General features: G+C 37.8%; 5 protein-coding genes and 1 pseudogene across 23 annotated transcripts in view; 3 read left to right on the top strand and 3 right to left on the bottom strand.

Annotated features, from left to right (window-relative positions):
- LOC103700765 (DNA-directed RNA polymerase II protein) overlaps positions 1-4,624 on the bottom strand; it is a 9,642-nt gene extending 5,018 nt beyond the window's left edge. For 2 of the 6 annotated variants that reach the window (XR_015972125.2, XM_088708876.2), the window contains exons 1-6: positions 4,282-4,624; positions 4,055-4,142; positions 2,844-2,943; positions 2,670-2,743; positions 2,477-2,548; positions 1,207-1,284 (exon numbers count right to left, since the gene is read on the bottom strand). Coding sequence is in view for 5 of the 6 variants with exons in the window: in XM_088708876.2 (XP_088565002.1) it covers positions 1,207-1,284; positions 2,477-2,548; positions 2,670-2,743; positions 2,844-2,943; positions 4,055-4,142; positions 4,282-4,364 (495 nt within the window). In the remaining variant the exon portion in view is untranslated. The other 4 variants (XM_008782640.6, XM_008782636.6, XM_088708875.2 and 1 more) reach the window with 3 other exon arrangements.
- A 2,974-nt stretch (positions 4,625-7,598) lies between these two features.
- Positions 7,599-11,223, top strand: LOC103700782 (small ribosomal subunit protein uS9 pseudogene; annotated as a pseudogene). 2 transcript variants are annotated; one of them, XR_003384480.3, is made up of 3 exons: positions 7,599-8,116; positions 10,209-10,936; positions 11,018-11,223. The product of XR_003384480.3 is annotated as a small ribosomal subunit protein uS9 pseudogene, transcript variant X2 (transcript). The 2 variants fall into 2 exon arrangements; XR_015972126.1 differs by having other exon boundaries at positions 10,209-11,223.
- A 7,926-nt stretch (positions 11,224-19,149) lies between these two features.
- Positions 19,150-34,137, top strand: LOC103700793 (uncharacterized). 9 transcript variants are annotated; one of them, XM_039130018.2, is made up of 11 exons: positions 19,150-19,540; positions 20,104-20,280; positions 21,476-21,676; positions 21,886-22,008; positions 22,385-22,422; positions 22,500-22,623; positions 25,797-30,764; positions 31,333-31,458; positions 32,284-32,391; positions 32,481-32,623; positions 33,494-34,137. In XM_039130018.2, the coding sequence occupies exons 2-11, from the start codon at positions 20,203-20,205 to the stop codon at positions 33,723-33,725; spliced, it is 6,141 nt and encodes a 2,046-aa protein (XP_038985946.2). In that variant the 5' UTR covers positions 19,150-19,540; positions 20,104-20,202; the 3' UTR covers positions 33,726-34,137. The 9 variants fall into 9 exon arrangements, with proteins under 9 accessions (XP_038985946.2, XP_088565004.1, XP_017696771.3 ...); XM_088708878.1 differs by having other exon boundaries at positions 19,150-19,413; XM_088708877.1 differs by having other exon boundaries at positions 19,180-19,638.
- A 621-nt stretch (positions 34,138-34,758) lies between these two features.
- On the bottom strand, positions 34,759-42,014 carry LOC103700796 (membrane-anchored ubiquitin-fold protein 3-like). 2 transcript variants are annotated; one of them, XM_088708882.1, is made up of 3 exons: positions 41,239-42,014; positions 38,233-38,403; positions 34,759-35,009 (listed from the first exon to the last, which is right to left on the bottom strand). In XM_088708882.1, exons 1-3 carry the CDS (start codon positions 41,366-41,368, stop codon positions 34,972-34,974), a joined length of 339 nt encoding a protein of 112 aa, XP_088565008.1. In that variant the 5' UTR covers positions 41,369-42,014; the 3' UTR covers positions 34,759-34,971. The 2 variants fall into 2 exon arrangements, with proteins under 2 accessions (XP_088565008.1, XP_008780876.3); XM_008782654.5 differs by having other exon boundaries at positions 34,836-35,145.
- A 5,537-nt stretch (positions 42,015-47,551) lies between these two features.
- On the bottom strand, positions 47,552-57,302 carry LOC103700797 (uncharacterized). 2 transcript variants are annotated; one of them, XM_039130021.2, is made up of 6 exons: positions 56,662-57,302; positions 54,898-56,065; positions 49,668-49,862; positions 49,400-49,551; positions 47,871-48,370; positions 47,552-47,787 (listed from the first exon to the last, which is right to left on the bottom strand). In XM_039130021.2, the coding sequence occupies exons 2-5, from the start codon at positions 56,018-56,020 to the stop codon at positions 47,906-47,908; spliced, it is 1,935 nt and encodes a 644-aa protein (XP_038985949.2). In that variant the 5' UTR covers positions 56,021-56,065; positions 56,662-57,302; the 3' UTR covers positions 47,552-47,787; positions 47,871-47,905. The 2 variants fall into 2 exon arrangements, with proteins under 2 accessions (XP_038985949.2, XP_038985950.2); XM_039130022.2 differs by having other exon boundaries at positions 47,552-47,780; positions 56,662-57,259.
- A 720-nt stretch (positions 57,303-58,022) lies between these two features.
- LOC103700798 (uncharacterized) lies at positions 58,023-60,663 on the top strand. 2 transcript variants are annotated; one of them, XM_088708886.2, is made up of 3 exons: positions 58,023-58,274; positions 58,305-58,695; positions 59,621-60,663. In XM_088708886.2, the coding sequence occupies exons 1-3, from the start codon at positions 58,198-58,200 to the stop codon at positions 59,657-59,659; spliced, it is 507 nt and encodes a 168-aa protein (XP_088565012.1). In that variant the 5' UTR covers positions 58,023-58,197; the 3' UTR covers positions 59,660-60,663. The 2 variants fall into 2 exon arrangements, with proteins under 2 accessions (XP_088565012.1, XP_088565011.1); XM_088708885.2 differs by having other exon boundaries at positions 58,025-58,695.
- Positions 60,664-60,948: the final 285 nt, after the last annotated feature.

Genomic DNA, 60,948 nt, shown 5'->3' on the forward strand with positions numbered 1-60,948 from the left:
TTAGCCCTTGCTTCAGAATAACCTACAAATAACTTAAAAAAACAAAAACTGCAGAAAATTGACTACTAAAATTAAGTCTTAAGAAATCACGTCTTTCTACCCTTCGTCGTGACAATATTTTGGATATCCATCATTCACCATATTTATCATTCGTTTCTACTAAGCAAGAACTCATCTCGAGTTATATTACAACAAAGACAAAACTACACTGATTAATCCTCTGATTGATTGTTTACTGGTGCTGGATACCCCATAGTATTTCTATAACCCTCTTCCAGATTTGAACAACATATGACGGGCAATCTTCTTGACTCGCTGCTGGAACAGATTATGCATGTCAAATCAATTGAAGACAATTGTGTGTTGGAAGATTCCCATCAAACGAATCTGTGCCTGTAAACAATTCTTTAGAAGCAACATTAGAAACTTGATTATCCTCATAATTATCATAGAACTCTTCTTGAATGACAACTTCCTCAAGCTGTAATAGAACTGGTGATGTGTTTAATGGAATAGAATGAAAGTTCCCTGCTGGATTTACACATCAAGATCATGATGCGGCAGTTAAACAAATACATGCAGCAAAGGCTGGAAAACAACTTCAGCTAGCAAAGACTTATTTGCAAAGGGTTTAAGCATCATCCATTTTGGCATCCATGTGACACATAATATGCTTTAATCTGATTGCACTTGTTTAGGACTGTCAGGGCAGTCTTTCAACACCAAAAAAGTAACTTTGGCAGCTTATGTTTGTCCAAAAGATGTAACCAGACATCGTGGAGTTGTGTCCTGGTGAAAATAGATGCATTGTTCTGATCTTTTTGCAGGCTAATGCTGCTGATCTTAATTTCTGCACGTCTTTAGGTTGTTTACACCTGATACCATGTCACCTTTTGCTTCATCTATGAAAATCAAAGTTCATATGCAATGCATAACTTGTCTGCAAAAAGATAGCATTATGCAATATGATAAAACTAGCAAGGACTACTTCAGCCATGGATTCTTTAGATGAGACATATTAATTCTGTAATTTAAAACATCATGCTACAACTAGCATACACATGACCGGCAGATCTTGCACAAGTAGTTGGATTGGGTTTCTGGATCTCTTTTCACAATGATTCTTAACAGGATTAGCTAATGAACCCCATATGCATGGTATGTGTAAAGCCAAGAAATTGCATCAAAGATATAGATGGCACTTACTCGACGCACTGGGAACAGTTTGCATATCTGCTTTATAACTATTGACTGTTTGTGAAGACGTTCAGAGGTGATAGCCATCTGCAATAAACACAATAGCATGACAATCACTGAATGAAAGAGAACGAAGGTCAAAATATTTTAAGGAGAAAAACAATAGAGAAAGAAGAAACCAGGCAGAGAAAAAAAAAAGAATTGCAAAAAAAAATTTTCTCTTGCATTAAGGGAATGCACCCCTATTCTAAGGCCTGCATGATGACAGTTCAGCTAATAAATTAACCACTCTGCCACTTCTCATGGCCAAACTGAATGGAACATCTAGCTTATTGTCCATTCCTCCAATTAGGTCATCTGCTAGTGATCCGTCATCTACAAGTTGACATTGACAATTTGCCATAATCCTATCAGCTCATTCGCTATTTTGATTTCTGAGCAACAGCATATCTTATCTAGATGAAGGACATCCAATCATTCTTCCAGGAATTGATACAATCATATTTGTGGTTGATTCTTTTCTGGTTATATAAGATGGTGAGAGTTGCTAAGAAATTCTGAACTGTTTAGTCAGGATTTTGTTCATATGATGGTGAAGTAGTTGCTTATTAGAGACATTACATTAGGGCATACTGCATGGGGCTGCAATGTTCTTAAGAAACTCCTAGAACTTCCCAAGGAACAAGCTGAATGGACACATCCAGCTACTTGACCAGTCATACGCATCAGATCCTTTTAACTGTAGGAGGCATTTGAAGAACCAGATAGAATAATCCAACCATTTTGCTTTTAGCCTCCAAAACAAATGTTAAAACATTAATAAACTTCAATGCATTCTTTTGTCCTAATTTTCATCTTCTAGGTGCTATCCAAGTAGTTTTGAATAAGATTAGGTAAACAATAAGAAGAGGAAGAGGAACAGATCCAAGAACATGGATAGAAGCCATTGTTAAACAAGATTATGTTGTCCCCTTGGGAGTGCCCAAGGATCATAATGCCCCTAGAGAGAAGCCAAGTGCAATATGATTTTTTGCTTAGATATGATTCCAAAGCAGATTATTAAGTTACATAACAAAGGCCTGTATAACCCAATTAAGCTCATAATATCATAAAACCATGAAAACAAAATAAGCCTCAATATCAGTTAACCAAATAACTTAAACAAAAAAGAATAATTTGAAAAAGAAACAAAACTCAGAATACATAATTGAAACATGCACCTAGATTGCTATGAACTATACTAGGTATCTAAAAATTATTGCTGAAAAAGAAAAATTACATGGCCCAAATTCTGGGTGTAGATGAGATTGGTGTAGAACTTCTCCAACAACTCCACATGGTTCTTTTGTAACTGAAAGCATGAAAATAATGAATAGTTAACAAAATATTGGCATGCATGTGCAAAATACAGTATATTTACAATAGCAAAATTAAATTATGACAAAACCACAGCAAATGAGAAATTGTACTACCATTGCAAAAGCTGAATCTAACAACCCATATCTTAAGTTTAGATCATTTGATTGTTCCTCAACCTTAGCCTTCTCTGGAAAAGAATAAGAATTGTCAACATATATTTAGAAAATGATAATGTCACGCTATATGATGCCTGATCTTGCACATGCATTACATCTGAAGCGGCCAACCTTGTGAGAGTTGTTTCTTCAGGTGATTTAGTCGCTCCCTCAACTTCTTGAGTTTCTCATTTTGGCTTAATCTCCAATTAAATTGATCATCTGCTTTCCTCTGCCCGCAATAAAAATCAACAATAAAACTAATGAAGAAAAAGAAAACAGAAAAACAATAAAAAAGAATTCCAAAATTTTTCATAAAAGAAAAGCCAAAGGACCACATCTGTCTCCACATAAATTCTAATACCACTAAGAGGCTTCATAGTCAATCATGCATTTTAAAATTTCATCCTCTTGCTTGATGTACTACCATATTGTCTAAAATGTGTAATGCATATTATCATGTGTCAACAGCCAATGGAGAATTTTTTTAAGCAACCTATAATTGATCTTCTGGCAAATTTAAAAATTTTACACAGGGAAAATGCATGCAGGTTAAGCATAGAAGAAGAAATGTAAGAATGGGATTTATATGAAACAAATTTCAAAATGAATAGAGAACTATAAGGAAAAAATGATTGATGTATTTAAAAGTTAATATTCTAGGTAATGCAGAAATGATATAAAATTGTCTACAAAACAATGTAAAATGCAACAGATAAAACTCATAGGTAATTAATATCAAGGACTATGTTTTGCTCAATATGATATCATTAAATTTGACAAACTGAAGTAATATTATGAGTCCTTCATGACAAATCTGGACAAATGTAGCAATACGGGAGTAGATAAACGACTCATCCAAAACCAACTCCAAATAGTTCATAATAGTTCATGGATGCTTGTTACTTGTTGCTATGGTTGGGTGATGATCAAATGGGAAGCACCAGAATGGCTCGTAACTTATGGGGCTCACTAAAAAGTCACTTTCTAACTAGTATCTTGTTCCAGTGGCTTTCTTGGATACTCTATTTCAAATCAAGCTCATGTAACTTGTCTGGATATCTGATTTCTTATTCATCTTCTTTCACTTAATTGAGTACCATTATCAATAAAAAATGCTAATCTACAGAAAATTAAATAGTTAACCAACCGTGAACATTACAATGCTCAATGCAAACCAGAAGATATCCTATTCTATGGCAACCAGTTGGACAGCACCTAACACGATGAAATTCGATTTAATTGCAAACCAGGTAGAATACATGATGATAATTGAAAACCAATAAATTATGCCCAAAATAACGAAATAACAAATCTCATTGATGGTAGGCATGCAAACTAACCTTTTCCACCAGCTTTTCATCCAATCTCAAATAAAGAGAATCCCTGGTGCTCCTCAACGATTTCAACGAATTGTAGTAATCACTTAACCTTCATATATGGATAAGGGGGAATCAATTATTGAGATCTCTTGATCCAAAGACCCACTTTTCATTAAATATACAAAAAGAATCGGCGATTTTTCTCTACATAATCCGGTCAAACCCAAACGATCGAGGAATCGGGTTACCTGTAATTGACGCAGGCAACACAGATGGAGGCGAGGTTGGAATTCTCGCAGATGGCGCAGCTGCTGCTGGACTTCCTCGCCATGGCCGACTTCTCCGCTTGGCTTCGCTTCTCTTCTCCTCCTCCTTGGAATCAGGAATACGGCGTCGCAGAGAAGGAGAAAGAGGCGGGCCTTTATAGCCTCGATCGTTCGAAAGGCAAAGGTTTTGTAAGCTAGGGTTAGGGTTTCGGATCGGGGAGGGAGTCGGAGGGAGCTCGGAGGAGAGAAAAGGGGAAGGGGGTGTTTTCCGTAGAGAGAGAGAGAGAGAGAAGAATGGAGAAGGATTCCAAACGCCTTCGGATTCTCACTCGGATGTTGGAGGACTGGCCGTAGAGTTGCGTGCGCACGTGAGGTACACGTGCGAAAAAGGCCAGGGTGTACTGTCGCACGTGTGCCACGGTGCCGGCTGGGAGTTTGGAGACGCAAAATTCGGGGACTCGAAGGAGCGAGAATTAGTTTTACGTTTTAAACGTTTTTACATCGTGATGGGTCTGATTAGCTTTCGTTATATTAACTTGGTTAACATTATGGCTTATTTTGATAAAATATAACAAGTGCAGTGCATATGCATGGATAACATTGGTTGTTGGTTTTCATCCTAGCTAGTTAATTTGTGTATTATCTAGGTAGAATTTAAATTTTTAATTTTGAACATGCACCTTTCCGAACTTTGTTTTATATTGTGTTCAAAGCCTGAGTTTGATTATTTTCTAGCTGCTAGAGTTGGGATTTAATATTAGAAGCATAGGCAACATACTTGATATAACAAAAATGTGGACATTATTTTACCTTTTTCATCATTTGATGAATTGAAACTATGCTTTAAAAATTTAAAATATTCATATCGGGATATATATTTTGTTTCTAAATAAAAATAATCGGAGAGCATAATCATTTGCTTGTTGCACCTCATTATAGTGGCTAATAATACCACTTGTAAATGTTAACATTTTATTGCAAAAAATACGGCTAAAAATTAATGATGCAATTGACGACTGTTACTCGCATAATGGGAGATATAATGAACACAAATGAAACACAAAAATTTGCATGATGGAACTTTGCATTATAAATATTGTTTTATATCAATATTTCATGGCATTTATTCTTTGATTAGTGGCATTTATTTTCTATTAGTAGCATTTGGCTATTTGCTTGGGATAACAATAGATGACCTATTCATTAAATTTCATCTTCCATATCTCGTATAATGGCTGTATAACTACTTTGTAATCACTATATGCAAATAAAAATTATAATATTTCGAAATAGCTAACAAAAAATAGAGAGGCTTATCATTAAATTTTATTTCCTATGTTCCGTATGGTGACCCAACATAACTATATTATCATTGCACTGAAATATGAATTTGAATCTTACTACAATTAATAATTTATAAAAATTTGTCATTGAACTTATTTTTCTATATTTTATATAGTGACTCTAAATGTTTTTGTGGTCAACATAAGGAAATACAAAATTTGAATATTATTATAAACAATAGATTATAGAAAGTTCTATCATCTAATTTTATTTTCCATGTTTCATATGGTGACACAAAATGGTTCTATAGTTATTTTATAAAAATGCAAAATTTAAAATGATAATATAATTAAGGAATAATAGGATAACCCACAATGGGAGATATAATCATTATTTTGAGAATTTTTAAATTTGAAGGGTGTCAAGTAAAACTGACAAAGTGAAGGAGGTACCTACCTACTGCGTTGATGCACACCAGACAACTAATAGGTGATAGGCGCAGTATTGATGTGGCTGAGGACTCGTGGGTAGATGCCCTCCTCTTGCAGCATTGGCTAACTTTGGCTAGTGTCGAGGCGGCGGAGGGCATGCGGGTCAGTAATCTCCTTGGCCCTGGGGGCTGCTTGGGATGAGTCTAGGCTAGTCTAGTTTTTTGGGGGGCATCTGACTGAGAGGGTCTATTCCCTCCCGTTACCTGAGTGTACAGGTTCGGACGTGCAGGTCTGGAGCACCTCTACCAGGACCAGCATCAGGGTGGGCAACCTCTTTCGCATTCTCCAACGGTAGAATGAACCTGAACCAGACTGTGCTTGGATCTGGCGCTTGGGACTCCACCCGAGGGTAGCACTGTTCCTCTGGAAGGTAGTCTGGGACCGTCTTCCGACAATAGCAATACTTAGTGGACGAGGACTAAGGATTCCCTCGGTATGTGGGGACTGTGGTGTGGACGAGACGATGGACCAGGCCTTGTTCAGTACTCATGGGCTAAGGCAACTTGGCGACTGGCAGAGATCCCGCAGGAGATTCGGGGCTGAAGGGACCAGTTCTTACAGGCCATGCGCCGATGTTCAGAGTCCCCATTGCTTCGCGAGGAGGCGGCTTGAGTGATTTGCACGTCCTACCAGATCTGACTGGCTAGGAATGCACGAACCTTTGGCAAGCGCAGTGCGTTGCCGAGATTTGTTGTGGAGAGTACCCATGTGCAAGCAGCGAAGCTCAGTCACATCATACTTGACGTAGAGACCTTGACAACTGAGGATATCTAGGGTTCTCATTTTGCTTTGGCAGTATCCCGTACGATGTTTTTCACCTCAGAGCCCCCCTTCTAAGTTTTCTCAAAGTCAACTTCGATGGGTCTATCTTGGATGGAGGTTCGAGAGATGGCGCAAGTTTTGTTATTCGGGACCCATCTGCCAAGGTCGTGGCTACAGGAGGCAGTCAACTCTCTGATATATCGGTTCTGGGTGTGGAGCTGAGAGCCGCATGGGCGAGCCTTCATCACGCCTAGTGTGTGTTACATGCCAGTTCCATTGTCGTGGAAGGGGACTCAACCACAATCACTAGTTGAATCCAGGGGAGCCCTAGGGGTAATGGTTGTGTCCACCCGTTGCTTTGAGATATCTGGGCAATGGTAAGGGATAGAGGGGCCTTCGAGGCCAAGTATGTTTTCTGTGAAGTTAACGGGGATGCGGATTGGGTGGCTGCTTATGGAGCCCAGTCAATTCTCCAATAGTACCCTATGGGCTAGAGATGGGGAGTTGCCCCTGGCCTCAGAAGTATTTTATTTTTGGATTTTATTGGGTGCATTTGTACTCGTCAGGTAGGTTCCCCGCTTCAGCAAGGAAAAAAAAAAAGAAAAAAAAAAGTGAAGGAGTGTTTAAGCAAAAAAAAATTTAAGAGAGAAAAGTGAACGCATTGATAGGTATCCGCCACATGTCAATCACAGCCGTCCAATTTGTGTCTCCGATCTGCGACTACGATATGAAACCCGCATTGATAGCATTCCTCAACATCAGGCACACATTTCTGAGGTTCAGTTTTCTCTCCTCAACATTGTCTCCGGCGGCAGCGATAATAGCGGTGGCGATGGCGTCAGAGTCGGTGCAGTGCTTCGGGCGGAAGAAGACGGCCGTTGCGGTTACGTACTGTAAGCGCGGCCGCGGCCTGATCAAGGTGAACGGGAGCCCGATCGAGCTGGTGAAGCCGGAGATCCTCCGCTACAAGGCCTTCGAGCCCATCCTCCTCCTAGGCCGCCACCGATTTGCCGGCGTAGACATGCGCATCCGCGTGCGCGGCGGCGGGAAGACCTCCCAGATCTACGCGATCCGGCAGAGCATCGCGAAGGCGCTGGTGGCCTTCTACCAGAAGTACGTCGACGAGCAGTCCAAGAAGGAGATCAAGGACATCCTCGTCCGCTACGACCGCACCCTCCTCGTCGCCGACCCCCGCCGCTGCGAGCCCAAGAAGTTCGGCGGCCGCGGCGCTCGCGCCCGCTTCCAGAAGTCCTATCGTTAGTTCCCCATTCCGATCTGTGGTGGGGTTTTACTCTATCCCTCTCTCTCTCCTTTCCTATCTCTTTTGTTCCCCCACAAAAGAAAGAGTCTCTTTTATTTTGATGCTAGCTCTCGATCTTGTTCAATTTCGTGTTTTGGATGAAGATGCCAGAATTTTGGATTAAGCTGTTTTTATAGTTAATTGTATGGTTAAAATAGCTCTATATCTCTGTTCTATAGTATATTTGATATGTTCTGTTTCGATCCTATTGGAAATGCTATCAGTTGTCTCTTTGTTCTTTAATAAGAATATTGTGCTAAGACTGTGATTGGATTGCATCTTTAGGTTATTAAATTGCACTTGTCGCCCTGTTTTTCATGTCTTTTGGCTATTGGATTTGCTTTTATTAATTAATTATATGTCCAGCTGATTTTAGGCTTTTATTGTTCAAAATTTAGCATTCGTTTGACCATTTTGGTATATGTTTTTTTAGTGCAAACTGCTTCATCTAGACATGGCATTGCATATGAAATTTTGGACAAACAGTTAATTTGACATCGACTACAAATAGGTAGTGGCATAAGGTTGCTTCTTAATGTAGGCTTGCTGCAACTTGGAAGCTTGATCTAGACACAGCTACTTTGAATACTAGCAACCGGTCCTTTCTCAATGGCTATAGTTATCTATATATATTCTTCATAAGAGATCCCCTTTAATGTCCAGTAAATTGCTTCATCTTTTTTGCTTTCCAAGTTTCAGTTTTTGATCCCTCGTTAGCCAAGAAGTTCAGTAAATTTTATCTAAACCCTTTTACACCAGACTAATTCTGCATCTTGCTCGCCAAATATTTTAACCATGGATGGTCTAGATGCTTGATACTTTTGTAAAAGGTTAATTCTCAATAATTCTTCACTTTCCTCCATAAACCCTACCTAATATTTTGATGTCTAAACGCCCTCATCTCTTTTCTCATCAAATCCCTTTCACGACAACCTTTATATGATTCAAGGCCAATTAGCAACTCAGTCGGTATCTTGCTCATGTTTCATTTCCTAAATTTACTGTTAAATATCTCATCATTTATTTCCCTGCAATTCCCCCCCACCCCCCACCCCAATGTTTACATTTGCTGGGAATAGTTAGAAGCAAAAATTTAACATTTGCTAACCACACGAAACCTGGAGAATTACAATTGAACTAACATGAAATAAGTTTTAAGAGTCCTTAGCGGGAAAATTTAAGAAAACTATTGGTGAGATTCAAACTTCAATTTCTTAGCATTTTTAACCACATAAAACCATGGAACATTACAATTGAACTCAACCATGAATTGAGTTTTAACAATGTTTGGTGAAAAAATTTAAAAAAAACTATTGCCAAGATTCAAACCTCTTTTCTTCGCCATCATCTTATCTTCAATACCGACGCCCTTTCATTCTCATTCCTTATTCTTTTGTTCTGCTTCCTTTGAGCAGCTTTTCCCCCTCGACTTCTGACCTTGTCCTTCTCCACCCACCTTTCCCGCCTGTTGACAACAATTCAAAACCTCCTAGCCACTCCATACCAAAATTGGAGCCTTGGTGCATGTGGCCCATTATCTGCGAAACAACAAAAACAGTTGGTCACAAGATCAGTGGTCTTCTCCACCCATTAATAGCTTATTGTTGTGCTTTTCCTTGAGGATGTTGCCATATCCTCTATCTCTTTCTTCGTCAACCCTATTAAAAAAAAAGGGAAAAACAGAAAACGCCACATTAGTGAATGCAATTGATTCATGTAGAAGAAGTGAGATCAGTGGGTGTGCAGCACAGGATGAAGGATGAGAGCCTGATCTAAGCAAACCCCTCCCTGCCTTCCAATGACTGCATATCTGTAGTGTTATAGCAAAAGTCCATGCCAAATTTAAATTATAGCAAAAGAACAATTAAATTTTATTGGGATAATATAATCTTTAAGTTGTCATCAAATGTTGAACGATGGAATTTTAGATAGACCTACAATTGTGGTTGCTGGAAAATTGTCTATTAACTGTATTAGTCACCATGAACAAATGATATAAATTCGAAAACTGCGTGAAGCTACTTGTTGATTACCATTTTCGAATTGCTCAACTATTGAGTGGCTGTCTGCAGGAGCCACCAGTGACCGGATACATGCATTGACTATTTGGCAAATCAATGTTTCAGTGATGGTGAACCTTGATCAGTATGTGGGTATACTTCTTAATCTATCCTATCTTGTATGAAGCATCTGTTTAGAAGACTGCATGCTTACTACCATTAACAGTCGGTAATCACATTTCCTAGCTTAAGATCTCAGGGCTGAAAAAAATTGTATTTGCTTTTAAGAGCTATACTATCATAGGCAATTTGCATTGTATCATCTTTAGCCCCTGGATATCGAACGCGATGCCAGGGACTACAAACCTTAATCTCTCCTCCCAGGCCATCAGGTGCTTAATTCACTCGGTAATCCGGGTTGGAAAAAGTTGACTCAAGTCTGATATCAGGTGACCTGTTTATTGGTCGGATGGTTCACACGATTCTGACCAAAACCTGTATCTGATCCAATGTGGAAGAAGTCGCACTGACTATTTGAGGAAAGGGGTGGCCGCTCTCTCTCTCTCTCTCTAGGCAATTTTGTAGTGAGTCAAACATATTGTTTTCATCTTGTCGGGCTGGTTGTTATCTGTTTATCGAACGAGTTGAACATGTTATTTAGGGTGGCATCACTTGTTCAGAAAAGTGGTTGGATCAAGACTTGGGTGTTCTATTTGTTTATTAAGCAGGTTAGGTTTGAATCGGCCATTATCTTCTAATGCCCAGCCATGAAGAGACATGAGCATGATGGTGTTATTATGGTGAGGTAGTTCAGATGCAAGATTCCTTGGATATTATGGTGAATTTGGTTCAATTTAACTCATTCATAGTTTTTCTTCTAGGAACATGAGCATGATTGTGTGACTACAGAAGTATTGAAAACAAGAAGGTGAAGTTGCAGAAATGAAGTTTAAATCATATTCATTTTTGGTACTGGCAGTTAAGAGAAACTACATGATCAAAGAATTCTTGAAGGGATTCTTTTCCTATCTTTTGTTGGCTATGACTTACGATAAAAGAAAATAAAAAAAAAAGCTTGATTAATCAAGTTGGCTTGTTCTTATTCAACCTACTTGCTCCACAACGCAAAGGAGAAGAGTTTTTTTTTCCCCATATTCTCTTGGTGAAAATTTCCTTCGGCTTCTTGTTTTTCACTTTTTTCCCCTCCTTTTCACCGGAAATTTAGAGTTAGTCAACCATCTATCATAAAAGAAAATTGGTCTTCTACTTGAGTCCTTCATTGTTAAGTCCATCTTAAAATTTAGCGTGAGCTGATTGGTTGAGAGGAGAAGGACTTGGCCAATTTAAATGCTAACAGATCTGTTTTTGAGAGGGGGATGTTGCATAAAAAGATTATTCAATTATTGATTTTGGAATAAAATATTGGAATTTTGTAAATTTTTCTTTGTTGCAAAACAGTACATATTTAGGATTTCTCCAATAATTTTTCTCTTAGATCAATAGATGGTAATTTAATTTTGCTGCATAAAAAAATGGATGCTAATTTAAATAAACGTATGCTAGTTATTCAGAATATCAGTTGTTCGGATGTTTTGAATATACGTATGTCCATCTCGTATTTAGCTCTAGGAACAAAATTATCAAAAAATCTCTCAATATGTATTGTTCTTATAAAAAGAAATCTTTCGCTACAAATACATGATCAAGTGAAGTTTTTTATGCAAACTTTACCTTGGAAAGGAATGCACAATTCATTATCAGGAAAAAATTAAAAAAAATGCAAATTGAATCGGCTGTTAAGAGCAGCTGAGGCATTTGTTCCACAAACTTTTGGACCTTATCAAAGTCATAATTTTTTGATTGAGATGATGACTTATAACCACTACTGTTTCCTTAAGAATTAGGAGTTCTTCCAACATAGTTATACATTAAATATCGATTAGGGCTTTTACTATAATCGGTCTAGGACAATCTTTGTCTCAGGTAAGCATAGAGTTCATGAATGATGAACCTTTCCATATCCATATGACTCACACCAGGTACTATGAACACTTTCGAAATCCTGGTGACTCTAAATTTCTTTGAACGTCTCCAGTTTTGGGCCCCCACGGCGTCAAAATCTAAAGCCTTTTGCTTAGAATTAATTAATTTGGATCAAAAACTCCATAACCCAACATCGATTTCAAGAAATAGTGAAAGGAAGTGGAGTTTGATGATAAGAAAAAAAGGGACACCTCCATCCAGAGATCATGTTCCTTGTTTGCCTTTCCAAATCTATGAGGGCTGCCTGTTGGTCTAACCCACCGGAATTTTGGGCGATTTCCACCTGCCTGAAACAAAATACAAAACACAATATATTCAAATTCATGTTAGAACTGAAGGGAAAAAAATTTGCGCATATTTTACCATCAACCACTTGTTCAAATGGTATCATCTCTTGCTCCTTTGAAGAGGACGGGTTGGATTTCCAGACCTCCATGGAGTGAGGTTGTTTTAGATTAAAAAAACCCTTTATGGGTGGGGTGGGTATGGGTGGAAGGTTTCATTGAAAATATTTGACCACTTCAATGATTTTTTTTTTGTAAAAGCTTTCATAATTTCCCTACAAAAGTAGTATCATTCAATTGCAATAGTATTAGAGCTGAAATCGGATTGGATGCTAATATATTTATATTCATATTTGTTTTGTTTGATAAATATAAATATGGATACGGATGTTACTCAGATATAAAAATTTATGTCCATATTTGTTTTAAACGGATATAAATACAAATCGAATACCGAAAGTATGAATATAAATACTAATTTAAATTGGATAATTAAATTTATGACTATAGAATCAAAGATATTATTAAGTGGATGATAAATTAAATTAATAGCATGTTAGTATAATCATTTATTTTTCTTAAGTCATTTAAGTCGGTTGTTATAGCTGAGATCCTTATCAGATGGTAGCACTCTAACTTGAAACATCACATAATAAAGAAGTCCTCTGGCCGGAACGTATCCGGCAGGAGACCCTCCAATGCCTAAATTGGTGTGGTAATCAGGGAACAGGAAGAGGTTGTCTTTCAATTTGTAAGAGCGTTCTTCTTTCTTACCTACTTTGTCTTTCTTTTTGTGTATATCCGGTAAAGAAGCCTATCTACCATCAGAGAATTAGAATATGTAGGTCCACTAGAAGTGATTAGCTTGAGCACAGCCTGAACATCGGGCGTGAACGCTTTGCATGCGAATGACGTTCTGCTTGTCAAACCGTGGGATCTCGATAATCACTAGGTCCTCCGGTTAGGATGCGACCAACTGTGGGGAGCTTTTAATATGCAAGGTCACCGCTTCTGATCCACCATGTGTTAGTGTCGTGGCATGTTTTAATTGGTTGGACAGCTATAGCTGATTTAGAGGCATATCACTATCTATCTATCAAGAGAAATGGACTCAACAAGCATACCATTCCGTTGGGATATATTTGGATTTAGTTCAGGGCGCATTTTGTCAAAGCCCGGCCTTTTTCCCCCGTGCCTAACTAGACCCAACGTGTCGCTTGGGGTCCGGTTCAGGTCCTCTCCCAGAGTCGACTTGTCTATTTAACATCAGGCTCCGGTCAAAATCAGGTTAGGCCTCGGTCTGATGCGTGCCGGCCCCACCCACTTCTCCCCGCCGGGAGAAAGAGTCTATGAATCGTTAATTCATTATCCTATGCCCTTTTCCTTGGATCCTTATCCCCACTCCGCACGTCCCTTACTTGAATTCCGAGCGAGAGCACTTACCGCAGGATCCAACTTGGAAGATCTTATCTTCTTAAAAGACCGGTAAGATATTTTGTGTCTCAAAGCTTATCAATTAGACATGGTAGGATGTGCAACTTTGCAGAAGCTGATTGGTTCGGATGAACCCGGTTGATGTATTGATGTATTCTCCCTACATTGATGTGGATCGTACAATTAGATCCATTTGGTGACTCTTGGCAAATGGTTTGCATGCGAGTAAAGTAGCATTAGCTGATTGGCCAATCTCTGGACCTAGTATTCTGTGTTTTGGGGCCACGCTTAGCCCATTATTGACCTCTAATAATAGTTGTGATTTTCATTAGTTGGCTGAATATTTTTTTTCCGCTAAAACAGCCATTTCATATATTACGAGTACGAATACATCCAATAAAATTTAAAAATAAGTTACGGAATGCCCTAGACAACTTTTTCTCTTCGGCCTATAGCGCTCCAAAATGGCAGGTTATATAAGCAGCCATCGAGTTTTACAGCTCCATTAGCATCTTTGAACACATATTTGGCCTGAAAAAAATCATTTCGACTTTTACCATCGTCCAAATATTTCGAAGCAGGATGACTCCTCCATCACCACATGGCCCTTGGAGTTGGCTTTTCTTCTGAGAGCTCTTATCCAAAGTAGTAAATATCGCTCCACTTTCATTTGATGCGGACATGCCGCATGGCAATTGTACTTTTATTCCCAACGAGATCTTGGCATATCCGGTATGTGGGAGGAGAGATGCCTATCCAAAGAACCAACTGGGATTCTAATTTTTTGAGAGAAGAGATAGATGGCTGTGATATTTGCAATCCTCTCTTTTTCACCACCAGCTTTTTGATGCCAATTTCTTGAAAACGAAGAGTCTACGGCATTCAGAAATTCTTGGAAAGGGTAGGATGGACTGCAGGGTTAGCCCAGGAAGAATTCAGAAATTATTTGGAAAAAAAAATCCTATATCAAATGGCTAAAGGAAAGAAGGGTGATAGAAAGAGATTAAATTTTTTTTTTCTCCCCATTTTTAGTTGGAAGATCCAGAAAGAACTCAAAAGTTGTTAACGATGGTGGCTCCAGCATCATGGGGTAACTATTAACTAGTCTATCTAAACAATGAATTAGAAGCCTATGCAGATATCTTAGTTTGTTGCCGGTCTTTGTCATATAATTGACCACCATTCCATTATTGTACGGATGTTCATGTACTAAATGACAAAGTAAAATTATGTCATTGGCTTCGAAGGGGGAAGAAAGAATAAAAAGAGTATCCATTATTAGGAGTTAAAAGAGTATTTTGTCACCATATGTTTTCGAAGGGAAGGTTGGGTAAAAAGCCCAACCATTCTTGCTAATGACACAAATTGACTGTATGAAATATTTTTGATCTTCATAATCTCAAACAAGTATATTAGCTATTAGATAATTTTTAATTTTGTCTTTAGATATATTTTAGTAAATAGCAATCAAAAGTTTGGGATTGGATTCTCAAATGATATCTAAATTTGAACCTAGATAATTAAAATAGTGAACGAAATCTAATTTAATATCTTTGTCATTGATCAAAACCGTGGATGGAGCAAAGAGAACCGGGCCGAACTGATCAATGGTTTCATCACCCATGGTCTAGCTCAATGATTGCATCCTTGCCACTTTAGCTGAATCTGTGGCTTGCCCACAGATATTTATGGATAACTTTCCAATAGATGGCAGACCTGAAAGGTACTTAAAACTGTTGCTTTGATCTGCTACAACCTACCGAATAAAGAAGAGAACTTCAATAAAACCATCCCTACCAAGTTCTATAAATACCAAACCGATGACCTCAATCCACGATATATAGAAACCTCACAGAAGCCTCAACCTTTGAAAAGAAGGCCTGAAATACTCTTTCTAGGTCTAACCATGATGTCTGTGGGAGTTAGCTATGCCCAACTCTATGTTCAACAAGAGCACTACAAGGAAAAGTTGAAGAAAAAAGAAGGGGAGAAGGCGGCCAAGCGAGAGAAGGGCTCCAAAGGGAAGGTCCATCCCAGTGGCCCGGTGATGCCAAGCCCGAACCCTTGAAAGAAGGCAAGGGGGGATGAAGGATGCTTGCCTGATTTACTGTAATTAGCTATTTCCAACTAGTTTTTGCGTTCAATAACAGCTCATGTAAAGTCTTAAACTTTTTGTTTTTAATTGTCCAAATTTGGTGGGAGTGGCCTTTATCTATCCATCTATCTATCTATCTATTGTTTTTGGAATTTTCTTTCGAAGGGTGAAGAGGAAGGATGGAATTTGAGAGAGTTTTTCAGCAAAAGACTTTTTGGAGCATTACTTCACACACCATATTGTTATGTTATTTCTGCGAGCTCAATCCAATTTTCCAAGTGCTTTCCTCCATGTGAATTATTTAGACCAAATTCATCAGCTTAGCAGTGAATCAGTCTAACGACAATAGAATATATAGAAAAAAAAGAGATGCAAGCGGAAAAGAAACAAAATAAAAAAAGGAGCAATACAAATATATCCCTTTGTGGTTGCTTTGGTCCTGGTGGACCTAATCCAACCAATAATTTCACCTCTTGTATACAAAGCTCGTTGCAAGTGGGTCAAGCATATGAGAATCAAATGGGGACGTGCCTAATGGGTCTTGCACCTAGGCCTTGAACTAGTTAATATAGTGTTTAGAAAAATTAGGCATGGCTCATAAGGAGTGACCTGATGTTTAATATAAATTACAACTAATTTTGTTAATTGGTGAGAGTTGTAATTTATTTTGTACCCCTGGTTGATCCTGGTTAATTTGTGTGGAAGCTATTCGTTACAAAATATTTTGATTAGTTACCTGAGCCGATTTGTAAATATGGATCATGAGATTTTATCTGCAATATTATCAAAATATTGGTATCAAAACTCCCTTTCTTTAATTACGCTCCAACTGTGCATTCGTGCTTCTCTCTCCTTCTCTAGGACTTTCTCAGGATTTTTTTAATTAAAAAACTCCGTACATGATCTTATCGTCACAACCGTCCTGTATTTTTTATTATTTTTTTTAAAAAAACAAATCTATCGATCTCATGCTATGAACTGGAGTCACGTGATCTTTGTCCCTAGACGACTGGGTTATCCGCAACAGTCCACGTGTCTGTTTCTACTCCTCCCGCTCACTTTAACCGCAACCACTTTGGGCCCACGAATCCCTCAAGCCCATGTGAGATGCTCCCGCGTGCACTGCAACCGCGAGTCGCGCAATAAAATCGGAAACTGTTTTAATTTTTGAAAGCTAAAAATATTTATTTTAAAAAATAAATATCATATTATATTGTTATACTATAGTATCAATATTATATTATACTATATTGTAATACTATTATGCAGAATAATAATATTTTAATATGTAATAATATATAATATTATATTGTATTATACTTCGATATGAAATACTATGCAATATTTTTTATTATTATTTTATTATATCAAAAGTATTTTTTTTATTTTGATTACAAACTTTACGATATTTTAAAAATATAGTTACCAAACATTAAATAGCTTTTTTCTACAAACCCTACCTCCAAATGCTCTACTTTCCAAAAACTCTATTTTTAAAAGTTTTAGAAACTCTAAAAACTCTTTTGCCAAGTGCAATTCTAAATAAAGCCTAAGATGGTATACGATTAAGAAGACATGAGCAGTTTTAATATCACTGTCTGGATTAAATAATGAAGCAGAAAATGGATACATATACTACTGATTAATATTTACGATAGTTTTGTACAGTCTCCCGTTGTATAATTAATCCGTGCTAACTGTTAAGTAAGCTTATTGGTACGCTACATTACTAGATGCATGACATGTGCTTGATAAAATTTAGCATTGGATGGTTGATTCAATTCTCTATTTTGAATTATCACAAAAAATGTTTCACGCCTTCTCAATACACTTTCAATACTTGTATTTCGTAACCAAACCTTTATTTATTTATTTTTTTTAAACACCAGCAGTTTGTTCCAAGAATTAGATCTACATGTACATCGATGTTAACTTCCTGTTTTCATCCAGATCTTACAATTTTCCAGTGAAATACTACAAGGACATCCATACTTATAAGGAAAAAATACGAAATTTGCCATATTCTCCAAAATTAAATGTCCATGTCAATTATAACGGTTAAAATAAAAACTTTTATCCTTAGAAGGCTTAATGCTTGTGAGCTGGATCGCCTGTTTTAAAAGACGAGACTGTCCCATTACTTACATATACCGTTGAAACTGCACTTGAAAGGCTCCTAATTTCTTATCTAACACAAATTAAGAAATCAGCTGCAGATAAATATTTTTTTCTCCCTTCCTTCCCACTAATAAGTATAACCTGATCATTCTGTACTTTTGTACCATTTTTTTCATACCACACATTCTTATTTCTGTATTTTGGAAGAGGATAACTAGCAGACTTAAATACTTGTTAGGAAATATAAAGTTAATTTATAATATTTTCTTCTATCAACATGAGATCAATCATGTCTACTAAATCTATATTTTTTAATTAACATGAGTGATTTATGTATTATGTGGACTCATTTGTTTCGTGGAAATAATATTTTTTTCAGAAAGTCAATGTTTGGATATATGATATTTGAAAAAATAATTTTTGCATATTTGATTTAGTATGAAAAAAAGACATATTGCAGACGAACATTTACATTTTTACCAAAAATTATAAAGTATTTATTATATTTTAATAAAAAAATTATATCTAAAAACTTAAGAATATATTTAGAAAAAATTATCTTAATTTTTAGCTGATAAAAATTAAATATTTCTATTTTCCATATAATTTTTTTCCCATAAAATATAAAAAATTTATTTTTACAACAAATTATTTTTCTATTTTTTAATATAAAATTTCAACTAAATATATATATATATATATATATATATATATATATATATATATATATATATATATATATATATATATATATATATATATATATATATCCAAATACCAAACTCTTCTTCCACCTTTTACCATCTCTTCCCACAGACCAAACGAGTTTAACTTGTGCAATAAAACGAGCTTGACAGGCCTTTCCTCGATTCTGGACACTGGTCAGTCATTCATTTACATCTTCTACTTCTGCCACCCTCGTTTTCCGGAAGGTCTAGTTCCTTCAGCAAGGGTGTGATTACAAACAAAAGGGGGTGACAGTAGTACCGTAAATTAAGCCACAGCATGTCAAATTTGTCTTCCTTTCTGCGAGAAAATTACGGGCTTTGGCGGGACGTCGTTGTCTTGTCCCCTCCCTCTCGTGTACGTACGCCGTATCTCCTCTCTCTCCATCCAAAACCTTCGCACCAGGTCACCCATGGCGAGCTCGATCGAGCCTTAGACTTCCCTTACGAACCACGGGAGGCGAAGCCCCAATGCCCCAAAAACCTAGCCGCATTTCCTTTTCCACCGGCCTCTCGAGCCTTCTCGAGGACGGCTCCATCGCCCTCGGTTGATCTCAAAGCACTAGATCCGGGATTAGGTACTAGCGCGGCGAGCTGTCCCTTTTTCTCCACTCTCCCTCTCCACTTGTAGGGTTTCAGTTCTGCTGTCCTCCTGAATCTAGAGGGATCGTTCGGGAAATCCAGCCGCGGTTGCGGGCGTCTCAGGTTTGTGTCGGGATTTTGAATTCGTTGCTGGGATCGCACTGCTGGCACTCTAAGTTTTTGGATTCAGTTGTTGTAAGTTTAATTTGAGGAGTGTTTAGGTGAGATTCTAAATAAAGAGCTCTTTTTGACTTGCATTTGATTCTGTCATAGGGGAAAAGTTCCGAGCTTTCATGGAGAATCATTGCATTCTTTAGTCTGTCGGACTGATTTAGTTCTTTTGGTTCATTCCCGTAAAATTTGAGCTTCTTTGGGGAATCATTTTGCGGGATCTGATCAGAATTCGGGTTCTGTCAGATGTCGTTTCTCTTAATGAGTTTACCATTCTTTGGTTTTCTTTTTTCTCTTTTTTTGCAAGCAATGTCATTATTTAAGTTTCGGAGGAATGTTGCATTTCTTGAGCAGTTCAGTGCGAATTTATCTTCTGGGTTTCTCACTTTTTACTTGCGTTCAGTGTATTTACATGGATCGATCAGAAATTTTTGTTGAATTTCAAAATTATTGTTCAAGTATAAGGGTATAAGGGTTCAGAATGTTGATTTGCCCTTGTTTTCTTGCTTTTCTAGAAAAGAAATGGGCTTCATGGTCTTGGTCGTTCGGTTCATGGGAGATAATTAAAGAGGAAAGGTGGTGTTTTTAGCTGTTAAATAGCTGGTTCTGAGACAATGTCGAGGATTCCTAAGTGGACGGCTGAAAAGACAAAAGTGAAAGCGGTTTTTCGGCTACAGTTTCATGCTACATGCGTAAGCTCTGCCTTTACACAATGGCTTTTATTTGTTTTTCTTTCATATTAATTTAATTGTTTGTTAAGTCTCAAAGATTGGGCATGTATCTTTGTTCACATGCAATCTTGTTCTTTATCCTTTCTTTTTATTCTTTTATCAAGTGATCACACATGCACGTGATCTTTCTTTAGTTGATTCTTTACTTGTTCATAGACCTTCAAGAAGCTGTATTTGAAAACTAAAAGATCCCGAGACTTTTTGTTTACTATTTTTGGTTAAAAAAACATCTTGGGCTCAAAAGATTATCTTTCAAATTTTCTTTGCTTACTTTTTCCTCATCTAAGCCTTACTATATATGGCAATATTTGAAGTGCTTTTGTGTAGTATCTTGCTAAGGGTATTGTGTGCATTAGAGCCTCAGTCTTTCGAGTATATGAAATTTGAGAAGCCACTGGCTTTTTTGCTTCAATGGTTTGTGGTACTTCAGTTCTTTTCCCTGCTTGCATCTTCTTTATATGTTCGGGTGTCAGCTTACTCACTGGCAAGGAAGGATATATTGATAATTCATCTACATGTTGACACAGCATCGAAGTTTAATTTTGGGTTTAAAGCATTCATTCCCAATCTATGAAATGTTTCTACTGTGAATTTTGGCAAGTGGGTTGGTTCTCCAACTATAGTTTTTGATCAAAATTCTCTCTCCTGCTTCACTAGGTATTTGTCACAGTGATAAGAGCTAGGCAGATTTCAAAAATTATTAAATTTTAATGTCATGCATGTCCATAATATTTTATTATCGACTACTGGCACCACTGACCATGAATAGCTTGGATATTGCCATCGAGATTTTTACTGTTCTCATTGTGAAACAAATGCAGAAACCATGCCTTAATTGGCTAATCTTTCACAGGACCCACCTTCATGAGCTAGAAATATGATATAGAGCTTAAAGATGTATAGTTTTAGAAAGTGCTCTGCTTTACATGCAAGGCATGTCACTGTTATGAAACCATTATGCATTTAGATTAACAAAGTCTGTCTTTTATTCTACTAGAAGGGCTAATGTTCATCATGATCTTCATATGTATTGCTGCCTTGGGAAATATGGATTATGGAATATGGTAATTTAGATCCAGGTTATCACTGGTGCATCCGTTTCTTAATTCTCTGCATGACTTGGGAGATGAAAACAAATTCTCTCTGCTTGTTTCAGATTCCTCAACCAGGATGGGACAAATTATTTGTGTCCTTCATCCCTGCTGATGTAGGAAAAACGACTGCAAAGACAAACAAAGCAAATGTGAGGAATGGAAATTGTAAATGGCCAGATCCAATCTATGAAACTACAAGAATTCTGCAGGATATGAGGACCAAAATGTATGATGAGAAGTTATATAAGCTTGTGGTGGCAATGGTATTCAACTCTTTTATAGCCATGGTTTTTCCATTTAATATCATTTATAGTGATACTATCACTATTTTTTTTTTCCTTAGACTTCTGATCTGAAAAGCTTGTGCTTATATGTTCTTTAATGCTTCTCATTGTCTGAAATTATATGCCTGAGGCGTTTACTAGTAATTAGTACTCACTCCATGTTTCGGTGATCTTCTCAATATAACCAGGGATCCTCTCGGTCTAGTCTTCTTGGGGAGGTCAGTATCAACCTTGCTAACTTTGCAGATGCACTGAAGCCTTCCTCTGTTGCACTACCTCTTCATGGTTGCGACTTTGGGACAGTTTTACATGTGAGAATGCTCTCGATTTTTGTTCTTTTTCTTTAGTTGCAGATGGTTTTATCCTTTGTAGTCAAATTCTAGTCAAAGACGAAAGTTTTCTATTATTCATTTCTTAACTTATGATTGATCATCCAACAAGATGTCAGGTAGTGAGACCAAAGCTTGACAAATATTTATTTATATTTGGCGAATGAATTCTTTTGTGTGCTTCTCACTCTGTTTTTGTGTTTAACACTGAAAAGAAATTGCAATTATTAGAGTGTAAGATGTTTTTTTAATTTTCAATCAAGTAATGCCTTTCCTTTCTGTGGATTGTGGAACTATGAAATGGATTGTTAATATATGGTTTCTCTTTCTAAAATATGGTTGTTTCTCTCTATTTTAGGTCACAGTACAGCTCCTCTCCTCCAAAACTGGCTTCAGGTACTGCTTCAGTAACAATACAATCTGGTTTTTGGTAACATTAACTACCAGTCTTATGCCTGGTTATGTTACATCAGAGAATTTGAGCAGCAAAGGGAGCTTAGCGTGAAGAGATTTCAGACAACATCAAGCCAGAGAAATCATGATCTGGATGAAAGTGTAGAAGCACTATCAGAGGCAGCCAGTGAACAGATAGACAAGGTTTGGTAATATTTGAACCGCAATAATTGTTAGTTTCAAATTATTTTAAGTTTCCAAGTATCTGCTATTTTCTGCTTTACTTAACTGATGACTCTATCTGTCCAACTGTCTAATTGCACCTTTGATATAAAATTGGAAGAGCACTTCTAATATTCATTGTTAGGTTGACATTGGGTCTACTCAGAATTTTGCTTGATAAAATTAAGTTTTTTACTGTTATTGATCTACTTAGATAATATTTTCTTAAGAGAGCAGAAGGATAAAAGAATATTCATCTGTAACACAGAAGCTAACCAGAAGAAGGCCTAAGAGTTCATTTGGTGATATCCAACACGTGACATCATTTTCTCTGATTTCTATTTCACTTAGCCTCTTAGCTCTAGCAGTATCATTGATTGATGGGAAGATGATCGATCAATGCATTTACTTTGAGGGTTCATTTTACTGACTAATGTTTTTCTTGAAAAAATTCTCTCTTGGGGAGTTATCTCGAGATTCAGTATAATAGACTTTTTATAATTCATAATTTTGGATGCCTTTTGCTCAATTCTCAAGAGCATATTTTTTACATAACCATCCTCCAATTGCCCACTTAGTATATTCCTTGAAATTATATAATGTGCTTGACATGGTAGGATGGCAACATCCTGTCAATTTATCCTCTATTTCATTCTCCACTACATACAATCAGATGTATATCTTTTGCCTTCTAGGGGAAAAATGGCTGATATGTCCCTCTGACAGTTTTAGTGCCCTCTCCATGAAATGAAAAAGGCATGCAGAACTTACTGTTGTTCTTATCAGTAGAATTGTGAACTTTTGGTATTCTGATACTTACCGTCCATTATGCTTATGCTACTGGTAAAGTTATGCAGGCAAAATTATCATGACATACAATATGATGTTTATTAGTAGCATTTGTGCAATTATTGGAGTAGATAATGTTATCTGGCTGCATCAAACTTCTAGATGGACTAGAAGTGCATTTTGAAGGGTTTAAAGGACTTGTTATTGATTAAGAGGGGGTCATTTTTGGTGTTTTCTTGAACTTCTAATGGGACATATTATGGTGATATGTGTATGCCCTAGGGGTTGTTTAGTAGAGAACTGAGCTTACAAATATTGCTGGTCGGCAAGGTGGCTAAAATGATTAAACAAGTATTACTATCTCGAACCCTTAAGCAATAAATTTTTGATGTGTCTAAATGGACTATTAAACAGGTCAATTATTCAAAGTAATGCAGACTAAAAATCAATCCATGCATAACTTTATTGTCACTTGCAGGAGTACGATCAGTGAATAGAAATCTTAACAAATAATAAATACAAGTTTAGGGTTAGGGGTAGTGGTGGTGGTAGTAGTGCAAGAAGCAAAAGAAGGGAAAAAATAAATAAAACTTGATTCATGGGTAGAAATAAATGAATACAGAGGAGAAATCCTAACATGAAAAGGAAGAAGTAGTAAAAGATAGAAATACAGAGAGAATTGGGGGGGGGGGGGGGGGTGAGGGGGGAGTGAGAGGAGATAGACCTTCATCAATGGTTTATTGGAGTGCCTTGCTTATTGTGAGAACAAATGCTAACCGTGTGTGTAAATAGGAGCAAAAGGTCAATTTTCCTTTATCTTACCATAGTTATGTGTACTTATGTGAAACAAATTCTAGGTTGATGCCAAAAAAAGAGCCTTGTTGAAATTTTGGGAGTAGAGGTTTAAAATTTATCTTAGATCTGGACCATGTGGATATACTGCTGAAATATGAAAATAAGTTTAGATTTTTCATTGCAGAATCCGCATGGTATTCTATGTAAACTCAATGTTCAAGAAAAGATGAAGAATGAGGTTAGGAGAAGTACACACATGCACATACACTTGTATCCCATCTCTTAGGGATGGCCTTGCCTTTAAAAAATGTATAGTTCACGGAGGATTAACACCTACCAAATCTAGAATTAGTTTTAACAATTAATTTAGCTAAATTGATCCTCACTTGTAAATCAGTCTTATGACTAGATGGTGGAACAGATGTGGATGCCCTTAAACCCATTAGCCCCTTCAAGCCATGATAACTTGGTTTAAGTGAGAGTGTGAGGTGCTTTTAACATCTCTAGAAGATTGGTCTTAGTGAGAGGCCCTAAAATCATGTCTTTTTTGAGATTAGGAGAGGGCAGTCCTGCTTTTTTCCACCCAATACCCACCTCATCCCTCGAGGGCTGATCCAACTGGAATCGAACCCTTGCCCCCTCATCTAAGTGGCAAGGGGTGATACCTTCAAGCAAGGGCTCGATGATCCCAAAATCATATGTCAAATCAATGGATGACAGGATTTCAAGTTAGGACTTGTAAGATATATGACTGTAATTTCATCTAAAATTTGTAAAAATCAAAAGTATATTCTAAACATAAAGATTCAGTTGGGCCTATACCCTTAACTAAGCCCATGTCAGACCATCTAGTCATTGTTGAACCATGAAAATTTCATATCTCCTGGTTCCATTGCTTGATCCTTTAATGATGCAACTCTTCAGTTCCTACTTAAGTATTTGTTATCTTTTTTAGTTCTATATTGACCTTCACATTCTCATTTTATTATTATCTTGTAGTCGTGCATATTCGTCCATGAAAAATGAGGACATTTATGTTTTGTTATGGAATTTTTCCCTAGACCAAGGACATGAGGTTATTGTGCCAAAATCTAGAATTGCTTGTACAGCTGCCCATTCTGGCTTTATCCATGAATGTGTCTAAAACAAGGAAATGTTCTAGAGTGCAAATTGTAGCTAAGCTGTATCTACTACCATGGCTTGAAGTTTCCTGACATTACTCAGAACATGGAAAGCATAAGAAGATAAACATGCATCCTCTATAATCCAGCGCTTATTTTACCATCAATCTTTATTTTTGAGCAAATCTTGTACTTTCATTGTTGTTATGCTTTTAAAGATTGAAGAGATATCTAATTCCCTACAGGAAGTGGTTTACTTTCAATCTATAGTTAGGAGTTTCGGGTTGCTCTGTATGGTTACCGTCTCCCTAGTAAACTTGGTACCAGATTTGAATTTGGATGTACTGCCTTCATGGTTTGGTGATCATGAATATCTGCTGAGTACTAATAGCATATAATATTTGGTCACGTTTGCTAATGGTTGTAAATCTTTGTGTCATTTGGAAATAGGTTAGTGCAAGGGTCAGGCTTAGAGAAGATTTTGCAGGGCTTCCTTCACTTGAAGAGGTGGGGGAGTCAAATGAAGATTATGCAGACTCAGCTGCTGGAGTTGATGGTTCATCATATACCGCAGATATTTTATATGCTGAAAAGAATGACATTTCCTACACCCATGAAATTGATAACTTTAATAGAATAATATCCGGTGATGTAGGTGAGTTTTCCCTTGATCACAGTCAGAGCCCTAGACCTCAGAAAGAGGACCAGCATGGGAGTCGGCTTTCTACACAAGGGAGCAATGATTGGACACATGGGTGGAGTTCAGACTACTCTATTGATAATGATCTAGCTACAGCTTATGAAGAAAATAATAGACTCAGAGTAAGATTGGAGGTAGCTGAGTCAGCTTTTCTACAGCTGAAAATGGAGGCAACATCGCTACAACACATGACTGATGAATTAGGTGCTGAAACACACAACTTGGCCCAGCAGCTTGCAGTTGAGCTTGCTTCGGGAGAACAACTGACTAGAGAAGTCTTGATATTAAAATTGGAGTGTTCAAAGCTTAAAAATGACCTTGAAGAAATAAAATCTGTTAGAGTCAAGCAGCAAATTCCTGAAAGGAGAAGTCATTTTCCTCTAAAGATGACATATGACTTGGTAGATACTTCATTTGATGACAAGCTTGGGGATAATGTTCTTTCTGCGGATCAGGACTGCATGTTTCATAATTTGCAGGTCCAATGGCTCCAGGATATGTTGATTATTGAGGGCAAAGTTCGAGAAATTCAAAACAAGGCTTGCCTCGGATACTGTGGAAGTGATTTTGGTCTTCATGGTGATTTTGAGGTTCTTGAATGTGTTCTCCATAATCTTAAGCAAAGTATTCTTAAAGGACTGGGTTTGGAAAGATCTTGCAGTGACTTTCATTATCCAGAAGTTATGGTTCATGGTATTAGTGTTTCTCATCAAGTATTTCACGAGCATGAGCCTCTCAGGAACAATCCAGCTGCTGCAAACAAGATGGAGGAGAAAATGAGTGAACTCTTACAGAAACTGGAGGACTCCAAAACTGAGAAGGAAAATCTCACCAAAAAAATGGACCAGATGGGTTGCTACTATGAAGCATTTATTCAGGAACTTGAGGTTAATCACAATCAAGCACTTAAGGAATTGGAAAGCCTTAGAAATGAACATTCTTCTTGTCTTTATACAATCTCTGTTCTCCGAGGTCGGATTGGAGAAATGAATGAACAGTTGATGAGGTTTGCTGAACATGAGAATAGCTTAGAATCTCATAGCAAGGAGCTTGAGAGAAGGGCTATTGCTTCAGAAACTGCACTGAAAAGGGTCCGTCAGAACTACTCTGTGGCAGTTGATCGTCTACAGAAAGACCTTGAATTACTCTCTTCCCAGGTTTTGTCCATGTATGAGACAAATGAAAACCTTGCAAAGCAAGCTTTCAGAGATGCTCCCCAACTCTTTTACAAGCATTACCCTGAAGAAAATTCAGAAGAGGCACGCTCATGCACGAACAAGGATCATGTCTTGACTTCATTTCATCAAGAACAGTGCAAGCCAGTTTTTCCTAGAATGCAGGCAGAAACTGGTTCTACAAAAGCCGACCTTGAATCATCTCAAATGCACAATGGTGCATCAGAGCATATCATTTACAAAATAGAGAGCGAAGTCTCTCAGAGAGGCATGCCCACAAATGTCGAAGTGCAACCCAAGGATGAAGCATATGTAAATGGATTTGCATCAGAGAATTTTGGGCATGATACTTCAGAACATGATATTATTCAGGTGAAGAAAGATCTTGTATTTTGCAGCGATCTATCTCCAGAGACTAAGAGAAACAAAGAACTTCCTGAAAGATCCATCAGCCAAAAGTCTAAGCATGATTCTCAACTATCTGATGATGCTGAACCAGTTCAGACTTGTAGTGAAACAGGTGACAACCAATTGGATGATTCAAATGACCTAGAAAAGATGGGACCATCAATTCATAAGCTGAAAGACCTCCTCTTAGAAACAGAAGTTGAACTCTTGGAAATGCATATGCATAACATGCACTGGAAAGTTTTCTCAGATGTTTTACAGGAAACTCTTTGTGATGTATATGATGGGATTAGGCACTTGAAGGACAAGATGGTCGAACTTGTACAGCAACTAGAACATTCGACTGCTATGAATGAATCCTTGATGCTAAAGTTGGCAAATGCCTTAAATGATGCCAGAATAGCGAGGGAGGATGAAGCTAAATGTGTCTGTAAATGTAATGATCTGTCAATGAAAAATCAAATCTTGGAAGCAAAATTGGAAGATGTCTCAGAAGAGCTTCTTGCTCAAAAAATTGCAGAGAATGAAAAATTGATTCTGGAGTACAGAGCTTATGAAAGTAAATCTAAGGCTTTTGCTGAAGAAAGGAAGAAATTTGAAAACTTGCTAAAAGAGGAAAGCCTGCAAAAAAGCAGTCTTCAGAGTGCAATTAGCTGTATGATTGATGACTCTAAAGCATTGAAGGAAGCATTTGATCAGCAGTCCTCTGCAAATGTTGATCTGCAGAAAACTGTTACTTATCTTCAAGAGAAATTGGCGAATTTAGTCACAAATTTGATTCATTGCAATGAGAAAATCAGTGGCTCAGCTTTTGATGGCATAACTCTACAACAAGATTTGGAAAACAAGAATTACTTTGCTGTCTTCATATGCTTTGAACAGTTCCAGAAAGAAGCATGTGAGAAAATACTCCAGTTTCTTCAGGAGAAGAAAGAGATGGAAGAACAAAGAGATATTGCTAAACTTTCACTGCACAAGACGGAATCACAAATGCTTCAAATGAAGCAGATGTTTGAATCTGACTTAGAAGAGATAACAAAGAAGCTAGATTTTTCCAACACACTTGTAGAGAAGCTTCAGCCCGAATTGCAAAATGTTGCAGAGAAGCTAAAGATTAGCTCAGAAGCAGAAGAAAAAAATGCATCAAAAAATAGAGAGTTGTCCTCAAAACTTGCAGTTCTGGAAATTGAACTACAACATGCTACTGATGAGAACAGGGATCTTGCTCAGCAGCAGCTGCTGGTATTTGGGAGTGTCAACGGGGAACTTCAAAGGACTAAAATCAGTCTTATGGATTGCATGCAGGAAAAAAGAGCATTGATGATGTCTATACAGTCTGGAAATGAGGCATCCACCCAGATAGAAAATGAGCTTAGAAGTCTAAAAGAAACCTTGCAATGTACTCATCAAGATCTGCAGATTGAAAGAGGATTGAGAGAGGAATTTGAGGTCGCAGTTACAAATCTTACGTCGCAACTGATGGAGAAAGATCAACAGTTGCTATCTTTTGAAGAACAAAAATCTGAATTGGGCCATCTCAGGAAAAGGTTTTCAGATATAGAAACAACAAATGTTGGATTGCAGCATCTTCTGTTGCAGAATGAAGAAAACCAAAGAAAAGTAGAGGATGAGAATTTGTTTCTTCACCTTAAAGTTTCCGACGCGGAAAATCACTTGGAAGCTATGCTTGAAAACTCATTAGCTGCTGAACTTAAAGTTACATATTTGAGAAGTCAATTCCACACCAGGATGCAGGATCTTGTTGGCCACCTCAAGGCATTGGAGAGGGACCTTCAAGAGCTTCATTTAAAGCATACAGATGCTAAAGTCTTGCTTGAAAGACATATAGCTGGTAAAGCACAATTAGCTGATGAAAATGCAAGACTATCAGCAGCTCTGCAGTCATTGAAATCTGAATTTGCAACTATAGTTTGTGAAAAAGAAGGCCTTGTGGATTACATAAACAAATACAGGGCAATATGTACTGAAGATGCAGATAAGAAGGCTAGAGCGGCAACTATGGAAGTTGAGAATCTAGAAAGGCAAAAGTACAAAGATGAAATTTGGCAGCTGAAAAATATGCTGGTCAATGTTGAAGAAGAGATGGATAATTTGAAATTCTCTAGATGCGAGCTAGAAATTATGGATATAATACTCAGTTCCAAATGGGATGAACAGCAAAGTCGAATATCATTGCTTGAGGAATTTGTTCATGAGTTGGGGAAGTTGAGAGAGCAAAACAATGAGCGTAGTTACAAACTCTCTGAACAAATTTTGAAGACAGAAGAATTTAAGAACCTTTCTATCCATCTTAGAGAACTCAAAGATGAAGCAGATCCTGAGTGTCATCAAGCTCGTGAAAAAAGAGAGACAGAGGGATCATCATTTGCCATTCAAGAATCACTGAGAATTGCTTTTATCAAGGAGCAAAATGAATCTAAGCTTCAAGAGCTAAGAAATCAACTGTACATCTCTAAAAAATATGCAGAAGAAATGCTATTGAAATTGGAAAATGCTCTTAATGAAGTTGAAAACAGAAAGAAAAATGAGTTTGCCCTTGCAAAGAGAATTGAAGAGCTGTCAAAGAAAATCTTGGACTTGGAGACTGAGCTACAGACAGTTCTGACAGATAGAAAAGAATTAGACAAAACTTATGACAGAATGAAGGCTGAACTGGAGTGTACTATGTTAAGTCTCGACTGCTGCAAGGAAAAAAAGCTTAAGCTTGAAGCTTCCTTGCAAGAGTGCAATGAGGAAAGGACAAAAATCAGAATTGAACTCGGCTTGGTGAAACAATTTTTAGAGAATATGACATCAACAGAAGATTTCCAGACACTAGGAGACCATAAATCTGTTATTCCCAATGTTGCATCAATTGGGCAACTTTTGGGAGATAGCAGTTCTGGTTCTGGTTTATCAGCTGTCTACCAAGAGACACAAAATTCAATAGGTATCTGTTCTGGAAAAGATACTGCAACTGCCGCTACTATGGATCCATTATATAATGTAGACAGAGACAAACTCCTGACCATGGGTTGCATGTTGAGCTCATGCGGAGATTTGGAAGATGTACAACCAACATGCATCAATGAAAACTTACATCTGACTCATCAATTAATCTCACAGTCCTTGCAGGTAATTTCATTTATTTAAGCCAGAATTTTTCTTTAATTCTTAGTGTTACCAAATATATTTCATACAATTTGGCAAGGCAATGCATAGCATGTAAAGTTCTCACCCTTGCTAGAAAACAAAACTCATGCATAGGAATTTATAGCAACATCTATGCGGCTTCCCATAATCCATATCATTTTTTCCAAGTCGGCCCTCACCTACATCAGAATAACTCACTGTTTTCATGCAAATGGAAAGTGGCTGAATGAATAGAGGGATGTATGTGATATATGATTTGAGGAAATGTGGCGTCTTTGTGGGCATCCTCGGTCTTGCATATCCCTCTCAATGCATATTTTTCTGCCACTTGCTTGTTTAGAACATTCTTAAAAAATCAAAGGCCAGGCAGAATGATAAAATCGAAAATCATTTAGTCTAAAAAATCCTTCGATATGACGACATCATCACTATTACATGGTTTTGGTTAATGAAAGGTTGTTTTACTTTAAGAGTAGATGTAGAGGTTATAGAACTAGTCAAGTTGATTTGATGGCATCATCATTATTCCATTTTTTTAATTATTTGATAGGATTCCAAAAGTGCACTTGAACCAGAGGCTGTGTTGAAGAATCATATGGAAGACATTGCTGGTTTCGAGGAGCATGTCAAAGAACAGCAAAGATTGAAGGCAGGCATCGGCCTCCTTGAAAAAGAGGTATCCTGATGTCTAAGAGTTCATTAAATAATTAACCATCCAATTATGATGCATAGCATCATTTGTGGTAGAAGCCCCTTCGCAACATGCTCTTGTTAAATCTGCATCATCAAGATCCCACATGGAGAACATCTCTGGAAATTTCTAATGATTTCCTGTTTATCCCCATAAAGTAACATGTCAAACTGCAAGAAGTATCTTCTTTTCTGATTCCTTTTTTCTATGTTTCTACTAAATTATTGAAGTGAATTTCTTCCATAAGCAGACTCCTAATGGATGTCAGACTGCAAGCCCAGAGGGGTTCGGAGCTAAAAGTGGGGGCAAATGTATTTACATGAATGGTAGTGAATCTTTAATCAGATGGCTGATCATTACCATCCATGTTAAACTAGGATGCATACTGTTAAAATTGGTTAGTGGAAACTCCGGAGTAGTTTTGGTAGAGGATGAAATGAGGGCCATTTTAGATGTCTAGACATTTGCTGTTTCATCAAGCGGAGAAAACGAGGGCAACTTTTTTGTGATGATTTAGTCATGCAAGATGGACTTCAGATGGCCTAACTTAAGAGGATATAGATTTAGGCTGGAGGATTATAGAGGTGAGAGACATCAAATAACAATTACATGATAGTATGGATAGGAATCCACTTCAGTTTTGGAGGGTTTCAGATCATAAATATTCATGGTTTCAGATCATAAATATTCATGAATGACGAAGGAGGTTCAATATACTGATCCCAAGTGGACAGGCTTAGTCATGCTATTCATGTTTATAGTTATTCTTATTTGCCTTCAGTCTAAGGAATACTGGCGCTGTACTTGCAGCTGGAAAATCTGAAGAATGAGAATTTGTCTTCTTTTCTTCCACTAGAAGATCATCATTTTGATCCATCCCTTCAGTGTTTACGAAGTGAATTATCACAGCTAGAGATGGTGCGTATATTGTGATTGCAAAAAATGAAAAATAGAAAGCACTCTGTTGTCTGTCATTGAACAGTTTTTAACCAATTCCTCTTGATCAGGCAAATGAACATTTGGGAGGCATTTTCCCTTCATTTAAAGAACTTCCTGGCAGTGGCAATGCATTGGAGAGGGTTCTTGCATTGGAAATTGAGCTTGCAGAAGAATTGCAATTAAAGGAAAAATCAGACATTCGCTTTCAGAGGTAAATGCATTGCTTTTCTTTGTTGTTGGATTCCCATGTCCTTCAGTTTCAGTGCTTGATCATGGGATTGCATATTTCCTTTTATTATCCTTTCATTCCATTTTCCAAGCATGCTCTGCTGTTGTTCATGCATCTCCATGTCTCCTATTTAGGGCTGTCAACTTGATGCTAAGGTTTAAAATAACATCCTTTGGAACATTAAGTGGCTGTTATAATGATTTCAGCCCCCCTCTAGTATGCTACATACATACATACATACCGTGTGCGCATAATTGTATCATTAAAATATTTTCAAAATTTAAACTTTTATACCAAGTTTTCCTCCCAAAAGAAAGCACCGTCCTTTTTTTAATTAGATATGAAAATAATGCTGTTATTCTTCAGTTACTGTCCGTTCTTTTTCGTTATAACGGTAGTTGTGTTTCTAGTAAATAACTTAGAATCACAAAGGATGGGGTAAATAACAGTTGTTATAACAGAAACATTGCTTCATGCTCCCTCAAGACTTATCATGACTTTCATCCAGATTTTTGCTGTGTCTCTTCTTTGCAACCTATCATATGACATCTGCAAACTCTGCCTCATTTAGGCTGACTCTGATCTCACTGTGAGAGGGAGCATTGTTAGAATTTGAGATAGGGCAAGCTGGAGCTGATAACCATGCCAAGAAAGATTTCCACCAAACATTTTTCAAACATGCCATAGTTGCTAATTTTGGGATCCTCATCCAGATTGAACTATGTTTTTTCTTGCCTCAAGTTTCCAGATGCAGCCATATAATCCATCAGAGTTCCTATGATGCCAAATTACTGCACACTCTTGATAGCTTACATGCATCATACTCATGTTTTCTTCCTTTGGTTTATTCAGCTCATTATTGAAGCAACAAAATGATAAAGCAGCAATATGCCAGAGCTTCAGAGACATCAATGAACTAATACATGACATGCTTGAGTTGAAGCAGAGGCATGTTGCTGTAGAAACTGAGCTGAAAGAAATGCAGGGTCGATACTCGCAGCTTAGCCTGCAGTTTGCTGAGTTAGAGGGAGAGAGACAGGAGCTTATAATGACACTCAAAAACAGAGTACCTAAGAAATCATAACCCTCTATTGGTTCGCAAGTGCCAGGGTGGACCAAGCAGTGGCAGCCAATATGTCACTAAGAGTCACTACCCTTTTCGGGAAGAGAGAATATGACAACTAGAACAGCCTCCATCTTTGTATGGGGATCAGGGAAGCAGTGAAGCAGGAGATATATATGTATATATTTGAGTATAAGCTTGGTTTTGAAGCATCAAGGGCAGAGCTTTTTCTTGGGTTGTGAATAAGATAAGCTGCTGCATGTCTCAGTTGTGTCCAAATGTGATGATTAATATGTTCCAACCAAAGCATACGACTGATATATGATTCATTTCTTGTATACCTCATGTAATTTCTTGTATTTTATAGCACATATAGAAATTCATTATTGATCTTGTAGCAAGTAAAGGATCTGCAGTTTAATTTGCTTAAAAATGTCATGACTGGTGCTTGCAGTACTGCAAGGACTTTCTGTTATAGGGTACTAAGAGATCAGTTGTAAAACCTTGATTTATAAGATATTAACTGTAGAGCTCCAAATGAAAGAAACAAAGGAAATAAGCTTATCAAATAGCCATAAACGATAGATAGAAATTCATGTGACCATAAAATTCTTGTTTTATACAAGGAGAAGCCAATGAAGCTGGGATTTAGATTCAAGGGGTGGGAAACCAAAAGGTACTACTGGTGAGGAACTTGATGAAGCTTGCTACTGGAGGCCAAGTAACCAGACAGGACAGAATAAAAAAAAAACAAACAAAAAGGTGGAAAAAATGATGGCTGCCACTACTGCATATAAATGTAGCTATTCCTTTGATGAAGGTTATAATCAGTCCATCTAAGACGGCTTAAAGCTGATGATATTCACTCTATCATCACTCTTGAAATGAGGTACCTAGATATGAGGAATCAGGTAGCAAAAGCAATTTGTTTCATATGGGACCATTTCTTCTAAACTAAGAAAAACTATAGAAGGAAAAAACATTAAATTAGACAAGGATCACATAGAAGCAACAAATAACTAGTTTTTTTTGTCGTACCTGACATTTATACAAATGCAATAACAATCCCTAATACTTCAATTTTTGATTGCATGTCATGAAAACAAGAACCCAGAACCAAAAAATTGTGGCTGAAGCCAAATTCCTTTCGTACAGGAGTGTCGGTCATAACAAATTTGTACTCAAAAAGAATGATAACTGCAAGTCTCACTTTGATGCCTTTTCCAATATTCCATGACAAAGATTGTGAAGCATTTTGCAAAACTTTTCACAGCCAGCTAAGTGAACAATCCCAAAACACTTGACCTGAACAAACAAGCCTTGCTTAATCAAACATGGCTGCCAAATGTTCAACTAGACAAGATTCATCAAGCTATTATTTGGCATCACAAGATGGTACATGTACAACAGTTCTGTTTTTGTGTATCTCCCAGCTGCTTCTCTGTACAAACTACAAAGTCAGTATGATTTATGAAAAAATAAAAAAGAAGAGATTTACATTTTTTTTGAACAAAAGGTTCTACAATAACTAGCACGCAATCCATTTATATAAAATGTATGTAATGTCACAAAAGCGAAAGCAAAGACAAATTGTCGAAGTTGATTGGTTATACCTCATTATTTACAGGGACCTAGCATAGAAGTACAAAGAGGCCATAAATCCAAAGGATGAGGATAAAGTGTTTAGTTAATAGACATAGATACCATCTTTATCACGAAAAAAGCAGGACTATCAGCACTAGAATCTATTGCTGGAACAATTCAAAGTCACATTGACAAATCTTATTGGTGCTAGAGGTGTTGCTATAATTGTGGTTACTGATGTGGGATCTAATGACCATTCTAGTTCTATATTTTTATACATGTTCTCTCCACAGTGTGAATGGCTAATTGTCTTTGTCTTCATTCTTCTTCTTCCAATCGTGGTGCTGGGGTTTTACTATTCATTATCACCTTATCCATGCCTTTGAATAGTAACAATTTTTTTTTTGCTCTCTTTTTTATTTGTATATCTTATTGGAAGTTGTAAAGTTCCATCTTTCCTCAAGAAAAAAAAAGAAATTAACAGTTTTTTGTTACTGCCAACTATGTTTTCTTTCAAGTATAGAGCAGCTCATAAGAAAGCAAATCAACCCACTGTTAAACCAAGATGAATGAGAATGCATACTTCAGAAAGAAATACATAGTAACCAGAGCATTCCAATTTACATCACAGCTTTAAATCGTCTTAGAGAACACATTTGAATGGACAATCCTCATCTTCATCTTATCTATTTACCAAAATTAGGTAATTCAAGTGATAAATTTGGCTTGTAGTGTTGAACACCTCAAACCAGCCGAGAGAGAGAGAGAGGGGCTGAAGTTAACGGCATTTTCATAGTTTGTAGAAATGATGCAACAGAGAAAAAATAGAACATTGATAAAGAAAGCTATTTATATCACAATCATTTCAACCATTAGATGGTCCTTCCAATTTCAGAGTCGTGGAAACCTCTTGCTCACTTTGGACATGAATGTTTTTGTATTCAGAATCAACACCAATCTCTTGATCAAGGAAGTCCTTGATCATTCTGTAGAAAGTCTGCTTCCAATCTAAAATCAGCTAGTGTTATTTTCAAGAGCTTAAATGCCCCATTTTTGAATTTCCTATGCTTAAGATGCTCAAAAGGCAGTATTTGTGAATTTAAAACTGTTGGTTCATAACTCCTTAATGAACTTATCTTGGATTCCTTATAAGAGGATATCACTTGCTCCCTACTCAGATGTCCGAATGCCAGGGCTTGATACATGAAGATACTTTCTCTGAAATTTTCCAACTACCACAAAACATTAGCAGACAGATGGAGTAGGATTAGTAATTTCGTTGGAGATGGGCTTTTCAGTGAGTGACAGTTACATCACTTCATGGTAGAACAATAGCTCATGAGGTTGATCATGCACCACATTGAATGCAATAAACAGGGCCCACAGGTTGTGGGAGGAGCCATACACCACAGGGGCTCATGAGATACATCTGGCACATGATCAGCCCATAGGCAACAATGTTGAAATACTGCAAGGCAACTAATACGCCGGTCTCTCCAACTTCATTCATATACGAGATATGGCAATCATTTTATAATGCAATTTATGGTATATGTTATATCTAGGCATTAATTATGAGCCCTATAATTTCCTCTATCTTCTTCCTCTTATCAGCTATACCTGCCATTCTAGCTATAGTACAACTGGAAAACGATAACCTGGCATGTGACACCAAATACCTGCATGTCTGAAACTTACGATGTAAGCTTCTTAATCATCAGATCCACTTCCCCTACCTCTCCAGATAGGTAGTAGCGCTAGCATTCTATGAAATCCTGTATTACTTCTCCAAAATTTGCATCATTGACATTCTTCCATGGATAACATTTAAGTATTTTTTATTTCAAGAGAACATCAATTCTTTCCCCCTACAGTAGAAGTCCTACCAAATCATCGGAATGCTCAAAACTATAACTGCTTCAAGGATGTTACTATGGGTCAGAGAATGGTAATGATGGAAGACTGATTAACAAAGAAAAGAGGACAGCAAGGAAGCAACAATGATGAACTAGATTTCTACGTTTAGTATGGGTGGAGAATTAAGTTTACTCTCATTACGGATGTGATTTAGATCCTATTCCTCACCTTTTTAGCACAACAGAGATTCTTTTTCAACCTAGTTAATAATCATTTGAGAAATCAAGAATACTCTCTAATATCGGTCCTTGACATGGAAAAATGCTAGACAACTATGCTATTTTTTCCAATCACTGCCAAGTTTCTAATAGCAGTATACAATTAATATCAATTTAGGAAACTAAATGGCGTTGCCATCAACCCCTATATAATTCACCAAAGCCCCTTGGATTTACGACCCACATCATACCCAATGAGATTCATCAAACCAAAATAACAAACTGTCCCAATCTGCCACCAATTTCTGAAAATGACTACCTTCTTCTCTAAGGTCTAACATCCTCGTAAGAAATATCATCTTTCAATCGTATTAGAATTTGCTTCCAAACAGTCTCCTGACTATATTAGGAGTACATAAGTAAACTGACTCTTTGGTTTGCTGTTGGTTTAGTTTGCATTCAGTTTGTAGTAACAAATAAACCGGATGTGGAAAAGGTGTTATGTCAGCATTAGTTTAGATGTAGAGCGAGCAGGTTTCTTTAAAAAATATAAAAGTCCTACTCAAAATGTTGTTCCGAAATTTATGTATGTGAATGCTTATTTTTCTATTATATTTCTCAAAGTCTTTTCCCCCAAAATTTGCTTTCACGGCTAACACAATTTAATTGAACACAAGAAAACAGGGGTTAAAGGAGGCTAACATCATCTCAACTAAAGCTGCTAGAAGGGTACACCACAGTAATCGTGTGACAAAGCCATTTGAATGATGACTAATCTAAAAGCAGTATAGGTAAACAATCAAAAATGCAGGCAGTCTGAAAGCATACAGACAAACAAACAATAAGTTGCAGAAACAACAAAACAATACCATTATTTTTGTCAAGTTGGGGAGGCCGCACAACAACATGCATAGTGATGACACCATCCAAAAGCTCTCCAACTGGCACTCTAGACTCCGAAAGTGTCTGGTTGTTCTCCAATATTTTTCCCGCATTAATGAGTTTCACATCATTTACGGTTCTTGGGGTAATTTCCTTGTCTGTTGATTCTCGGTAACAGAAGAATGACAATATCACGACTAGAAAACTAGGGAGAATGAATGCTTACATAAGAATTAGCAGCCCTTATATCTAAATTTAAAGTGAGATAAAATGACAATATGATAAAATGGAGACAATCGCAACTACTTTGTTAGTTAATATGTTCCTATCTAACCATGAAAAGGGAATATCGTAGATGGAAATCAGCATTCCAGGTTTTGTTTCATTGTGGAAGTGATAAGCAGGCTTTGAGGTGTAAGATCATAGCATCATCCCTAACCGATGCAACATAGAGTGCAACCAGCAAGTACTATGACTAGCTAGACCGTGCCAATTTAGTAATTTTTTTTAGAGAGAATTTTCTTTACCAAGCGAAGAGTTCTTCAATTCAGTTTACTTCTATTTGCATGTCAATCTTCAAAGCATAACCTCATCGATCAAATCGGCCCTTCTTCCTTTCCCGCTGCATCACTAACTTAATAGAATGTGATGAAAATATTGTCAATGATGATGCTCGGACATTTGGCACCACATATTTGTAGCACAGTACAATTATAATTCGCTTTCTCTATAGCTGGTTAGAAATAGGTGTGGAAATAAGTCCTTTATTTTTGATACCATCCAACTAGGTGCCCTATGTATTCCCGAATCCTTTCAGCTGCCAGGAGACTTCTGTTTGATTCTCATCCAACAGGTAACAGCTTCAGGTTCACCTAGAATACCTAAGTTCATCTATCAAGCAGTCTCAACTCTAAAGCCAAGGCCATTATAAATTAGTCCTAGTCTCTTTAGATCTACCATGAAAATATGATAATGTTTGAGGGTTTACATTTATCAGTCTACCAATAATTAAAAGACTAACATAGCATTAGGAAGAGCCAAAACCACTGCTCGGTTCCAGCTCTCTAATCTCAGCCAGAGTCACCAAGAATATAGTTTACTCTTAGCTACTCAGCTGTCTGACACAATAGTCTTCCTCTTCTCTAGGATATCTTCACTCTATAGCTTCATCTCCCTACCATTGGAAGCCAAGAACTATTCTCCTTCCCAGTAGACTAAAATGTCAACATAATCAACCGAATCCAAAGTAGTCAATATTTTAGCAGGAAGGAAACTAACAGATCCAGAAATACGACCTGAAGGCATATACTTTAGTAGACAACCACAAATGTGTTTCATAAGGTTGCAATATTATACTGAACAGTCTACACCTCCTCAGGAAATAGTACATATCAACATGATGGCCGGATTCTCAGGCTCATAAAGTGATGATCAATAAATATTTTGTCCCAAACTCTGAGCAAATGGAAGGTTGGTAGTTAGCTTAGTAGCACTTTGCACATTCACCAAACATGCTATATGATGGGGCTGAGGACAATCCCAGCTACTTCATTTGATTTTCTCGAGCTCATTCTATCTGCAGAGATAAACCTTTTTTGCCGAATAGAATACAAATGATATTTTTTTCACACCTAGTTTCTATCATTAAGCATCATGATGCAGACATCCAAATGCATGCCTGAGACTATTTCATTTTCATATCAGATCCATGGTGTAGAGCCTTAAAATATTGATGGTCAGGTAAGAGCTTTCATGTTAAAAGAATGGTGGTTACCTAATGAAGATACATATTTGATCAAGAAAATTCTTAGAGGTGGTAGTTCATCTCATCTGCATTGGAAGACATCTGAAAAAATGGACCTTTCTGACAAGTACATGGTGCAATTTGGTTTTACAACCAAAAAGGCGAAATTGTGGATTATAAAACTTGACACCTCGCTTTCCCATTCCAGGTCCAACAGAACTTCCTTCCCCTACAACTAAATAGAACAGAGGAATATTTGACAGCATGCTGCTCTCATGGTGCATCAATCCAATAACATTGATGAACTTGTGTTAATGTATCTGTGCTGTTAATGACATGGCAATGCAAAATTTAAGCACTAAAGATAGCATATATTAACATTCCAATGAATCCATAGATGAAGGACAGTGCAAGAAACAAGAGAAGGTGGTGGAGAGTCTCAAATGGTTGGATGACACAATCAAAGCATGTGCCTCTGAAGAAAAAGCAGCTTATTGAGTGCTGGATGACAATAGCATTATCACAATATCCTAAGATGAGGATTGCCCCATGCACCACATAATATGTGCTCCTTTTAAACCAAGGATTCAGAAGTATTAGTTGCCAAAGCCAGAAAAACCACAAAAGGAGAAACAAGAGAAATAAATCCAACCAAGCCTAGTTATATGACTGTTTGAGTTAAAAAAATTTACTAAAAGGGGAACTTGCATGAATAGCAAGATCACATATCTGATCACAGTTTGACTCAGAATGGCCAATATGAACATCATTACAAACAAGCATCATCCGATCAAGCTGTGTGGCCCATAACAATATGGGGAAAAAATTCAAAAGCCACATTACTAGCGCCAATATATATCAAAGATGATAAATTAAATCAATAAGGTGCAATTTTTGGTGAGAAGAAACTTAAGTAATTGCCATGCCGAATCTACAGATTACTAACCTCACATCAGATATTTGTCATGAACAGCTAACTGACAAGTCATGCATACACCCAAACTATAATCATAACTCAACATCTACAGAATTAATAAATATGCTAAGCTAGACTGCCTAAAAGATTTCTTGAAGGCCTATCAAATTAAAAAAAAAGGAGGCAATATGTTAAACTAATAGGATTAAAATCACTGGACATAAATTTTTGCTCGTCCCAAATCACCAACAGTCCGAGTGTACAGCACGTGAAAATTCTTAAAAAAAAAGATCTGATCCTACTCTAAATTTTCAAAGACCATGATGCTCTTACCTTGCGGCCACCGAGCCAGTACGACTTCTTTGAGAGATGCCACGGTCGTGGAAGGATCATATTTGTCTGGCCCAATGTCAGAGCCATCAAAAAGCCTAAACTTTAGCTCAATCAAATCATCGTCTGCCATAGGAAAAGGACTGGAAAGAGAATCCTCCGCTCACTCAAATTCTCATGATTCTTGCTCTAGAAACATTTAATTCCGCCACAACCCACAAAAAATAATCAAGACACGATCTACAAAGAAAACCGCTAAAGATCCAGATCAAACCCCATGATTCTAAGTGAGAAACAGATCATATAAGTGTATCAAAACCGCTTCTTTTTCCCCAAACAACAGAAAAAACGGATCGTCAAAGACAGCAAGAAACCGCCAAATCGCTGCCTGAAACATTAGAATCTATCCGCACAAGCCCATGGCAGGCAAAACTCTCATCCAGGACCTATTCTGGACGATCCCCAAGAAAACTCGGATCAAATTAACCACGCCAAGGTCAAGATATCGCTCCAAAATCCCGTTCCGACACAACTCTTCGTATCCATTTTGACGGGGCCGGCACCCACCGAGAAAGATTCAAGAGAAAAAGGCTCCACTATTCTTTCCAAACACCTCTTTCTCTCTCCGTCTGCGTGTGGGCATTTATCTGTGGAGAAGAACCAAAGCATACGGCGAACGTCTCGATCCAAGAAAAATTTGACCGAATCTATTTTTCTCTCCCACACACACACAAAGAAGCCAAGGCCAAGGAAAGAAGACTTCTTGGCTTCACGTCAGTATTTTATTTGAAGAGAACAAAAAATAAATAAAAATTTCCTGCCGGCATCAGTCCAAGGTTTCAAACATAACGGCGTTAATATCTGCCGACGGTTATAAGGAAATTAATCGTCCCGGTTCTTCTCCGAGAAATTTTCGGATCAAAGATATCCAAAGTAAGAGCACTCAATTATTACACCAAAAAAAATATCGATAATAATGTTATTTATATGCATTAATATATCTGGACATCTAAAAAATATATAATAGTATAAAAAACGGATAGCAAATATTATTGGCATCGCGAAGCTATATGGTTGGGCCTCAGATCCAAGAAGTATATTTCATGGCTATGCTACCAAAATAAATGTGCAAGTGTGGGTCTCTATTGCCTGCAAGTCGAATGTTAGTCGAGATGTTGCCTTGGATACAGATTTTATGTAGAAAGAAAAAACTGCAACCTGAATTAGAAAAGAAGTGATATAACTTAAATTGAAGTACCATCAGATCAATTGATTGTTGCCATTTATTGGAAAATGTAGAAGAAGCGAAATGCTTGAATTTTTTTCTATCTATTATGTTTTATAGAAAAAATTATCAACGTTCTTCAGCTGAAAATATCGCATTCAGTGAAGCTGCTAGATCCTCATTTTAAACTTTAGAATAATCTCGCATTATGTTAGGCGACATTGATTTCTCTTATTTAGAAAAAAGCTTGACTCATTTTAGGATACAGAGCTTCTGCAGTTATATATTGAAGGTACAGAGATCCTTCAAACTACTTATGAGATTCTTCAGTTTGTTGGATAATTTAATGGATCTACTTACATACCACTATGTTTTGCAAAAGACTTCTCTTGCTGCTTCTTCTTCTTTTTTTTTTTATGTTCTTCTTTTTTGCAAATTCTTTGTAAATAGTTTATCTGGACTCTTTTTTTCTAATAAAGGCCAAGTAGCTTTACCTCCCTCTTAATAATAAAAAATAAAAATAAAAAAATGGAAGCACCAAAGCACAATGAGAATCAACAAGTTGGCCTAGAAAATCAGCAGGCGAGGATCGCCAGCCAGAACCTAAACAAGGGCATGCAGAAGAAGAACTACAAGAAGATCAAGGTAGGTCAGAACGACTCAAGACCATGCTACTGCTTATGCATGCATTACAGAATAAGGTGAGCCTAGTTCATGTCATGAGGCTTATGAAGCAACTAATGCTAGCTTATGGAGAGCATCCACACCTCTGATTTGGTGAAATTGCCCTAAGAGGCAAAAATCATTGGTTGCAGGTGGGTCGTCAAGCTAAGAAAGGATGCTATCAGTAATGTGGAAAGATACAGAGCCCGTTTAATGGTCAAAGGATATGCTTAAAAATTACTTCAATGGGATTGGTTGTTCGCTCAGAAACTATTTGTACTATTTTGATTATGGCATTTGTACTTGACCTGGAGCTTGAGCAATTAGATGTGAATATTGAATTTCTACATAGAAATCTAGATAAAGAGATCTTAATGATTCAATCTGAAGTTTTTGTTGAAGAAAACGAGAAGGAATAGGTTTGTAGGCTGAACGAATTGCTGTAGCTTATGATTTGAAGTATGTGAAGCTGATCATTGTGCCTATATATATACATGTAAATTCAAGAAAGATGACTTCATAATCTTGCTGTTTTATATTGACGATACGTTGGTTTCTGGAACGAGCAAGAATGCTTTGCAACATCAAAAGCTCAGTTGGCTAGGGAATTGAGACAAATAAATCAGATTCCTGTGATGATAGTGTTCGGAGACAGAAAGAACGAAAAAGCACAGATAAGTCAAGGTTTATGTGGAAAAAGTTTCTTGCAGCTTCGATATATATATAATGCTCAGCCAGTCAGTTTTCCATTTTCTATGAAGCACGTACAGGTTTAACTCCAGAACACTGGAATAGCATGGAACCGACGAAGACAGATATCTTGAATACCATATTCTCAAGCAGTGAGAATGGTCGGTCGGTATATGGTAAATTCAGGTTGAGATCATTGGAATGTTATGAAGTGGTTGGATCCTTGGTTGCTCGAGGGGTGTTATTGTAAGATTTTATTTAAAATAGGGGCTGCCATTGATTGCATGTTTTATACTATTTGCGAAAAACGAGTTGAAAGTGATTCAGATAGATTGACTGGTAAAGCCTAAATAAAATTGTGGTCCATAAAGTTTTGGGCTAAGGTCCATCTCAGTGTTTTTCCAGTATATGTACATATGGAAAATTGGAAATGTGGTATAAAGGTGTTGTAACAACCCAGGACCTCGCCCAAAATGGCTAGCCGGAAGGTATTATTTAGGTTCCTTAATCCTGTATAAGTACCCAAGATCTACACAGCGAATAACCGATGTGGGACTAAACACACGTCCGCATGGGTCCTCACGTACTCCCCCCGTTCAAGCCCTGACGTCCTCGTCAGGCTAAGGGTTCATATCTATTCAAATCAAATCATAAACACCACGATTGGCCCGTGGTCAGCACCAATGAATCCGTGCTGCAGTGGCCCCTAGTCTACATAGGTTATGGGCCGGGTCCGCTCTGATATCATTAAACAAACCCAGGACCTCACTCAAAATGGCTAGCCGGAAGGTATTATTTAGGTTCCTTGATCCTGTATAAGTACCCAAGATCTACCCAGCGAATAATCGATGTGGGACTAAACGCATGCCCGCACGAGTCCTCACAAGTGTAGTGCCTGGTTCTTGGTTATTTAAGTACCTTATAGGGAGGGCCTAATAACTGTTTTATTTATTTTGGCCCAGTTCTTTTTCTCATCCAAAACCCTACTCCGACTTAATATTATATATATGAGTTAGAGGGTTGTCTACCCCATTGCATGACAACATAAACTAAGGAGAGAGAGAGGAAGAGTCGGCCCTAGAGTTTCTCCAGAAATGATTCGTGTATATATATCATAGAAACGTGAAATCAAAGTAGGTGATAAAGTAGCTGGAAGACACGGGAATAAAGGTATCATTTCCAAAATTTTGCTTAGACAAGATATGCCCTATTTGCAAGATGGGACACCTGTTGATATGGTCTTCAACCCATTAGGAGTACCCTCATGAATGAATGTAGGATAGATATTTGAATGTTCGCCAAATTTCTCGCCATAGGAACTCAGATCACATCCGTCCTATCTTCGTAACATAGTTCAAAGTATCCTTTTTCTTTTTCGAATTCAGCGAGCTCTACTGCCAGGGCATACTCGAGAATCTTGACATTCTGCTCTGCAGGCACCTTACTCTATGCTTAGTCTCGGGAAGTGGAGTCCCGCGCCTTCCCCGTATGCCAGAGGAGAAGGAACCCGAATGCCGACTTGCATGTGTTAAGCATATAGCTAGCGTTCCTTCTGAGCCAGGATCAAACTTAGATTTTGACTATGATTGGGCCCTTCACTCGATTTTCAGTCTATGATTGCCTGCTATAAGTAGAGAGGAGAAGGAGAGGTGAGAGGTAAAGCTATGTTCCTTTTTTCTTTCTCGATGGGGAAAAGCTTAAGTTTAAAAAGTGGTCAAGCTAAGAAGAATCGGGTGGGAACATTACTTCATCGGTCGGGATCGCTTTACTTTACCTTCTGTCCATGCTAGCTAGGTTAAGTTAAGTCTGGCTACTTTAGTGGAGCCGGTGGCTTAACAAAGAGAGTACGGGAAGAATTGATTCCTATGCGTCCGAAGTTAATGAATCTGATGCCATGGATTCTGTTTTCATGCTAGCGAGAAACGAATACCTGGCTTCAAGGGAATGGGCAGAGATCCGGATTTACCTTTTTCCAATCAAAGGATCAAGATAGGAGAATGGAATGGGACTAGACCTGCAACAGCCCTTCCAGAGTCTCTATTACACGAATGACAGAATATTTTGGGCTCTCTATACCAGAGGGAAGGCTTTCTACAGAGCAAGAAGTTGTCCTGAATCATAAAGCAGATAGGGGTAGTGAAAGCTTGGCTCACCTAAAGTGAAAAATGTGTCCACTTAGTGATCCAGCTTTAACCCTATACTTGAACCGTGAATTGATTCACTCTATACTTGAGGACTGCTCTTAAAAAAAAACTGTAACGAAATGGTATGTGATTAAACCTTATATATATATATATATATATATATATATATATATATATATATATATATATATATATATATTTCAATTAAATTCTATGGTGTTTTAATTTCTAGTATAATGATCGAGAAATTCTAACCAGTTATTTGTCATGGTGCTAGCAATTTGAAGTTGGTTGGTCATGCGCATGCAGGCGAGAGATTGAAGGAGTTCTACCACGAGATATGCTCTCTAGCAGGAGGTGCAACGGGCTAGTTCTAAACTACAATTTGTCGCATCTCTTTTTACCATGAAAACTGAGTACATGACAGCCACACATGCACGCAAGGAAGCTATGTGGTCCTAAACGGTGCCATCAAGAACTATATGCCTGATATGATAAGTTTCAAGTTAATATGCATCATTGCAATACGTGGTGGAAGCATTTTCCTTATTAATAAAATCACTACTGCTGATGTGGAAACAAAGAATCTGACAGCAAAGCTTTCCAACAGATGCGATAAACCTCCCAGCAGAATAAAGAATCAAGCTAGCAACAATACTTGGAGACCATATTCCATCAATTCCACATTTCACAGTTCCAGGACCTCTACGATGGAAACATCACATAATTTCATAGCTCATGGTGTAGCATGCTAATTATGATTACAACTAAAAGAAAGCTTTTAGGCAAGTAATAACATTTCGCAGTGCAGAATACCAGAGGAACAAGTGATAACGAAGAAGATCGACGGTTTGACATATAACCACCAAGATACTGAAATATCTTGGTGCAACCGGGTGTGGCCGAGCATGATCAAAAATGCAAGTAATGCACGTGCTGCAGAAAGTCAGAGTGGTCTTTTTTTAACTTATTTCAAAGATTAAGGGCCATTTGGATCCTCCCATAAGTCACCCCTGGAAAGAACAGACGAACAAGAGAGGAGCACAAACAGGAGAGAAGGCAGCATTTCATATTACTAGGGCGATTCTAGAATAAGCTATTCCGAAAAACGGGGACACTGCAAATCATCTTTCAAAAAGGATAATACTCAATTCCCACCTTTCCGAGCCACTCTGTTCCATCAGCTTGGTTAAATAAAATTAAGTAGGATCTAAAAATCAGCCTGCCATCAATAAGCTTAGCAAACTTATTAGGCAGAAATTCAGAACGGGATCGCTGCAACCAATATAGATAATTAAATCTCTGTTTGCCATTGCTTCAATTACTCAGTGTCATGATTCACCCATCTTATGCTCTAAAATGGATCAGAATTACCGATCAAGCAATTCACAGCCACAGTTTATGATGCATCAACTTTGTCCATTCCCAGCCAGTTATTGAGATAAGCAAAGGAAAAGGATCAAGCCTACCCCAAGGATGCCAGTAGTGCCGCAGCAGCTGCAAGAAAGGAGAGCCAAACTAGCAGAAAAGAAGGCTTGGGTCCAAAAGACAGCACTGTTTGATAAGAAAAGCGAGAATCAAATAAAATGGCTCATGCTGGGCTAAATCCGCAAGGTAACCTTCCATTATGGAATTCAAGGACAACCATTTTGCATCACATACTGTTCAGACAGTCAATCTAGAACCTACATTTGCTAAACAGAGAAGAAAATTTCCCCTGCTGAGATAGTCCTCAGACCAACAAGAGAAAATGATTAGTCTGGACCCAATAACCCCAGGCATCACCTAAGCTTGTGAATCGAAAGCCAAGCTCACCAGGATACCTGATCTCTGCAAAAAATAACCCAAATCAATGTCCTGCTTAGAATTCGAAGCCATCATGACAAGTGATAAGAGGTAGCTCGGACACATACCGACTAATATAGAAATCAAACATGAAGAGAAATTGCTACTCTCTGATGCTTTTGCTCTGTGCTGCAAGTTTAGCTGCCACCTGCTCTTCAGACAAGGGTAGATAGTAGATCCTTGGATTGGTTTTTGTTTTCTTGAAGAGATCATCAAGTGTCACAACAGGTGGTTCGGGTTTCTTCGGAGGCGGTGGTGGAGGAAGCCGTTCCCTGATAGGGGGATCAGATATAGGTGGTGGTGGAGGGAGAGGTGGTGGGGGAGGAAGTTGCTGCCTAAGGGCTGTTTGACGAGGTGGTTGGGATGCCTGCGTTTGCTGGAAGGGAGATGCCTTTGGTGTCGTGGGGCTGGGACTGATGGGACCAGGTGATTGTGGTGGGGCCTCAACATGCATCTTTACTTCCTGAGGGTCAACAAACTCAGCAACTAGAAGTTTACCACCATTAGGCGGCCACTGGAGATTGTATACAGCATTTCGAGTTGCCATAGCTTCCTCAACAGATGAATACTGCAAACAGTAACCAAATTTAATTTGTCACTTCAGAAATGAAAACTCATAATATTGAAGCATTCCATGATCCAATCCATGAATGACAAAAAGAAAATAATAATCCCATCAGTTTGAATCTTTTCCCTGATTCGACCACTTTATCAACATACAATATTATGCTGCAAATCAATTAAAAACTTAATTTTTAAAAATCTAGGTGCTGATGAAAAAAGAAAATAAAAACAAGCAAAAATTCCAGATTATCCTATGTTCTGTTTTAGCGATTACACTGAAATATGTCTTGGAATGGCTTTTTTGATTCAATACAATTTGTTTATTTAAGAAAAGTGTTGGTTCTGAAATCCTTGTAGCAAATACTTGTAAAACACATTAATTTCCACATGTGGAAAAATATCTTATAAGCTTCATCAGATAAAAAACCTACAACCTCCCTCCCCCACACCCCTCCATCAAGGATGTAATATTGGAGGCAGGGAGGTGGAGGCAACCACCATTACACCAAGGATGAGTAAAGTTTTCCATTGTTGCCATCATTAAGCTTCTGGAATTCAAAAAGGATTAAAATTTTCATACAGATCTGACATCTGCCATATTTCCAGATTTGCAATTATCAAATATGTGCAACCAAATGGTCACATGGCAAACTCAAGTGTGCACAAATGATATATATTTCAACAAGGTGAACATCCAAGTTGAATATTCATTACGCTATCCCCAGATAAATGATTGCAGCTTGTATGATGGCTTTTAAAGAATATATATCATATATGCCATGCAGGTGTGAATAAAATATCTTTCTCATGCCACAATGCTGGAACAATATTCAGTAACAGACCATTTGGCTAAAGCTAGTCAACTTCTGCAATAACCTCAGAAAAGAAATCAAGTTCAAGAACAGCGCCCCCCCACCCCCCCCCCCCCCCCCCCCCTTCACCCGACAAAAAAGAAAGAAAAAGAAAAGAATGTAAATTAAGTAAGAGGCAACTCGGGGAAAGAAGGTAAAAAGAAGTGTCAAGAAAAACATACAGTCACATAGCAGTGGGTCTTGATTTGGTCCATCCAGAAACTGCAGACAGTTCCAGTTTTTGCAAGCAGCTCCTGAACAGCTTTCAGAGTGAAGGGACGCAAAAAACGATCTATTCTCAGGGAAGTTGTGGCAGGTTTCTGTGATGGTGGCACTGCAACATAAACACAAAAATTACTCCTTCCAGCTGAATATAATCATCTAACACAACCCCCCCCCCCCCCCCCCAACAAAAAAAAAGAGAAAAATCTAAAATTCTTGATATATTACCAACACGCTCCTTCGGGGAATCTCCACTAAGTGTTGAGTCAGACCTACTGAATGTACGCTTGATAGGTTGAGCTGCATCCTTGGGTGTACTTGAAGTACTGAGATTAGATGTTTGCCGTTCTGGAACTTTGATGTTCTCCGAATTCCACCGGCGTTGCCGCTTTATTGGCTCATTGATCCCAACAGCTTCAGTGTCTATTCAGATAGATTAATAAGGAAGACTGAGAATTCCAAAGTTTGCTTGATCCAATAACACTGGAAACTATAACACTTAGGACTACAGTAACTTGAAATCTCACCATGCAACTACTTGACAAAAAAATTGCATTAACAGAAGTGCATCAAAGAATCCAGATAAAAGATTTATTATTATCTTTGTACAGAATTTATGAGAGCTTATCAACGATAGCAATTAAAATACACAAGATTCAGTGGAGTTGCAAACTGCAGTACTATGAGCAGAATTTAACTCACCATGAATATTTTGAAATTAAGATAAAAGAGGGAAGCAAAATCATTGCTACTGGAAAAAAGATGACAACTATTACGACATGAATCAGCAAAAAAAACTAGGTGTCACTTTAGTGCTCCACACTTAAGGCCTGCCAGCTAGAACAAGTTCAGTTTATCAAGATAAGAATGCAAAGTTATCTGATCCATAGTTACCATACATATTATTCTAACATCTCTTGCTGCACGTTCACTATATTGCACATACAACTACAGGGCTTCCATGATAATATTCTGGAGGTAGCCAAATCAGTGCAGAGGTGAGGTCTATCTTGCTATGAATTCTACCATTACACTTTCTTTTGAAATTTACAGATCAAGTATATAAATTAAGAAGAACGGCTATCAAGAGGATAGCAAAAGTTAAATGTTATAAAGTATACTAAATCATGCAGACAATAATCCAACACCCCAACGGGCAACATCTGCCCATATTATCAACAATAATTAACATATGAAAAAATTATCTTAAAAACAGAGAGTCATCCTACATTATTCACATGCATATGAGGTTCACTGCCACTTCAAACACAAAATATCACACCTGCCAACAAATTAGCCACATTATCCATCTCTTAGTTAACCTCTTATCACACAAATTTTGCTACTCATGCAACTGGGTGTTTTAAGTCCCCATTCTGGTCCTGCAGAAGGCATTTGCTTCCATAGAAACAATATTATCTAATTATCATCTAAGTGCATGAAGAAAAACAAGAATACATCAATCTTCCTTCAATCACTCAATTACAGGGAAAAATTCAATTTATTGACAGCCAAATTCAAGGGAATGGAAGAACAGACAGTAATCCGGAGGTACTGGACAAATCATAGAGAATTCTAGGGCGTGTTTGGTGTTGCTCAAAAGAAGTCTTTTGTAACTTCTAGAGCAAAAGGTACTTCCTTGAAAGAAAAAAATGTTCGGTAATAGTGTCCGAGACGTGCTGCTTCAAGAAGAAAAAAGTTACCAAGGTGCTTTTAGAAGAAGCTAGAAACCTAACTTCTGGCTTCTTCTATAAACTTTTACAAAAGCAGAAGAAGCACTATACATGCCCTTAGTATGATATAATTTATGGTTAAGTCAATTTCCTAGTTTATTGAGGTCAAGCTGTATAAGGCTTGTATGAAAGTATCTTTAACCACCCTCAGGAAAAGTACAAAGCAATTAAGAACAAGCTGTTAGGAATGCACAAACAATCATAAAATCCATTCTGACCACTAACTGTTAGCTATCTCACGATGGTGGGCGAAGACTCCTAAAAGCAATTGGACACTGACTTAGTTCCCAGCAAAGTCACCAAGTTTAGCTACATGAAGTCAAATAATATCTCCAAGGGACTCCGCAAACGCTACTCAACCATCATTTTTTTTTATTGACGACAAGGCATAACATAACAGCAGTGTTGCTGCTGAGCAACTACAAAGCATGTCATAGTATGAACAAGGTACAGTTTCTGTGTGCAACATTAACCATGGACTTGATAGGAAGCTTTAGCTAGATTCCATAGAAGATGTGACCCATCTAGATAATAAAAAACTACACTAGCGTAGGAGGGCTTTGTGCAAATAAATGGTTATGGGGAAAGGGACAGGGCCTTTTTAGTGTTATAATTTAATCAGAAATTCAGGAGAATAGAATAATAGAAAGATCGAGGGGTTTGAGAGAAATTCCAGCTACAGAGGGTAAAAAAGACACGAACTTATTCAAATGAAAATAGTAGAGCACATGGCAGTTGCATCATATACATCTAGAGTTGGAACACAAACTACAACCAAAACTTTAGTTAAAAATTTTAAAATACAAAAAAATGAGGGGTCATTGACATGAATTAGGTGGTGTATCTGCAAGTATTTAGACCTAAGTAATTAAAATAAATGCGGGTCTCCCTCCCTTTCTCTCAAAACAAAAAAAAAAGATGGGTCATTGACATATGAGGCTTTTGATAACCAATAAGGTAGTGTTCTTAACATAAAACCTCATCATATTTGTCAGCTAAACGACATTCCTCCTAAGTGAAAAGTATTAGCAAATATATTTGTCATAAAACCTCGTCATTTATCAGCTCAACGGCATTCCTCCTAACATGAATGAAAGTAATAGCAGCCATAACAACAATATTCACACTTCTTGGAGACAGAAACAGGCCTCCAAAAAAGTTCCAAGGTGCCACACTTTCACTAAACCCTGCAACAATGTTTTGCTTTCAACTTTAGTCACTCATGTATTATCATTTGAATTTTCTCATTCTACAGAGGAACTTGAAATAAAATTTTCTTTCGAGAAAAGGGGCACAATGTAAATCATAAAATGTTGTTGTCTACTCATCAGCATTGCAAGTTTAACCCACCTATAAGATACAGTCACCTCGAACATGAACTACAAGCTTTGTTTATCTATACAACGCAGACAAATAGGAAAGCATGACTACAAACGAATGAAAGATTTTACTGATTCTAAAATTGGTATGCAATGAATGCTCGAAAGAGGTTTGATTTTCCAATCAATATATTCAAAGTCTCCAGCATCCCTTAGAGCAGACATAATCCAACATTGAAATCTTTGCTGCATTAGAATAATCAAACAATCAGCCGCAATCAGTTCACTGCTTCTGGCAATTTACCTATAAATTTCTTGATCCTAACTTTAAGAAAAGAAGTTATTAATACATTAGTGATGATGTTAAGTAAAAATAAAATAAGGATTAGAGCACTCCACATATTCCACTTAATGAAAGGAAAGGATAGCCAACATCAGAACTAGCAACTGCCGCTACATTCCTGATATTGGCAGCCAGAAAAAAGGTAATTTTAAGTAAAAGGTTTGTAATGAAGAAAAGAAATTCCCTCTATTTATGAGAGAAAATAATGGACCCAAGATTAAACACTCAAGAACTGAGAATTTAAAGAATGTCACCAGAACACAGTTAAAGAACTAGAAACCTCCCAGAGTCCATTACGAAGTCCATTCCAGACGTAATCGGCTTCTGTTCTGGCATAACTAAAGCTGTGTAGTTTGTTAACTAAACCTAGCATCTCCACATATGGTCAGCAAGGCTTTAGAAAGATTTATCAGTTTCTAACATGGGTGACCACATTAAAAAAACAGTTTCAAAAGACACTTTCTGTAAATTCAAAAGATGATGAATACTCATTCAGTCTAGTTGTCAGTGACCATAATAAAAGGAGATGAGTACAAGAATTGGAGGTATAGAAGTTGTCCAACTCCTGATGAAGGGTAAATTAATCCTTCAGCACCAATTTAAAAACTGGGCAATCCTTAAAGAACCGGGTCGTTGATAGGGATTTTAATGGAGACCAGTAACCTACTAATCTGATCTGAAATCATTCCAAAACATAGGATTTGGGTATTAAAAAATAAAACTAATAAGCTACTGAGTTGGGTTTGGATTCCAAAATTAGACCAGAAGTCTTATCGGGTGTCAGGTTTGGTTTTAGGTACATCCATAACCGAAAATCCAAACGACCCTATAATATGCATACATATACACCCATGTAGATACATACTCGCAAGCATAAATAAACAAATAAACACATGACATATGTATATGTATTATCTATCAAATTTTCTTTTTTTAATCATAAAAGAAACAAAATCGAGTAAAGAGAAGTAAAACCATAACCCATCTTGTTCCACAAAATTCTTATCCATGTCATTTAGTGTAGTCCTTTTATAATGTATTTCTTTGTGATTTAATATTTATATTGAGCTTGATTATTGAGGATCTTTTTTGTCCAATGAAGATGTCCAAATAGATTTATGATATTGTTAATAAAAATATAGTTACAGAAGTATATAGATATAAATAGAATAGATAAGAAGGAGATCCAGTTAAGATGGTTTCACTTTGCAGAGAACTAAGCACTCACATAATAAAAGTAGGTTTCAGATCACATTGAAAGGTCGAATATGAAACAGAAGAGAGCAATAGTAAGTAGTAAAATTGAACTGGAGATGTTTATTCATTTTGTTGCTTGAGTTTCAGCTCAAACAATCAGTCTGAAGGAAAACTGGTTCTAAAAGGAGTTCTACGCCTTCTCAGATCTAGACCATTAAAATCTGAAAATGTATGTTGACGACAAGCATATATTCAAAGAAAATAATTAATTAATTCAACTCATATTCCAAAGGTGTTAATAGACATGGGCTTATAAAATATGGTTAGAGATAACGAGGGCATTTCTTATAACCAGGCAGGTGAGAAAAAGAAGGTAGCTAATAAAAGGGATATTCAAGGATTGAATCAGGATGGTTGCTCCACGGAGAGTTGCTCCATAAGTTACTTCTAGACAGCTAAGGATATCTCATAAAGCATAATATTTATGTGCACAAGCAGATATCACAGAACATGCTTAGCATTGGTAAATTGATGTTTTGAGTGGAGCAGAGGAACCTTTATTTCAGAGATTAGGTTTAAAATTAATGATGTATTATTCACTTTTCTACATCACTTTTGCATTACCATTTAGCAAGACAATAAGAAAATACAGAAGTTTCCTTGATCCAAAAATTGCAGGACAACAGTGATGACTATATGGTCAAATATAAGCAATATGGTATCACAATATCAAAAGAACAGGACATAATACCATACAAAAGAAAAGAAAAATCTGCCTATAAAAGGCAAATGACAGACAACCAATGATAAAAACTAGAACTTATGATTGACGAGAATCACATGCATATAAGTAAACTTAGGAGTACCTTCAAGTTTTCTCTTTTCAAGAGTTGTAGGCTCCAACTTCTCATCAACAGTATCCTTCTTTTCAAGAGAGGACCCACCCACCACAGCATCAACACTGGTCCCCTTTTCTTCAGCATGCATTTTGCTGGCCTCAGTTTTTACTGCCAGTTCATCAGACTTAATATTGGACTCAATATGCTTACTTTCCAAGACATCCTCCTCCATTGATTCATCACCTGAACTCCTATCTAAATTTAATTTTTCTGGAGAACCTCCATCTGCACTATCTTCTTTCTTGCTAAGTTCCATATTTGTAGCATATATGGCATTCGTTTCTTCCAAAGAGACCTGGTTCTTAACCAGCTCTTTGTCATCATCCAATGGGTGCAAATCACCACCAATGGGAGGATCATTGCTGGATGATGTTTGCACCATCTCCGGCTTAACAACTTCTAAATGAAAATTATCAGCATTCAAATTATCCTTTAGTTTATTTTTTTCAATAATTGACACAGAATCAGTAGAAATTGACTCACACTTTACTTGGGACCCTAAATCTAGGCTGACCTCAGATACCTGATTGTTTGGTTCTGAAAGGCTGAGCTTGACATCCTCAATGGCAGGCCTTGAATCCTCGTGCCCTTCATCATGCCTCAACTCTTGATCACTTGAATCATTATTAAGGGTCACCTTTTGGCTTTCAGGGACACTGTCTTCCATGTAAACTGCATTAAATGATGATTCCCCAGCTGCTGCATCTGATCCCATAACAGGCATTGGATCCCCATCTTCAACTTTGACACTTTGATTGACATCCAGAGGGCTGCCATCCATGTAGGCCATAGTGGCACCATTGTCAGTTTTCTCAACTTGATCTGCGACAATTTCAGTATGAGCTTCTGCAGGTGGATCTGCTTTCTCTTGATCACCTTTGTCCTCAGGACCTGAAGCAGGATCAAGGTCACTATCCACTTCTTCTTTAGCTGATTCCTTCTCATTTCGAAGTGCTTCATCTAACCGCTTCACCAGGTCCTCCTTCAGACCCCTAATAGGCAACTTCCTTCTGCGAAGCTCTTCCTTTAATTCAGAAACCTTCCATTGATCAATGGACTTGTTCTTGAGCACAGAGTATGGTGACGACATCCTTTGCAGCTCCTTAAAACCAAACTGAGGTTTATCTTCACAATCCTAATCATCCAAGTAAAATGTTTCACTCATTGTAAGTGAACTATATCAATAGCTCAAGCAAATCTAAATACCAACAAATTAATAGTTTATCAAAGACGCCCATGACGATCATCATTCGCACTCGTTCATATTGCACAGGAGTTCTAAAACTAAATAGAGCAATTTTTATTTTTTAAAAAACAAGGACAGAAACCTCTAGAGGAAGGGGTATAATCCCTTCGTAGAACTATCTAATAATTTTATAAAGCATCACCCTAAGAACTTGAAAGCAAATAACATGAGAAACTTGAAAGAAAAGAACCACGAGACCAACTAAGTTTAACCATAGTGAGTGTTTGAAACGAAAAACGGATTTTGCACACAACACAAGCGACACACAAATCCTACAATCAATAAACGAAATCACTAGGCGATTCGAAGCACGATAAAAGAAGGATCCAGGCTATCAAACGCGATAGAAAACTCAAAGCATCATCCATATATGGTTCAATACAAGCCCTAATTCTCAAAATAAAAATGGCCCGGTAAGAACCCAAAACCCTAGCACAGGATCTGGAATCCATGGATCTGAAAAAGTACCGGTCGAGAGAACTTACCAAACAGCCGGCTTTCGGGACGGGCGCGGGCGAGAGATTAGGAGCTCAGTGGGAGAGCCGGACGAGAAACCCTAATTCCAGAACAGAAAACAGGCATTAGATGGAAACCAATCAAAACACAGTTCGAGCAAACGCTCGGGAGATTCGATCTTTAGCGCCAATCATAGCCAAACCCTCGGAGTCCATCCATTTTTCCCTGAAACGCCAAAAAAAAAAAAATCCAAAACAAGAAAAAGAAAAGAAAAACGGAGAAGAACAGGCGAAGAGGAAGAAGGACAGGGGATTTCCAACAGATCTTTTGAGAAAGGGGTCGAGAAAGAAGTGGGGGATCGCCTCCCTTTCTCTAGGGTTTCGCTCTCGGGCGCTTCGGTCCCCCTCTCGTGCGCGAGCTTCGAATGGCGCGGGGCGCTCGCGAGAGAGGAAGAGAGAGTTTTATGGGTTTGAGGTTGGGACTCGGGGCTTGGGGTGTGAGGCCGGTATCGAGAGCGCCCAGCGCATTTTATGTTTCGGACCTTCGGTGGAGTCGGAACACACGGGTTCTCCGCAATCGACGTGCCGTTGGCGATTGGAAGGGTCGGTTCAGGGGTTTATTTGCCCCAAAAACTCTTCGACACCCAATAGTGCTACATAAAGAGGTTCGCGATTGATTCCTTCATCATATGGTATATTGTACCAAATCCACTTTATTACATGACATTATTTTTTCCACTGAAAATATTTCCAACTATTCGAGAGACCACCTCTGAATGAAAAAGAGGTGGAGTTTTCTTTACACTTCATAATGTACCGCTTTTTTATTTTTTCATTATATCCGTATGCATTATATATGGTACGTTCATTTTTTTAAAAAATAATATTTAGTTTCTATAATGCATTAGAACTACATCAACAAATATTCATATATTTCTGATAAGGCAATATGGCTGCAAGTGAAAAGATGACTTTGCTAACTGCAGTGAGCCCAGGTTGGCTAGCTTAATTATATAGATTATAGTGTTAGACGGTGAACGCTAAAATTATACGGATGACTCATAAATTTGGAATTATTAATATTATTTTTATATTAAAGTAATAAAAAAAATGTATGTTCGAATGACGATGCATATGGGTTAGGTGGATCCGTTCTTATATGTTGAGAAATTTAAAAAATATCGAATATGAATGTAATACATATGTATGAATAGATTAGTATTTAGAAATAATTTTTGAAAATGTAATACCATGATGGAGGGGCAAAATTAGCTGTCCAAATATACAGTGGACACAAATGAAAATAGCCTCCTGGAGTAGACCGTCCAAGGCAATAGCTATAGGCCAACCAACATTGTAACGGCGGCAATTTCAGGCCCTTGCGGCTCCGGTAACAAGTTAGCCTACTCTAATCCCGCGGGACATTAACATTCGGAGCCCGTTTCCCTGTTCGCCCTTTGGAGACCGAAGAAACCCTAAATCTTATGCGCGCCCTCTCCCTTCTTGATGCCTTCTCCCATGGCGGAAAACCTGAGACCTTGATGATCCAATATTGAAAAACCCAAAATGCCCCTCCTAAGCACCAAGATATCTCCCCGCCCCCTCCTCCGCCTCCTCCTCCCCTCCGCCACCCGGCCCCTCTCCTCCGCCCCCGCCCCCGCAGGCGGCGGCGCCTCCGCCGAGGCCCGGACCCAGAAGCTGGAGCGCATCGCCGACGAGCTCCTCTCTCTGACAAAGGCCGAGCGCGACGACTACTCCATCCTCTTCCGCCTCAAGCTCGGGCTCCACCAGTGGATCCCCGCCGGCGGCGTGCCCGCCCCGGGGATGGGGGACAGGTTGGCGGCGGAGGCCGCGAACCCCGCAGAGGAAAAGGAGAAGACGGCGTTCGACATCAAGTTGGAGAAGTTCGATACCGCGGCCAAGATCAAGGTCATCAAGGAGGTCCGGACCTTCACGGATCTTGGCCTCAAGGAGGCCAAGGAGTTGGTGGAGAAGACCCCTGTGGTGCTCAAGAAGGGGGTCATAAAGGAGGAGGCCGAAGCTATCGCCGCCAAGCTCAAGCAGGTCGGCGCCACCGTCGTATTGGAGTGAAATTGAGAGTAGAAATCTCGTTTTCTGACTTTTCCCCCCGAGTTTACCTTTATTTAGTATCGGAAATTGGTAGGCCAGTATGATTACTCGGTGTTTTGAATACCTTTTTCTCCTGGAATTGCAAAATCTCTTCTTTAATATAAAGTTTCGAGCAAATGCGTATGCACAATGGAGTTAATGGGCATCCAGGCATCAACTCACTGATGTGATCAGAGATTTTGTATGAATAATGTCGAAAATGGATCCAATCCTCTATGGAATTACTGATATGATCGGCTCATTAATGTTTGGATGAATTCTTGTCGTTAGGAAGCTGTATGCTTTCTGAGTTTATGATATCTGAGTAGAATTTTGATGTCTTTAAATCATGCTCTGATTTAATAAGGTGATTGGTACAAAGTAGTAAATGTCCTTTACTTGCAGAAAAATAGGATACACTTAAGGTTGTTCGAATCAATTTGTGACTTGTTTGTTTGATGGTGAATGCTAGTTAGTGGTCAAGTACAGTCTTTTGAGAATTGTTGTAATCAACTCATAACTTGCTCTTGTCATTGATGAAGCAGTTTATTGCTGTACATTGTTTGCCATTCAGTTAGCACTGTGGGTACCTAATATATTATATCGCAGATTCTTGTGTCTCGAATATGTTGTTTGCCCTCTTGAAAATGTTGTTTCAAGATCTCTCACATACAGTAATAAGTTTGGCTTGATCTTCTCTCGCTCTCCTTGCATGTTCACCATGTCTGCCATTGTCATTAAGTTCAATTTCTGTCAGGTAGTTGTGGTGATTTCTCACACGGCTATTCTTTCATACTTTTAACCATAATTTATAATTATACTATGCTACTAGTTGTTGTTGAAGATTGACATGCTGATGGATTGTAGAACTGCCTTCCAGGTGTTCAACTTTTATTACTTGTTCTCCTATAAAAGTTGAGTTTCCTACAAGCAGGAGTTAAGCCCTGTCTCAATGAGATCTATCAATTTCCTCGGAGTAGGCAGTGAAGTATGCCTTTGCTCATGGAGCATCTGTAAGAACTGTTTGCTGTGAAGATATTTTACGATGACAACTCCACCAATTTCAGAGCTTCCCAAGTGAAGCTTTCTCAATTTTGTCCATATGGATGAAACTGTAATTCTCATTCTTGGACTGAAATATCTGAAACTCACCAGCTTGAGACTTGCATATGTAATTCTCATATGTAAGAACTTGCATGTAAGTTTAAGCAGATATCTTGAAGAGAATTCCTTTCACAAAAATTTATAGGGAATGCCTAGATATCAGTGATGTGCCTGATCTGTACAATCGCCATTTTCTACAGCAGTTTGCTTTTTTGACTGTGATACCACTTCTCTGGAGTGAGATGCATGGGCATCTTCAAATGAAAAGCATGTTTTTACGGGGTGGCATCTGCACATTACCATTTTTTTTTTTTTTGATAAATTCCTGTAAGATACTCGATCATGTAAGCATAATATACCAACCACAAAAAAATGGCATGCTTTGTTTGAAACAAACCATTCCAGGCTGAAACTTTTGGCCATAGCAGGGAATGAGCCACCATGGAGGAATGCTATTGAATTCTTGAAATTGAAACTCAGATTTCAGTTTCAAAGCCTTGTTACCTAATAAGGGTGATGGCTGTCTTGTGCTTTTTAGCCTCAAGCCTCACGACAATAAAAATTCTACACATTTGTCTGTGTTAACAATCTTCTCGAACTACTTGATTTACGTTGTATTTTTCATGATACAGTATTCGATGAGGTTCTTGGATCAAGAGCCCATGCTTCATGAAAGTTCTGCTGCTTTTTCAACGGATTATGTCTTTCATTCTGATCATTATTAAGGGAAATTGTCTCCTTGCTTGTTGTTTGCAGATGTAGCAAAACTCATGCTAGAGGTTGCTATAATATCACCTTCTATGCAAAAATTGAGAATAACTCTGGCTTATGTGTGTGCATGTGTGTTTGACTATCTTTTCTAACTAGTTAATATAGTTCTTGGATTAAGAGCCTATGCTCCATTATAAGTCCTGCCACTTTCAGTAGGTTAATATCTTTCATTCTGATCATCATTAAGGGCTACTCTCAGCTAGCTTTCTGTTTGCGGATATTGTAAAACTCATGCTAGAGGTTGCTCCAATATCACTTTCTATGCGAAAACTGAGAATAATTCTGCCCTTTTGTGTGATGTGCATTCATGTTTGTGTTGTTCGGCAGGGGTTG

The sequence above is a fragment of the Phoenix dactylifera genome, chromosome 12 (genome assembly GCF_051530095.1).
Source record: "Phoenix dactylifera cultivar Ajwa chromosome 12, Ajwa_hap1_PhDact_Kaust_v1.1, whole genome shotgun sequence".
Lineage (NCBI taxonomy): Eukaryota > Viridiplantae > Streptophyta > Magnoliopsida > Arecales > Arecaceae > Phoenix > Phoenix dactylifera.

Coding starts and splice junctions, on each gene's coding strand:
- LOC103700793 (XM_039130018.2), top strand. CDS start 20,203: ATGTCGAGGATTCCTAAGTGGACGGCTGAAAAGACAAAAGTGAAAGCG. Junction 22,423..22,499: donor TCCTCCAAAACTGGCTTCAG/GTACTGCTTCAG, acceptor ATGTTACATCAG/AGAATTTGAGCAGCAAAGGG. Junction 22,624..25,796: donor CCAGTGAACAGATAGACAAG/GTTTGGTAATAT, acceptor ATTTGGAAATAG/GTTAGTGCAAGGGTCAGGCT.
- LOC103700796 (XM_008782654.5), bottom strand. CDS start 41,368: ATGGCAGACGATGATTTGATTGAGCTAAAGTTTAGGCTTTTTGATGGC. Junction 38,404..41,238: donor ACTGGCTCGGTGGCCGCAAG/GTAAGAGCATCA, acceptor GAGAATCAACAG/ACAAGGAAATTACCCCAAGA. Junction 35,146..38,232: donor CCAACTTGACAAAAATAATG/GTATTGTTTTGT, acceptor TAGTTTGTACAG/AGAAGCAGCTGGGAGATACA.
- LOC103700797 (XM_039130021.2), bottom strand. CDS start 56,020: ATGTCGTCACCATACTCTGTGCTCAAGAACAAGTCCATTGATCAATGG. Junction 49,863..54,897: donor TGAAAAGAGAAAACTTGAAG/GTACTCCTAAGT, acceptor CTATCTGAATAG/ACACTGAAGCTGTTGGGATC. Junction 48,371..49,399: donor AGACCCACTGCTATGTGACT/GTATGTTTTTCT, acceptor TACTGTTTGCAG/TATTCATCTGTTGAGGAAGC.
- LOC103700798 (XM_088708885.2), top strand. CDS start 58,198: ATGCCCCTCCTAAGCACCAAGATATCTCCCCGCCCCCTCCTCCGCCTC. Junction 58,696..59,620: donor TCGCCGCCAAGCTCAAGCAG/GTCGGCGCCACC, acceptor ACTGCCTTCCAG/GTGTTCAACTTTTATTACTT.